The following is a 70,983-nucleotide window of genomic DNA, read 5'->3' as shown; positions in this document are numbered from 1 at the left end:
AAATTAATTAATAAGGTTCGAGTTCAGCCTTACCTGACCAGAATTAAGTGGCTACGGTGAGTCAGAGCTCTCAGTTTGCACCAAAGCAGGAGGTGCTGCGGGCAAACATAAAAGGTATTTGTAGGGCAAGAAGCTGACAGTTGGTATTAGTAAGTTTTTAGCCTATTAATTGTCATAAAATCTTACCTTTTTAAAAAAAGAAGTAAAATAAAGTGTCAGTGAGATGATTTAACGTTTACAGTCTTGACACTAGTAGAAACTTCCTGAAATATTGAAATGTAAGAAGACTATTATAATAGTCATAAGAAAACATTTTGTTTCAATTGTCATCAATATGGTCATACAATAAGTCATGCATGCTGCATATGAGACTAATTATTTATTAAAATGATTGTTTTATGCAGTCTGTCATGAGATCAAACAAAAAGGTACACAGTAGAGTCTGCTTTGACGTCTATAATTCATTTGTATCCGTATGACTAACTGGAATGTAACGGGTTAAAAGTGCCGTCTCAAATAACAAACATGCGCTTCTGTGGAGTGTCAGCTGCATGTGCCTTGTTTATGGGCCTTTCCTCATCAGCATGTTCCTTGGTCCTTCCTGTAATATCTAAATTGGAGCAGCTCATATTGTGCCGCCCCCCTCTTTGTTACAGAGAGGACGCTGTCTGACCTTCTCACAGTGTTCACTACCATAATGCGATCTGAAAAGGTCACAGAGGACTACACTCATACTAATGATCCTGATTGATGGGGTTGGAGCTGTAGTTACACATGAAGCTAACATGTTTTCCAGTTATTATTTAATGAAAAAAAGATTGTTTTCCCTAAAAAGAGCAGCTATTATGTACATAATACCTTTATCTCCTCAAGACTGGACTACTGTAATTCACTCTTCACTGGAATCACTGGCAAGAACACCCAGAAACTGCAATACATCCAAAACAGCGCTGCCAGGATCCTGAAGAGAGTCCGGAAATATGAGCCCATAACTGCCCATTCTACACTCACTACACTGGCTCCCTGTCTCATTCCGGATTGACTACAAAGTCCAACTACTCACCCATACATGTATAAATGGACATGCACCTCCCTACCTACAAGAACTCGTTACTCCCCAAAGCTCCACCCGCACCCTCAGATCTACAAACCGCTCGCTCCTCCGGGTCCCCAACACCAAGCTCCGCACATGGGCGACCGGGCCTTTTGCTCGGCAGCACCACGCCTCTGGAACAGTCTCCCTGACCAGGGCAACAAAGCCACTGGACTCTTAAAACTGGCCTAAAAACCTTTTTATTCAGGAAGGCATTTTTTACCCTGTGTTAATTCATTGTCAGATATTCATTTTTTATTATGGGTTGCTTTAACTATGTTTTTATTTGTTTTACTATATATTGGCTCTGTGGCACTCTGAGATTCTTTTGAAAGAAAAGTGTGGTAAAAATGAAATGCATTATTATTATTATTATTATTATTATTATTATAAAGATCTTTGCGAGGCTGTCAATTGGACTCACCATAATGAGATCAGCTTTCATTGGCGGGAATCATTCTTTTGTAGCTGTTATTGAGATGTAGCACATTGCGTGTGAATGTTTCACCTGAATCCTGTCGGGCCCGGAGTGAACCAGCTTTAATTTTGGCATCATTTGTATGCAGATCGGCACTATTGTGTTAATGCCTATATAACACATTAATGCACCCTCATGTTGAGGATCAGATGCTGTTGGTTTGAGATCTTACTTGATTTAGCATTTGACAGATTTACTGGTGGAGGGATGAAGGTTTATTGACAAGTCAATAATGTTATTGCTGTGCATGTAAATAAATGCCTTGTCTTAGTCCTCGCAGGCATCTTTTACATATTCAATACACCTTGAACCCCTTTGGCTGGCAGGGCTGCAACGCTGTGCTTCTCTTGATGTGACTGCACCCTTCATCCATAGACTTTTGTTAGATGTGTTTGTGTAAGAGCGCAGTAAGAGCATTATAGGAACCGGAAAAAAAAACATGGACAATGAGATAAGACACTAGTTTAATTTTTTAATACAATTTCTGCAACATCTTATGTTTCGGGGCTCTGTTTGGTATAGTAAAACTGTCACAACTGGCAGTTGTTTTACAACAGAAACCTGGAATTCTCTCTCTCTCTCTCTCTGAGGTTGACATTTTGGCATTAAGGTCAAGTGTGTGAGTGTGAAGGTGTTGTGTTTGTGGCCAAAAGAGGGTGTGACAGTGGCCTAAAGGCGCATAACTACGAAACAGATTAATGTAGCACGGCAGACAGTTACTCTTTCACTAGTGATGCTTAAGCAGCACCCTTTTACATAACTCCTCGCCTCAATCAGCGGCAACAAAAACTATGTGTTTTTTACTATTGCGCCTATGGCACCGCAATATTGCCCCAAAGCCCGCCCATAACATACCACACTGACAGACTGCCACAACTTAAAATAGCCATACAGTAAGCGCCATCGACCAATCCATAACACGGGTAGGCTATGGCGCTATTTAGCCAGCAAAACTATATGAATGCCAAAAGCTCACCAACTACATTTTTTTCCGCCGAACTGAACAGTGTCCTCTTCGACAGTCCATTATTCTGAAACCAAAATAGTCAAAAAATGTCCCATAGGAACGTGAGCCCATTAGTGTGATGGCCTGTTATCCCAAAAACAAAAGCACACTACTCCAAAAGCCTCTTGCTCTCAAAAAAAACACACTTTATGAAAGGACTTGGTATTTGCTGTATATCCTATGATCGTAAATAAAGGAATACATTAATACAAAACGTTTTCAATAAAAAAAGAGACCTTAACTGAAAAACAGTCAACCTTTCTTCCTGCGGAGTGTGTGTAGTACTATTCCTTTGAGTCTACCTTTATCCAAAATAGTCTTTTAATGCCTTTTCCCGTGTCGCATTATAAAACACTGACTCACAGACACGCCGGCCCACTGGTCTTTTCCAAGTTAATTTCCAGCACTAGTTCTGACTGCAATCTATGATGAGTCAGCACAAAACAGCGCCATCAATAACGAAACATAAACTGTGTGAGGTACCGCCCTATAGAAGGGAACTGTCTTGAAAGATAAACGCCATTTTGATATGCCTTGTTACTCATCCTAAGCCATGAAGAGAATTCTGTTCATGATTTTGGATCTGAAGGTTTCAAAAATATTAAAGTATTCACAATTTGTGAAACTCAATATTATACTCATTAGGTCATTTTTCAGTGTGGTTCGATGTTTCTATTGATCGATAACAATGTACGATGCAGTTTATTGGTTTGTGTGTCGTGAGTGTGCTGCTTGTGGCAGTGTGAGATAGCAGAATGTACAGTACTGTATACAGAGAATGGATACAGTAAGAGAAGGTATACTGCACCGAGTGAGGATATGACTGCTGCCGGTAACACAGCTGTTAGTCATTTGTCTTTGTATGGTCGATGGACCAGTATTGAATGCAGCTGCTCGAGATGATTTCACCTCCACACATCTGAAGTTGGTCTTGTACTTGCACTTTGTTAGCATATATCTTTCTGTGGAAGAGTTTGATATATTCAAAAACTTGTGATTGGATGTCATCAGGCAGAGATTTCTGCCTGATGAAAGTCTACTGAGAAATGCTTAAGAATGATTGCCCTCTCCCCCTTTTTTTTAATATATTTTTAAAATGTGTTTAAACACACACACCTCATAGAGGAAATAGATTATTTCACACAAACGGTATTCCACAGCACTGAGCACTTATGAAACATAGCTTTCCAACAAGTAATTGTGTTGTCGGAAACTGGTAATAATAATTGATATTGCTGGAGAATAGGCTGTCTGTTATTTGGAAAGCCTAGAATTATTATTTTTTTCAGAGGAAGGCTAATGGAACAATTTACCAGATGAGGGAGAAAAAAAAACTTGGCTGGTCGATGTGAATATTTTGTCCCCAGCAATACAATCAGTACATGCAGACATCTCCTGGGACAGAGATGCTAATAGCCCCCTAATCTGCATATATTTGCATATCACAAAAACGAACAAGGACATGAAGAGGCACCGTGTCTTTATAACTTCTTTGCTTTAACTCTGGATATAAATAGTGATTGAGTCAATGTGAATGGACAACTTTTTGTATTAAGATAGAGCTATGGCTTTTGTTTAATTAAATTACGGAAATATCACTTATATACCCTTAAGATTGGTGATGTGGTCAAAATTGGTCTGAATTTGGTTAAAAAGGGAAAGTTGTCAGATGTATAGGTCACATAGCCATTGCTTCAAACAACATTTAAAAGCAGGTCATAGATTGAATTATAACCAGTGAAATGCTGTTGATATAATAATTACATGTTCGTATTTAAAGAACTTTTAAACCAGTTTAAAAACAATTTAATCGAAAAGGTCAAGACAGTGGAGTCTTTTCTGCAGGCATTAGAAATGCACACTTGGCAAGACAAATTATTACTAATTTCTCAAGCCAGAGTTTATTAAATTTGTTTCTAAATTCTTGGATTTAATTGCCTGAATTTCCTAAAAGGTACTTAATGGTGCAAATTATGTTCTTCATCACTGGACTCTAAGTATGCCATATTTTCTGTTGCCGCAATGACTCAATTCCCCCTTAAGTATCAGTAAACTGCATTTTGTCGTATTATGTCATCCTGAAGGTCTTGTGCATTATCACATTGAGAGATGACCCAAATTACAAGGGAGATCACAGAAGAAACTAGAAACTAAAACACAACTTGATACTCTCAGAGTTGACGTCTCTGATAGTCAGAATCCCATAAATTGTTTGAGATTGCTCCTCCTTTTATCTTTCATCGCTCTTTTAAAAGTGTACAGAAATCTACATTTCAAATGAAACAAAACTAAAAATGTCACAAGCAGGGTTTCTTTCTCTCTCGTTCTCTCTCCATGAGCAAACATCAAACGTTGACAGAAGAAACACACACAAGATAAACAGTTCATTAAAAACCGGGGCACGCCATCATTCACAGAGTCGCTCTGCTCAACCTGCACCACGATGCAGAAGAAACAAAGAGGCAAACAAACAAAGCAGTCTCCTCCAAGGATACACCTGGACAGAATAATGTATTGGATGTAAGACAAATCATCTAAACACCCGAGAGGATTACAATGAAAGCGCGGCAGAAATGTGCTCCAGCAGAGGATGAACAACCCCTGAAAAATTAACACCATACTAAAATATAAAATGCTCAAATATGAGTTATGGTACAACCATATTTTGATTTTTTTTTTTTTTGCAGCTTGATCTACTGTTCATTTAATACATTTGTATTCATGTGAGACTGGGGCTTATATAATGTCTGCAACAATTTGTGGCTTAGGCTTCTTACATAACTTGCAGATGAATACATTCAATTTGCACAAGCTAAATATTTATTTCATTCCTGTTGAATTTCGAAAAGATCTTGTTTATTGCATTGTCAGGGGGAGAAGAAGAAGAAAAACCACAGGCATTTAGTGGACAGGAAGACCCTGGGCATTTCAATACTCTGTAATTGGGTTGACTTAGATGTAAAGCTGAACAAACGGAGCTGAGGGAGCAGAACAAAGGACTGTTTGGGCCGTGTGATCTTTGGTGACAGAGAGTACGGCATTAGTTATCTAATGTCAGTCAGCTCACATAGGCTCAGGCTCTGTGTCGATCCTGAGGTCTTTGTGCTTTGTGAACCAACATCACCTTGTTTGGCCTGGCATGGTGGAATATTCTGTGATGTGTGAGGTTTGCTAACCTGACCCACAGATCGTTTGGTACACAGAACCGTCTGAGAAGCCGCCATTGGAAACTGTTTGGAAAAGGGCAGGTACAAAATACAATAAAATGTGGCTGGCGATTGGATGAACAATCTGTCAATCAAACTTTTAATGAAGCCAGTCGGGAGGCACCTAACCCACCACACTAGTAGCGGCCAGTAGCTTCTCACAGGATGCTGACCGATTCGTGCACTGGCTTACCGGACACAAACGCATTCATTGAAGCCTGACATGTTGCATATTTGATTCTCACGTGATCATGATCTTGTGACATCGTGAGAATCCAGCTGCCGTGCAAGGTGAGATGTGGGCCAGTACCAAGGTGATGTGTTTGGGCTTGCCAGTCCTCACAGCACTGGGAGTTTGTTGTCAATAACTTATGGACTTGAGTCAAAGTCAAAACCTACCTTCAATCAGACATTCCCATCTCAAATGTAACACTGACTTTTTGTCCTCCTTTAATCAAAAAAGAATCTGAGAAAGCATTTTTACGATCATATACAGTAAAACAAAAGCAAAAACAATTAAATTACATTTTGGTTAAGTTGCTCTTCAAATGACCAGTTATCAATTTTTGGACTTCCACATTACGGAAATATTGACTGTAACTGGCCAATACAATCATTTTAAATCAAACACTTTTAAATCAAACACTTCTTCACACCTGCAAACAAGTAGTTGTTACACTAACTCAAGGTCTGTATGGTCTTCAGCATCAAATGATGGTGCAGCGGTGTCATTGCAGGACTGTTTTATATCTAAGCTCCTTTTCAACAGTTGAGAAAGGCCAAACCTTGCTATTGGGAATGACAAGCTGAAAATAGATGTCCCCTAGATTTTTCCTGAAGATAGTCTGATATCAGTGCGTCTGCCGTCCTTCACCCCCCATCCCTCCCAAAGGGGAGGCTCCAGCAATTATGAGGGAAGAAATCTGTGACAGGTAATGGGATTTTCTCTGCTTTTAAAGATTATTATGCTTCTCAAGGGATGTGCAGGTGGTATAATACAACTTCCTCTCCTTCAGATGATGGGCACACCATTTATATCTTTAGATCAGATCCTGCCCTCGGTGTGATACAAAGACAGAGCTGCTTCACAACGTACTTCCATCCTAACATCCTTGAACATTTGCATCTGACAGTAGCCAGGGAGGAAGTGTATTTTACAGGATGCTGTGAGCCATAAGTCAAGACATTCAATAGAGAGATAATTGCAAAAAAAAAAGAGAACAGAACAGCTCTATTTGTCGAGGTTGGCAGACAATATTGATGATTTTCTCAAAGTAACATCTATTTTGAGGTGAGAATGTCACATTCCCACTTTGCATGAATACAAGCAGAATTCACTAAAAAAAGTGTTATCATGCTCTGTGCAGTGGCAGACTTGGCTGCATTAAATTACCACAGACAGGCTATACATATCCAGGCTTCAGCAAAGGTGTTATGCAACAATCTTGTTTCTCAAGTCTGTTGCCACCTAAAGCCAGTAAGTGATGACAATGGAAATTAAATTAAGTGTTTTGTATTTTTGTCTACTCTAAAGGTATATTGGACACAACTAAAGATGGAAAGCATTTGTGCTGAAAACGTATGCGCAGTAAGTGTCAGAGCTCTGTGAGTGAGGCCAGATCCCAATGTCCCCCTTAAACCCCAAGGCCTGAACCCTCAGGGACTTAATAGACATCACTTAAGTCCTCGTTGGTGAGATGGTACAAGGGCTCGATATGGTATACACAGGAATGAGACAGCACTCTGCGACATAAAACGTTACTGTGACAACGCCAAAACACGTTACATACAATTGTGGGCTTGGGACTTTTTATTTTTGTACCTTCTTCAAAGCCAAGGCAATTACATAGTTCCAGGATCTTCTCTTACAGCGTGGACGAAAGGTATCTGTGAAATTAATTTACTTGTTTTTGACAACAGCATCATGAAGTAAAAATTCAAAGAAAAAGTGTGTCATATAATCACATTCCTCTGATTCCTATGACCCACTGCTACTATTATTAGTATTAGTCACATTTATATTACTACTACTGCTACCAATAATGTGTTTTATTACCATTACTATTTTATTATATCTACTGCAGAATTGTTGTTTGCTGTACAGGTTGTACATCAAACTTGTGATGTTGGGCTATACAAATAAATTAAATTGAATCCTTGTGTTTTTATGTCCCATCTAAACCCTTGTTGCAGTGTTTCTTTGTAAATGTCTCTTTCTTTACTGTGACTGGTAGACGTGGTCACCGTTACGTCACCCATTGGTTTGTGGACGACAGTTTTGAAGCCTCAAGGCACTTTGGCTGTCACCACCCTGGTTTTTGTACGTCTCCGTCTTGGTTTTTGCAATCATAAATGACAAGAGAAGGTGGAACAACAGAACACGGAACAATGACCTTTTTTTTTTGACCAAAATATGATAATTAACTTTTACGAACTGAAAAGACACTGTGAAAGGGTTAAAGTCGTAAAACATAAACATGGACAAGCATACTCCGCTGGTCTATTTGACTCTAAAAGGGACCATCATTTACTCAATGAAAATCATGCTGTATTAAATAAGACTTGAAACTTGTGAATAAGACCATAAGCTCATGTTCGCAATGTTTATACTAAGGTAATAAATCGAATGAGAAGTAGGGTCATTTTCTCATAGACTTCTATACAATCTAAATCGTTTTGCAACCAGAGAAGTTGCCCCTTGACGGCTATTAGAAAGAATACAGGTTTAAGGTACTTCCACATTGGCTTGACAACCGGAGGAGGCCACCTGGGTAACCCCTTATTTAACATCATGACTTGTGGGTGATTCCTGCAGGCAGGTTATTCCTGTGTGTTCCTATACCCATACTACCATCCTCTTTAATATGCCAGAAAAAAGATTTAGCATGTCCCAATAAATCCTATGTCAAATGCAGTATGTCAAATATATTAGGATGTTCTCCTGCATCTGGTGGATTTTTGCAGGACGTAAGCTTTGTTGCTTTTTTTGTTATTGGTCCCCCAATCCTCTCTGCAGCAGGTGTATGAACAAGAGGGTCAATGTTCATGGTGCAATGTTATGTAAAAGTAGTTAGGCTATGTTGCAATTGAATGCATAATGCATGCAACAATAAGGACTTTTTAGGGGCAGTCTCAGGAGAAATACAGACTTATTGAAAGTGCGCCTGAAGAGCTCAAAGTGTCTTCGAGGGAGCCCTCATGCACTTGATCATTTGACAGTGGGACAGTCCTAAACCCTTGTGGACTTTGCAGGAACGATTGGGCCTAAGTGTCCTGACTAATTTCGTTTGGCATTGGCAATTAAAATAAGTGCTCTTTTCATTGCTGAGAAGATTTATAACAAGGGCACTGGGGAAGAGTACAGTACAAATTACCTGGTATTATTAAATTACTTTATGATCGTAATCATGATTAGGTCATCAGATATTTATTTGTCAGGCAGGTGAGTGCGAGGCAACAAGAACATTTGCAGACAATTGTGAAAGTGCAGAAACTTACAGGCAGGCATAGGTTCCATATTGCAAGGTAGTGGGTCCAGGTTGCAGGTTCAGGTTTCTAGGTCAGATGACTTGAAAGCAAAGACACAATCTGGCAACTGATTGGGGAAAGGTGACTGGAATATGTTCTGCAGGTCTCATGATGGAAAGTGGAAACAGGTGAGCAGGTGGACGGGGAAGCTCAGGTGATGGGAATGGCTGGAGAGGGCTTACTGCGAGGCAAGAGGGAGTGGCTGGATGTGAGAGTCCTGGGACGGGGACAGGTGGAGAAGTCTGAGGGTATCTGGTGGAAAGAGAATGGCAATGAATCAAAAGTGTTTATTTGCCAAGTACGTTGAACATACAAATAATTTGACTGGTGAAAGGTGCATAACAATAAACATAGAATAAAACAATGGAACAATACAAATATAATAAAAACAATAACAATAGTGTAATAATATGTAAATATGGTAAATAACAAACAGATAACAGTACTTTAAAGTATATATTTTAAGATAAAAGTGTATTTTAATAAGAAAAGAAAAGATGTGCACGGGTGTTTGAAATTATCCTGGGGATGTAAGAGTCAGAGCCAGTGGGGGTCCCGGGATTTGTTGATGAAAGGTTGGGAAATCAATGGAAAGAGAGGCAGTATGACAGTTCTGTTTGCTATGTACATGTATTGTTTTGTCAATACGTTTTCTTTCCTACATTTCAAAATGCATCACAGGAGGATAAGGGAAATGTATCTTTCACATTATTATTTCATGGCATGTTTTTCTTTACAAAAAGGGTGTGCAGGGTGTGCAACAGGGCATGCAGAAGATGTCTCGTAAACAATGTCAGTAAAGTTCATTCCAGCAACTCATGCTGTTGTTAGAGGGATGAAACTTGGCTCGCTGAGACAGTGGACATGCTGCCCCAAATTAATTTTCATGCAGTTAACAATTAACATCAACCACTGCCACACAGCAGAGAAAGAAAGTAAACTCACACGTAAATAAATAAGCAGTCCATTTGTTTTATCTGTACGCACTCAGGCGGAGCACAGTTGCTTTACTGAAAGAGACTTTGCTAATTGTTATTATGGTTGAAATGCGCTTTATGTTGGCTGCTGTCACCTGCACTGTTGGTTTATCCACTGAGGGCCAAAGTGGTGGGAAAGGGACTAAACTTTACATTCTGCTTTGCTTGTGCATATGACATGCTTTTTAAATCGGGGCTTAAGAGAATATGTAAATTCTGTCTGCATGTGTTTGGAGGATTTGAAAAATGCTAATGACGATGAGGTGCTGCAGGTTTGTGGGCGACTGAGATCCCCAACGTTCCTACTCCTGTTTGATTTATCCAAAGACAGGAAATTATTAAAGTTTGGGAAATTGATATTATTTGATCAAAGAATGTGGATGGCGCTGTTTTGCAGACATTGTCATCCTTCTAAATGTTTATCATCAACAGTATTGTGAACATAAAAGTTTTGCAGCAAAAAGTAGTCAAATTGAGGATCATTACCTTCAAAGCTGAGGCATTGTTTCTCTGGTCACCTGCCTCATCCAGAGAGCAGCTATGATAAGCCTGACGCGTAGATGGGAAAGATTATAAGGAAGCACAATGCAAAGTTCTTGATTTTACAGCTGGTCTTTTTCTTGACCTTCACCTGTGGTCACGTGCTTTGGATCGGGACAGCATGGCAGTGACAAATGGCAGAAATTGACAGGAAGAGGGGGTCATCAATAAGGGTTGACCTTGGTCGGAAGCCAGAGTCACCTCTCCTTGGAGGTGCACGGAGACACTAATTGATGGGGGTAGCCTTGAATAATTCACGGGGGCCAGAGCTTGACAGAATGTGTTTAGAGATATTAGATATTCAGTGTGTTAAAGCTTCTGTCAAGCTGTTGATAGGGGGTCCAAAGTTTCTAGCAGTGGCTCTCGTGGAGCACGAACAATTATGAGGCGAGGAACCTGAGGAGGCTGCTTGGGTAGAATCTCTCTTATATACAGACTCACTCTCTATTACATGCTAAGTAGCCTAACATACTACTATTGTTAAAACATTGTTTCAGCATCCTTAACAACAGCGTCACCATTTGTTCGGTTGGGACGATGTTGCCAGCCGTAACCACCGTATGAGCTTGGATAACAACACACACAGCGGGAGATTGACTTTATTCTTTGCTCAGGTAGACATTACTTCACTATGTCTTTCCATAGCTAATATGGGTTTGCTGCTATATCAATGCACTGAATCCTGTATATTTCACCTTTTTAAATCATCAGATTGAATTTACTATAGTGACATTTTGCTTCCCTACAACCCTTTTTGAGGGCTTGTAATCAGGCTGAAATCAAAGGAGTTGTTTTTTTTTAAGTCGTAACAGGAGCGACTCCACCTATTAACGTCTGTCATCCAAGTAGGGAATGGCTTTTAGATTGATATTTATTCATGTGATTTGCATGAGAGAGTTGTGTCTTTCAATAAGGGTGGCATCTGCTGGAGATGAAAGATTTCCAGCAGCATTGTCTTTAATCTACCCAAGACTTTTGTCTTCTGCTCAGTTTTCAATTGTTATCACACTGACAAAAACACACAGATGTAAGCAAGCATACCCACAACGCCCTGAGGAGGGAAGCAGTGCATCATAGCTGCTGAAAATGAATGCAGACTTAAATGGAAAGCAGTGGGACATGAAATACATGTGGGAAGAAATATATTGTGCTGCGAGCAGATTGTCTTTTTGGGGTAATCTCACTACCGTCGACAGAAAAAGGATCAGGAGGGATACATTACTAATTCAAAATGAATGTCCATAGATACTAACTGCTATCACTGGTTGAGGCTTTGCGATACAAGATGTGAGAAATGCACCGTGAAGTTGTATCTCTCTGTACTGCCTATATTTACTGCCTTGCAAGAGGAGGTCCTTGAAATGTTGGAAACATCCAACAACACCTTCTGTGATGAAATAACATTTCCGGAGTGAATGTTTTAAAGTGTAATTTAGTCCCATCTATTTTAGGAAGACATCAATTGCTGGGCTGTCTGATAACAGAAAGTGCAATTGTTGGACATTGAAGCATAAGGGTTATGACGGATACAATTTGGTTATGGCATATATATTGTATAAGCATGTATGTTGGCAATTATGCAAAAATATTAATTACATTTTCAAGAGCAGATAATGTATAATCAGCCGATACCACGATACCACTCACAACTTGTTTTATTAAGATAGACCTGTTTTGACATTTTTTCCTGCAAAGCAATTCATTATTGCGTCGATATCCAACATGTGAGTTATTTCTTTCTATTATTGTATTATTTTACCCTCCATGAAACAAAACACTTTTTCTTTGACTTGAGCTTTGGGACAAAAGTTGCATGTCACTGACAGAGGCTACAAAGGCTTGCGGATATCATCTGGCACCGCGCTTCCACCCTGGTGGTGTTAACAAGACACTAGGAGGACAAGCTGAGAAAGGTCAGTCAGAGGGCAAGTGCGGATGGATACTCAATTTCCAGTGTAGCACTTTGAAGCAAACAACTCTAAGATAATACATGTCAGCTCCTGTGTTTCCATTTGCTATACGTGTGTGCATGTACAGACCATTGTATCACATGTGTGTATGCATTTCTTTTCATCATAGCACATCACATACCCGGCCAGGGAAAATCTGCGGAATATTATCTAGTTTACCTAGATGTCTGGCTCTTGTTATTCAGGTCTGCGCCAACACAGATCTTGTTAATCGTTTTGACAAACATAGCATCTCCATTGTGCCATAAATCAAAGCAGGATACAGTTGTGGCTCCATCAGTAGGGTCTAATCTGAATGTATCAGCCAGTGTCAACTCACGGACAGAAAATCCATATGCCTTCTGTGTGAATAGTTTGCTGCATTGCAAATTGCCAGATATTATTTTGTCCTGCTTATGGCAGGGTAGTGTTGACCAATCTCCAAACGCCAGCTGGCAGGAAGTGAGAAGAAAAAAAACAACAGACAACCTGGCAGACGAGTGTTTCAAAGTAGAGCATATATTACAATGAATATGTACACCATCATATAATACGCTTACACAAGTAAGCATCTTAACTAGTGAGTGGAAATCCATTTAAACCAACTCTGAAAAAAAAAGAGATTAAAAATCATAGTTTACAAGCATAGTCCTCCAACACACACAATTCAGGACAGATTCATTTTATGGAGCGACATCTGAGAAGGCACTCAGTTTTCACCACACAAGGCTATAATTTCAAACATAATCTCACACGCACATCAGATACACGCCTTTCTGTCTGACTGGGAGTGGTGCACATTGATTTTAAATGGAGCATTACTGCCACCTAGTGCCTTTGCTGTGCAGCTGCTTGCAGGTCTCTGACGGACAGATTTGTGGAGCTCTGCCATTTTATATTGTTTTTTGATTGAAAATTGAGAACGGGAGTGAACTGCGGGTCAATCATTCTTGGGGGGGAAAAACTGAAAATTGCACACGCCTTCTTCAACAACTGCCACATGGACCAGTGGATTGTGAATGTAATTGAGACAAATGTTACCAATCCTCCATCTTTGTTCATCAGCGGGAATAAAGCCATGTTTGTGGAAACGTTGAGAAGTTAATGAAGGGCAATGATGTGAAGGGGTTTAATATTTACATGAACTTTCATTATTCTAATCGCACAGCACTTTGAGGTGTTTATGTCACTCAGGGTGTTTACCAGCCTGCTCAGTCCCAGAAGAAATGTAAAATTAATCATGCAGCTCTGAATTCTTTAATTCTGTCTCAACAAATGGGACTGGAATTATGATTTATTGGATCAGACACAAAATGTTGGTACAGTGTGCAATCATTGTATTTACAAACAACATATGAGTATATATAGAGTCAATTCTATATTGTTCTATTGATTTAAATGTACGCTCTTTGAACAATTAAAAACACCTCTGTGATGTAATACAGTGCAATATGTCAGCCCTGAAGTAAATACTATTTAAACTATTTTGTTGTTTCTATATGGTGTTGTGTGTTGACTCAACACTGTCAGTTGTATTACAAGGCAGTTGTAACTAAACTATATAGTATGTAAGTAAAAGTTCATCTATGAAGAACACACAGGGTTACAAAGTGCTTCAATAAATAAATACAACAAACATGCAAAAATTAACAAGTAGAATTTAACAAGTAAGAACAAAATCTGGTCAAAGGAGCATCAGGAAAAAGATGATGTAAAACACTCAGCAACGTTTGCTGATCCGACCCCCAGAGTTTCTATCTGTATTCAGCCGTTTACATATTGCCATATTTTTTTACTTCGCTCAACATGTCTCAACTCTACTGTATAAAACTGTATAAATGTATTTTAGAGGCACACACCTTATCCCATGCAGTGTTATGCCTCGTACCCTCTTGTATTCTGATAATCACAACATCCATGATCAGCAATGAACACAGACACAGACACTGTCGTCACAGTAATAAAGACCAGCTTTATTTTGTCCTCTTGCAGTAGCTAAATACATTTAAGGCTTTTCCAACTAAATGGATACAAGTGGTCACTCTGCCAGCTCATTTCCGAGCTGTACAATGTTGGAAAACAAAAATGGCACCGCACATCGTTGGAAAAGTCATTTGAGCTAAATGAGTTTTCCTCTCTCCATAGAACAGTTACCAACAGGGACGATTGTTTCAGCATGTTTTGTCGAATGCGAGTCCAATAATACCTTTTCCTAGCAACAAGCGGCTTTAAGTGGACTAAACCGACAACTATTTTTGCAGCTTGTGTGTTGTCTTTTTGAATGAAATGTCTTCATGAACAGATTCCCGGATTGATAAGATACATCCTCATGAACAGACTCACAACTGAAGCTGACCCCGAATCAGTTGCATTTTCATTCTGAGTGTCATTAGAAATTGCCTGAGATAATGAAAACAACATCCACTTGAGAAACATTTAAACATTTCACAGAACAGTGCAGTAAATGAAACTGAGATGTGGTAAAGTACATGGTATCCAGTTACTTGAAAAGCTTTTGATATTTGTTCATGAAAAACATAATTTTTAGTTCCTTGTTTCTCCCAAAGAAAGCGATATGCGTTGCGTATTTGACGTTGAGAAGAGAATGGTACAAAATGTTGAAATCCGGTTGCAATATTACTTCCGCAACAGATAAACGAATATGATACAGTAATATGCAGCTCTCTTAGACTAGTGTTAAACTCGTCAGAGCCATTTTATCTGCTTTTCGCCAGCACTTCTACAATCAGAATTGTCACTTTCTCATAGAGATGAATAATTTGCTCTGTTATAACCACCACTTAAATCATAAGTGGCCTGAGGTAAGGAGCAGTCTGTGAAGAAGTTTGGGAAGGCCAAAGTGCACAGTGCGTTGTCTTCTATGGACCCAGAAGTCGCCTCAGAGGGACAGTAGACAGGAGGCTGCGTCAGACCTGTACGCAGGTTTTCCCCTACTTTCTTAGAGGGTCCTGAGCAGCTAGTCCAGGGCTCCGAGTAGAGGAGACCGCCAACTAAATGCTGAGCATCGTAGGAAGTGGGATCCGGGCCCCCCATCTCCGGCTGCACCCGGACACTTTGATAAAGGTCCTGTTCGCTGACCATGTTGCTGTAATCGGGCCCTAAGAGCTCAAAGAACTCTGTGGCCTCAGGATTGCCTCGCTCCAAGTCCTTCAGCGTCATCCCAAATGTGGAGCTGACTTTGGAGCAGTTGGCCGGCTCGGTGAAGAAAGAAGGGGGAAGATTGCGATGCCTCAGGGGTGGTTTCTTGGCTTTTTCACCCCTTATATCCTTCACAGGGCTAAAGAGGGCTGCCAAGCTCTTGCTCTGCAAGCTGGCCTGGACCCCATCGCGTTTCGGTGGAGTTTTGCTCTGCAAGGGCTGAGCCACGGGGGAGCCTTGTCTTTTGACCGGGGGCTCTGCTATGTTCCCTGGCGTTATGATGCCCGTGCACCTTTTGATCTGCTTCTGCAGATACTTCCGGTGGTTGACTTTCCTCTTGGATTTCACCGGCTTGTCCAGAGCCAGCTTGATGTTGCTGGAGGCCGAGTCTATGAAGCTCAGCAAGTCCCTGGTGGTCTCTCTGTAGTCCTCGTCATTTTCTGCCTCAACGAGGAGACTCCCATCCAGACTCTTCTCCACGTCGTACTCCATCACAGAGCCGGGGAAGCAGAAATTCATGAACTGAGGGTTCATGATTGCAGTCTGAACAGCCATTACTCTGCTGAGCCCAGCGGCTACACCTGTGGCATCCGCTGTCCTCCCCAAACCAAAAGTTTCTTCAGAGCATGTCTTTTTTTTACCCCTGACAAACCCTCGGTCCTGATGCTGCTCATGAAGTTCCTGTAAACATTCCAGAGTAGAAGTGAAGGGCTCGGAGAGAAGCAAGGAGATCTTTCGGGGGGCTGGACTAATGATGTCAGAACATCAAAGAGGAGGGGCAAAGAGAGCGCAGGACTTAACTCTTTGCTTGTGCCTGACCACCTGCATCTAAGAGGGATTTGTCTGAAATTCCCTGCCGAGTTGAAGACAATAGCCTCCGTCAGAACTCTCCCCCTCTAGTTTAACTGTTTGTGTGTGCGCTGAACCAAAAAGGCTTGTATAAAACTGGAGGATATTACTGTAACAGGGAAGAGAAAAGAATAGTTTGCTGGGTAGAACTGTTGTGCCAAAATCTCTAATAAGCTTTGATGAAAATATCCTATTGTTTATGCATTACTAATAAACAAAGCCTATTTAAACGTTTTTTTGTGTGTTTAAAGTAAAAGTACCATTATTCATAAGATCCCTGCTTGCTGTTAAAAACATTTGAACCACTATTCAATTATCACGCCTAATTGTGTGTTTCCGTTCTGGATTATCAAGTAGAAGTTAACTTGTAATCTAATTCCTTTTCATTTAGGCACTGAAACAAACCAAACTATCAAACGGAGGCTATACAGTAGTGAGAAAGGCTTTTTTTCAGTTGGAAAATCTCTGTGCCCAAACAGATGCCACTATTTGGGAGAATCTTCCCAACTGCTCGCTTGTGTCTTAATCTGCTCATGGCAAAAGTTGATTTCTAGTGCATTCCCAGGCCAGTGGGAATTTCTGCCCTGGCCTGACAACTATTATGGGCTGCCTTTGACATAAAGCCCTACAGGGTCTAAATAGCCTCTATTCTTCGCCCGGCACTGAAAGGGAGCTTTGTGCCAGAGATTCATTAAATTGCACCTCACAGCCCCTTCGTAAAATGGGTCTCAATAATGAACAGTCGATTTAACTAGAAAAGCTGCCGGAGCTGTTAAATTAAAGCGGAATAAAGTGCAGTTCAGGCTCAGTGTGCCAGAAGAAATGTTGACCCGAAGAAATCCTGGGTATGAAACTTCTGTTGTAAACAATAACTTATTTACAGGAAGTTTCTTGGCCAGCCGTGAATACAACGGAGGATGTGTTCAAGAGCCAGATTGTTACGTTGCCAGCCCTCATGCCAATTTAAGTGGAATTTCAACCGAATTCTATGTGTATAGACTGTCAGACATAGTTTAACTATACAAAAAAAATGTGCAACTTGCCGACCACACTCAACACATTTTCTATTTGTTTACCAGAAAATGCACAAGTGTCAATCTGATCACATTAAAGCCTTCATGCATTATTCTCATTTCAAGTCAAGAGACGCTGCAGCTGAATTATTGAAAGACGATCCCTCCTCTTACAAAAGTGCATGTTGAGGTGAGGCAGTGACTCATTTAAGAGTTGGAGGGATGAAAAGAAAAGTCTGAAGCAGCGAGGGAGTGAGGCCGTTAAAAAATTCTTTCTTATGCTAATTCCTGGGGGAGAAAAGGAGACAGTGAAAGTGATAGCACTGATCTAATTATCCGCGGCCCAACACAAGTCTGCAGCTGAAAAGAAATGGAGAAAAACTAAAATCTACGAGCTATTAATGGTTACAAAACAAATAATCAAATAATAATAATCTTTCCATTTATACAGCTGACTATGAAAGACCTGATATTACCTTGGAAAAAAATAGACTTTGCATATTCAGTTCATTTAATCTGGCATTATACTACAAGCATTTATTTGTAAATTCAAAACTTTTAGTTCATCGCAGTGATGCCATACCACAACATCTTATGCATTCAGTGGAGGAGAACTTCAAGCTTGGACAAAGTGATTCTGCCTCCTTCTCTTTGCTAGCAGCACAGTTTTGGCAAAGTGACATCATCACAGTCGTGGCAGCTATAACCCCCTCTTTTTTCCCCCCAGTCAAGGGGCTTTGGCTTTTGTGCTGGTGGGTCATTCACATCACAGAGCCTGACGCACAGATCCCGGAAACAAGTTTCTATTGTTGCATAAAGGCTGCGAGGGCGAGAGGGGTTGGGCTGAGGCAGAGCGTCTCGGAAAGAAAATATATGAACCGAGAGCTCTTGGCTCGTTTCCACTCTCGAGACGTTAAGTGTGAGGTTAATTGTTAAGTTATTTTTTAAATTCCTACAACGGGCCAGCGTTTGTTTAAGCGTTAATCACAGAGGTCAAACTATAGAGTGAATTTTCAAAACAATTGTGTTTGGAGCTTTGGGGAATTTTAATATAATTCATATAATTAATAATGTTTCCCTACAACCAAATTGTTAAGTACACAGATCCATATTGTTAAACACTACCACCACGCCCACTGTGCCTGAGAATCTACTTATTCAGCAGCACCCTACTCCCTGGGAGCTCCGTCCAACGTGATGTGACACACTCAGGCTTAATCTCTTCCTACTAGTGTGTGGTCCCTGTCTGATCAGGGACATGCTCTGGGTTTGGGGTTGGAAGAATACTAATAACACCTTTGATTGATGGCCAGTGTCAGACACTAAGAAAGGGCTGGCAAAATTAATGACCTCTCAAAGTCCTGAGAAAAAAGTTTAAGGACGGCATTTAGCGGCGGAGACCCCGTCCTCCCCCACGTTTAGCAATGTGTCTTTCTACTGGGGCGTCTGAGATCCAGTCAAGCCTGTGACAAAATGTTCAGGCTTTGTGTCTCCTGGTAGAAAATCAACCCACATACCAGTGCAGGACATGTTCCCCCATCTGCCTCACAAAGTCATGTCATGTCAGAAACTTCTGCTTTACAAGGAGGGGGAGGAAAAATAATTGGGCCGGAATAGTTTAAAGGAAATTAAAAAGCAACGAGACAAGCTTTCATTAGCAGTCAAAGTGTTTTAGTCAGAGTATTTTCACTTTGATTTTTTTTTTAATGTTTTTTTTCAAATAGGAAAAAAAGGGCTTCATGGTGAACTACAAAGGGCTTCTTGGTCCCTGCCGATTCCTGATTTACTCTTAACCTTCCATCAACCCTCCTCAACTTCTCTGGCACCCCAGGAGTTGTATTAATAATATTATTAGCAGGGGGGAAACAAACCCGGGTCTATGAGCTGCCTTGGTGCCGCAATTTAGAGCTTTAATGGCAGTGAATGAATGCGAGCCAGGGGGAATCCCACAGGTTGGTCCACAGGGGAGAGGTCAGCAGGCGGAGCTGCAATAATCTCCCACCACTGACTTTATTGGCCTCCGCCGATTGGGTTTTTATTAAATCTTGCTCGGTGGAAGTAACTTAAAAGCCCTGATCTCTCTGAAACGTGACAAAATGTTGGCTTGACAGAGTAACAGTTACACCCTTATATGAATAGGAAATATTAGAAAGATTATATGACAATATCATGGCATAAGACATGAATAGAAAAGGTGGCATAAGACATAAATAGAAAACCTAAAGAGCGAGGAAGGCACTGTGAACAATAAGAAATTAAGTTTAATATTACACTCTGTGCAGAGGATATTAAAAGAAAAACTTTTAATTAGATTGTCTTTCCATTTGGTGCCAAACTTTTCTCCTGAGACTTCTTTAAGTGTTAAAAAGCAAAATCAGATGATACACTTACTTTGAAATAAGAAATACACCTGAATGACAACAATGACTAATCAACCAGACAGACAACAAAAATACAGGGTGTCAAGTTGTAATGAAACTGAAAGACAAAAATGTAATTAAAGATGCTCACAACTAAATATATCCCTGATTGTAGCACTGTAAGACAACAAGACAACACAAGCTTGGAGGCAGAGAGGCCTTCATGGGTTTTTGGCAAACGTACATGGGAGATAAAGAACAAAATGAGGAAGATCCAGTCTTTTGATGACAATAATGTGATTAAATGTATAGACAAAGAAGGTGTCAAAGTCAATCTCACTTATTTCTAATAATGAAGTGCCTCGCCAAGCCCTTGGAAAAGTATAATTTGGCATAAAGAAATGGAGTGTGTCTCATTAGGTCAAAGAAAATTAAAGTCTGATACACTTACGATGAAAATAACATTCTCACGTGATTAATGACATTGGTATTAAGATCAAGAGTTGTGCTGAACATTTTTTATAAAAAAGGTCATCATTCAATGTAAAGAAAGAAAATTGTCCACAACATAAAAAAAAAAAAAAAAAGGCACAAACTTTGGCAGAATGATGGGAGCACCTTGTGAAATACTGTCACGTGAATTAAAGCGAGGCAAACTGGGTCGGGTGACATTGTGCTGCTTTTTAGGGACTAAGAGGTTTGAGGTGTCTTTTTCGCCAGCTTGATCCACTCTCGAAAGTACATCACCTCTAATGCCCGGGCAGCGCTGACTGAAGGTGGGTCATGGTCATTGCTGTAGCGGAGGTCCAAGTGATGGGCTCCATCAGGGATCACAATGGAAACCAGGGAATCTGTTATGTTGGAGATCACACCACCGGACGACCACGGGTCCAGTCCTCCATTACTGAAATGCGACAGCAGAGTTGGTGATCAGACACATATAAGGGTGTTTACATGGAGCATCATTGGCATAAAGCGGATAGAGTAAAACCCCTTATTAGTCTTTTTTTTTTTTTTTTTTTTTTATCTACTGGGCTACTCTAGCTTCTCAAGAGGTAAATGTAAGCAAGCACTGAAAAAGCCTCTTTTAACACCAGCACCATACAATACAAATAAGGCAACACACTTTAATAGAGATTAAGTCAAATAAAAACACAAGAAAATAATAAAACACTTTAATTCTGACTAAACCAACACTGCTGCAGACGTGGGTCCACGTAGGTCTTGTGTCAGTATCTGTCAACATCCCACGTGGCTGCTGGTCCTTTTTGTCAGAGCTGTCTTTTAATATTCGGGATATGTTATGACAATTTATTTGAGTTGCTTTGAAAACTGAGCGCCAGACCTTTTTCATAGCTTGACAAAAGCTGCTAATTGGTATTCAAGTGCACAAGACCCACTTTAGTGTTTGGGATTGAGCCACGTTTTTACATACTTCTGTCTACCTCCTGTGGCTGCTCTTAATTTGTTGCAATCGAAGCCAGTCAAAATCAGCACATTGAATGGCTCTCACCAGGGGCGTTTCTAGGATTCAAGGAAAGGGGGGGGCTTAGCCCCTAGACAGTGTTGGGGGTAAAGAGCTACAAAGTAACGGATTACAGTAACGTAATTACTTGTATAGGTAATGAAGTAAAGTAACGCATTACACTCAAAATATTGGTAACTACACTACTTTACTAGACCTCAGTAACGCGCGTTCCTACGTTACTCAAGACATTTTTACCAGCCCGAAAAGTTCTCTTTTAGTGGCGCGCGAGTCACACAACACTTCCTGCATGAACAATCATCACAGAACTCGATCTGAGTGATTTGAGTGACGTAGCTGCTGGGGCGTAGAAGGGAAGTGGGGAATGGATGAGACGGAGACGGAGTGCCCGGATCCAACTGGGAGGTTCTCTCCAGGTTCCCTAGGATTACGGATATTGCAAATCAATACAACACTCCAATACCATCAAGTGCACCTGTCTGTAATGACGTGGGCCTTCTAATGAGGACAAGACACGTCTGGTATGAACGGAATCACTCTACTGGTGAACTGCAGTATTACAACTGATAAAGCATTGAGAACGCGCTCTTGCACCAGACATGTATATCTTTTCCACACGTAACATCAACATTAGTTAGCGTCAACAAGCACGTATCATTGTACTTTCTGCCTTCAAAGTAAAAGCACTTCCTGTTTACATGCTCTTCACAATAAGAGTAAATCATGTAATAAAACAAGTTACAACACTGTCGAAAGGCTTTTCAGCCTGGGCAGTATTGTTCTGACCCCAAGGAGGAACAGGCTGTCGGATAAAATATTCAAGAGACTTTTACTCATGCGATACAATCGCTATTTTGAAGAATAGAGAAAAATGATAAACTTCATAGGATATAGTGCACTTTCTGTTTATTTAGGCAAAGATGAATTGGATTTTCTGTTTATTTAATTGCATTTTCTGTTTCTATTTTTTGGGTTAAGTGCATTTCTGTTTCTATTTTTTGGGAAAAAGTGCCATTAATTTTTCTATTTTTCTTAAACCACTACAATGATTCCTATAACAAGCTGGTTTTGTTCTTAGGAGTAGGCCCCCATTTGGTTTAGTGGGGTCTCATGTTTCCAAAAGCCTGTTTTCAATGTGTTATGCTGTTTGACCTGAATTTCCCCACCATACACAGCCTCTTGTATCCTGTTTGTGGATTTTAAAGTGAGGCATATTTCTTTGGTCAGACAGTGTGAACAGGGTTAATGTTCGTTCAAGTTAATGGCTGAGTTTTATATGCCATTTTGTTTTACATGTTTACAATACACTCTGTGGAAAGGCTAAGAGATGCCCTTTATTGAAAATAAAGTGATAAAAGGGCCATGATGTTTGAAAAAAAAAAAAAGTAAAGTAACTAGTAGTGAAGTTACTTTTCAAATGCAGTAACTAGTAAAGTAATCTAGTTACAATTTTCAGAAGTAACTAGTGACTTGCAACTAGTTACTTTTTCTGAGTAACTACCCCAACACTGCCCCTAGAGAACTGGCATGTGTGCGCGCGCTACGCGCGGCAATTTTTTTTCATTATATTTAATTTATCCATTGTTTCAGACAGTTCATAGATTGGTTCAATCAGAAAGAGTGTGATTTTGCTCTGTAGTTTTGCTTGCATTCATTCAGTATATGATAACAGAAGAGACAGAATTTCAGGGTCATAGTGAACACAAATATGAACTTTTCTCAAATAACGAGAGAGAAATACTTTTCCTGCTTGTAAAGGAAAGACTAGCTTTCATATCCACGTCACTCCCAAATCCAATGGATTTGGGAGTGACGTGGATAGAGAATGGACCTGACAGTGTCAACTTTTGAGTTGTTTACTTGTTTTATTTTGAGCAGAAGGGAATAAGATTTTGATCTATTTTGTTGTCTATGTAGTTTTTACAAACCAATGATATTTTATGCTAATTTGGACACTATCACTGAGATAAAGATGAACTAGTTCAGTGTCAAATATACCATTCAATAGTAAAAAAAAAACATGAATAACAAAAATAAAAAATAAAAACATTTCAAGTACATCTTAATTATCGAATGATAAATATTGTATGATGGTACTCCTTGGTATAGTTTACGTTGAGCTAAACTCCTTGGTATAGTTTAATATGAGATAAACTCCTTGGTGTAGTTTACTATGAGATAAACTCCTTGGTGTAGTTTACTATGAGATAAACTCCTTGGTGTAGTTTACTATGAGATAAACTCCTTGGTGTAGTTTACTATGAGATAAACTCCTTGGTGTAATCCTGCTGTGGTTGATGAGAGACATTACAGAGTGAGAAAGCCAGCGCAGCAGCCTCCCCAAGGTCCTAGTGCCCTAAGGTTAAGTATGATGATAGGCTATTGGATTGTAATTTTAAGGGGCAACATACAAACCAGAACACACACACATATGTAGCATGTTAGAGTTATAAATAAGTTGTCCATGTGAGAAACAAGTTTAATTTAATGACATCACCAAAATAAAATAAAAAAAAAGATTTTTTATTTTTTTAAATTAATATTCGGGGCTAATTAAAAAAACATCCGGGGCTAAAGCCGGATGTTTTAGCCTAGGGACGCCACTGGCTCTCACTGCCCGAGACAAAGCAAGGAAACTTCCTGTCTAAGCCTGACATTTTACAAGCCGCGTTTACCTGAAGATGATGTTGCTGTGCGAGGCGATGTCTTTCCCCCCGTAGACCGTGCCTGCCCAGTCCGCTCGTGGCCTCACACCAAACATGGCGCTGCACTCGTCAGAGAAGGCCTTGAAGTTCCACTCCTCGGGCTCAAACATGTCCTGGACGCCGTCTGTGCACATGGGCATCACCATCTCCGTGCAGGCCTGGAAATGAGGAATGAGGAATTGAACGTGTATTCATAGTGACAGGTAAAGCTGCTCGATTGACACGTGTGTGCTTCGATGTATTTAGCATGACGAGATTGATCCCCGCGTTCTGCGTCACCGCACCTGGTAAAACCAGCCGAGGGCGCCGAGGCTGCCGGTTGCCGTCTGAGATGTGTTGAGGCAGGAGGAGCTTCCGGTGTAGTTGTAGTAGACCTTTGCTGCTTGGGAGACGCCGTGCAGCAGCTGGTAGTCGGACACAGCGGGATCCAAAGCCAGATACTTGCACACAACCTTGAAAAATATAACATTACAATTAGGTTTGTGATTACATTAGAGTTCAGGCGAGTGTTAAGCTTCATACCCTTCCTTTTTAGATACAATTAAAAGAGACAAATATAAATATCTAATGACCTTACATCCAAGTTGTTTACAAGAATGGAGCTTTCTTGTGGCCCATAAAGTGTTTTTCCACATAAAAAGTAGTGGCGCCTAATTTGCATGTGAAATTCCCCGGAATGAACTTGAATTTATCGCTGTAATCTTGGCACGGGGAGGAAAAAGCGCACATTTACTTATAGCCAATGCCTAAATGTTGCTCTCCTTAATACTATTTTGTTTGACCATGGTTGATTTCCTTAGAATTAATAGCGTGGATGATAAATATTTGAGTTTCAGCCTCTGTTTAATTTCACTGTGTGTTGTTATGGTTGCAGCAGCAGAGTTGGCTACGGCTGTTGTTCTGCCCTCTTTGTGAGGCAGACAAACTGGGCTTTCTTGTCCTGAGGTTGGAGGGGAGCTGCGCTAGTGTGGAGTCTGTTACTAAGGCTTTTGTCTGCGGGCTGGGGAGGAGTTGGTGGTCGATGGATGAGGAGGGCCACAGACATGTCCAACCAAAGATTTATACCGTGAAAAAAAGAGAAGAAAAACACTGCAATTGCTCCAAAGCATCTTCTCCTTACTTTTCAGATAGGATTAGGCTTATACATTCATCTCTGCCAACAGATTTCCCTCCTCTAAGCCCTCAATACCCCGTTCTCACACTCATTCAGATAATCACATTAGCTTTGTCATTAAAAAAGCTCCTCTTTGCACCCACTGCCTAAACCGCTTAAACCACCCATAGGGGTCGCATACATTAAAAGGCAAGGAGCCCAAAAACTCATAATGACCATTTAGTGTTTATTTCCACTGACGTGATGCTCCTGGATCTATTCAGAGCCTAAATGATAAACAAATAAGCAGAAGAAAATGTATCACACGAGTAAAAGTTTTAGTGTGAGTCTGCTGTACGGAGGCGTGTTGACGCCCCAAACAGAGTCCTGGGTCAGTAGCAGAGCTTGGTTTATGCACGTGATATGTCAAGGTGATGGTGGAATACACTGCGTCCAAGTCAATCAGAAGCAGCCAAACAGCCACTATACTGCCACAAGCTCTTTCACATGAAAACGAAGGACGTTTTGTAGTGAGGAGAGTTCAAAAAAAAGAATTGCCACATTACATGATTTTCTTTTTTTCAATTTTGGCAAGTTATGCCATTATTTTTTCTCATCAAGTGTCCAGTGAAGTATTGGTTCCAGTCTCATTCAATCAAGGGTGGCGGACCTTTGTTTTAATGGCCTCATGAGCTGCTCTGGCCAAATGTTCTCTTTCTGTGGCGCCATGTGAGCGTTCCGAGAGGAACACCTCAGAGATCTAACGGAGTGTGCAGATGAAAGGACCATTGGTACGAGAGAAAGAAAAGAACGGTGGCTTACTTGTAGCTGCTCATCTAAAGAATACTTAAAATCTAAAAGAAACGAGATCCTTATGAATATTGATGAAGTTAATTGACAGCTGCTGTCAACAAAAGCTTGGAAGACCACAACAAGCACGTGTAACACAATCGGCTAAATCGCACATTCACTTCAATCAAGGACAGGCTGACAGGCGCTTAACCGAAGGCAAACACAATTTAAAGTTGCAATAAAGTGAAGACCTTTGGCAGTAAGTACATTTAAAGTTGAATTGGAGTTTAAATGTTATTGGATCTGTTTTTTTTTATCCCAAAATTCTCTTTTACATGTTATTTTACTGGTGGGTCTTTGTACCTGAATCGGCCAGCGAGGAAGTGGCTGCAGAAAATTGGCATCGTAGGGGTAGTCCACCATAGCCAGATTCACCCAAGTCTCCTGAAGCCAGCTTTTGAAGCCGATGGCATCATTCTCGTTTTTTAGCGGGGTGCAGAGACTGAATTCTTCTGACAGCCACCGAAGTCCAGACGCTGTCAAAAGAGAGCAAAAAATGATCAAATGTCACTGCTGCATGTATGTCTACTGCTGGGTACTAAACTTTGATTTTGACATTGTCGTTTTAACTAAGATAAAACAAAGGATATTTTGTCCAGCATTTAACGACTACAGCTCCTAAGAGTCTTCACAGGTATGATATCAGAACCTCATGATAGGTTTAGCTGCAAAATGCATATAAAATAACCATTATCTTATCGTTGTTTAAGTGACAAAGTCAAAGTCAAGGAGCAAATATTATATTTATGCACAGAAAACGTTAGTATTATGTGCATCAGTGTGGTGACAAACCCTAAGATTCTTATTTTCAGGTGATACACACAAAACATTAACTTATTACATTCCATGTCTGACAATATATTACTGTTCCTTTAAGTGGAGCAACCTTCTGCTGTTTATGAATCTGCCACCCAAATTAATTCCTGTGAAAATTCCTTCTACTTTAACCATCAAACTTAAATAAAACAGTGAATTTCTACTCATATTAAAGTCTCCGATTGGTTTTCAAAATATCACAATTCTTATTATCCTTTTTAACTGTTTCAGTAGTCAGAAGGTTTTGGGACAGACACTACCAGACAAAAGCCAACATACACACAAGTTTACAGGCATCATCCATCTATGTGAAGCTTCTGGGTCACAGTGATGGGCTAACAAAGTACCATCCCCCGGATGTTTTCCCTGTCTCATTGTATTATTTATCATTGTGACAAACACCAGGCGATTACAGTACTTGCTTACTTGTACTGTAAGGAGATGGTACTCTTTTTAAGATTGCTGTGATATCTCAATGCAGCCTCTGAATGCCCTGGCTCCAGTAAATACTTGACACAAATAAACAAACAGATTACATCCCTATTGCACATCACTGACAGCATGTGGATAAATTATTCTTTTGGTTTTTACATTCTTCTTAAAACTTTATCAAACAATATTTGATGAAAGCAATGGACTAGAAATTGGTACCACTTTCTAACAGGGTACCCTATATAGAAAATGTATAAGCTTTTGGGTTGCCAGGTTGAGGTCTACCATCCTCCAACATAACACTTTCTTTGTCTTTGTAACTTATTTGAATTCATCAGAAAGTTAAGGTATTACACTCATTTATAAATTAATCTAAAAGGGGCACCTCTTAAAGCAAACTGTTATGTTAGAGGAGGATTCTCTCTGACCTGGCAATTTGAAGGTTATTGTTATTAAAAGCTTATACCTGTTCAATAAAGCATTGGTATATGTTTATAATAATAAACCAAGCCATTAATTACAGCTTATGAAGCCTTTGTTATAAGTTATTTATATATAATATATTGGTATACTATAACCGCCAATGGTGTGATAATGATAAAAAGTACCACACAATGCAATAACGCGTATTCCTATAGTTTAGGATTGTGAAGATGGAAAATGTACCAAAGGATCCTGTGAGCAAACTCTTTTATTCTGATCCGAGCTGAATACTAAAAAGGACTGAGGAAGTCTGAGTTATGCAGGTTGTAAATTTTATGGATCCACACATAACAATCTGTTCTCTGTGCTGTGGAGAGGCTCCAGACTTTATACCCACTTTATATAACAAGTTTTAGTAACAGCTGTCTGGTTTCAGGCTTTAGCAGACAATGAATCAAACCCACAAATGTAGGACGATGTGGACAAACGTGCAGAAACTTTTAAAGTCCAGGAGGCTTTCTCTTATATATATATATATATATATATATATATATATATATATATATATATATATATATATATATATATATATATACACACCTCATCATTATTCAGAATGATACAGGAACCATGTTTAAATAAGATATAAACATGGTTCCTGGATCATTCTGAATAATTCAAATGAGTCATATTCACTACAATATAACAGATAGGATAAATCAACCCATCGTGACTGTACAACTTACCAGTGGAAGAGACATTGTTAATGGCCTTCCAGGACTTTCTGATGTTTGCGTCACAGTTATACCCGCTCTTGGCGAAGTCCTGTGTCACTATTCTGTAGAAGTCTCCACATGGCACCATCCCAGTGAACTGCCATATAGGTGCAGAAGCTGCCAGAGCACTGAAATACAATAAAAAAGGAAAAAAACATTTCCATTATATGAGATAATCTTTGCAACATGTACTCAAGGCATTGAAGAAGTTAATGCATCGCTGATTCAGTCTAATGTCTCAAACTTCTGCCATTGCTCTGAGCAAGGAGCACGCTGCGTTGTTTGATATTCAGGTCACCAAGCTGAAACCTATATGCTTTACCTTTTGGAGCTAAAAACATGCATACTGTAAAATGCGGGTTATAATGCGCACCCTTTTATAAGCCGCATCTACAAAATTTTAAGAAAAAGTTGTATTTAATCATAAACAAGCCGCGGCAGTTTATAAGCCGCTGTTGCTGCTGCTTCTGCCCGTGTCCTCGCTGCCCGAGTCACGCGTCGAGAAGGGGCTTCTCCCGCTATCTTCAGTGGTTGTCAGGGAGCTAGCTGTCGTGTTTTTAAATACACGAGACGTGAGAACAAACCGCTCTTAACTGTAACTCCTTTATTCCTCGGGCCGCCATGCTCTAAACTCCCGATGCAGTCTCTACATGTACTATTTGTTATGAACATCCATTAAACATACGTGAACATAAATGTACCAACATACATTTATAACAAATGCCACACTGCTGCAGCTAACGCTGACAATACTTTTTATTTTTGTGCTGAATTTTCAGTGTTGTTTACTCAAACAGTGTTCGTTAGGTCGTTAGCGCGCCGCGCACTGGCTCCTTAGCTCGCACGCTGTGGAGGTGGTGGGAGAGGCAGGGATTCCCTCGCCATTAGACCTGTTTTCCATCGCCTACTCAGGTGAGCGTGATGGCATTGTCGGTGGGTGCCGGCGGAGAGACAAGCAGGGTGGCTGGGATTCACGGGAATTTTGTACTGTATGTCTCTGCAACTGCTGCTAAATTTAGAATCGGAAAAATCCACAAATTAGCCGCACCGATATTTAAGCCGCATGGGTCAAAGTTGAGGGGGGAAAAAGTAGCGGCTTATAACCCGAATGTTACGGGATATGCCCGCTAAATCTGAGGGGGAATCCATCCTAATAGGGCTCCCAGACCAGCACCAATGTCTTACCCAACAACGATATTGGGGTATTTCATCCTGAACCAGGCGGCGAGCATCCCTCCATAGGAACCTCCGACAGCGATGACAGGGCTTTGCTGAGCTCCAGGTAAAGAGCTCTTCAGGTTCTGGATCAGCACTGCAAAGTCTGCCAGGGCTTGCTCTGAGGTCAGGTAGTTCAGGTGCTTGCTGTCCTGCAAGTGGGTGACCAGTATTGTTATAAAAATAAGACATTCAAAAGATATATATGAATACATGTACAAATGATTTACTGGCACTGACAGTAAACCATACTTTTGGAATAAATATACAAGGCATGATTTTGTTAGTACTGGTAATTTCTTACTGACCCAGAAAAGGAGAAAAAACATGCATATACCATATGTAATCAGATTTGAATCAGACTTAGATGTACTCCAAGTGTAATGCTGCGTTCACACCAAAAGCATTGCGAATATTCGCGCCGCATTTACCGTGTCAGTTTACTTGCGCGACAAAAAAGCTGTGTTCACACCAAACGCGTTTCGAATGTTACTCACGCCTGAAAGGGGGCGTGGCTTATCTCCGTAAAAACAGTTACCGTTTCCGCCATCCACCATGGAAATAACCACTAGTTCTGCTTTACACTTGTTGTGTAAATTCCACATACGTCGGAACATCAAACTACGGAAAATTCTCTTTTTCGCAACCTATCACGTTTGTGCATTGACTTTGCATGTAATCTACTCACGCTCAAATTCGCAACGTGTTTAGTGTTAACACAGCTTAACACTGCATCTTCACTTACACTGTAAGAGTCTTGTCCAAAAGGCAGGGACTCTCCATAATAGCGATGTTCTGCAAAAACCAGCATGGCGCCCAACTCCTCCGCAATTTCCCACATGAAGCCCTACAGAGAAAATTGTACCGGGCGCTGAATAAAGAGTGGGGGTTACATGCGCAGCGTAAATACAAGGTCACAGGCGGGATATTCACAGTGTTGTTGCAGAACCAGGTGATGTCTCCTTCATTGCCAGTGTAGAACAAAACAGGTCCTCCGGGCTGCTGCCAGTGTTTGTCGGCCACAAGGTATCTCTGTTTGAAGGTGCCATCCTCCAGGAAACCGAAATGATCAATCTGTGACACATAAAAATGTGAAATTAGTGCAGAATCTTCGATGTACTCTACGCAAGCTGATCTCAGACACAATTCAGCTACACTGAGAGCAGTTGAACTGTGCGGCTCACTCACTTAAATGTGCAACATGTAACGGTCAAAATTGTAGTGTCCCTTATCAGTCAATAATTTAGGGATGTTAAAATCTACACATAGCGGTTGCAGTCCAGTGGACCCCCCCCCCCCCCCCCCCCCACACACACACACACACACACACACACACACACACACACACACACACACACACACACACACACACACACACACACACACACTACTCTGAGTTGGATGGATCAGTGGATGCATGGCCCTGTGCCAATTTGTGGAATGACAGTCCCGAGGTTGGATTCTGGAGTAATTAGCCCCAATTTGTATTAAAATATGTTGGAGCCAGTACAAGGGATGCCACATTAGTTCCACTTTAGATGAGCTCCGAGATATCCTTTCATCCAAACTCAGGGATACTGGGGTATCTTCCCCTTTCAACTATTTTTTTTCCTGTATTCTTTATGAAACAAAAGCAGAGAGAAAACCAACAACTTCACAGAGACGACGGCCCCATGAGGCTGTCGAGTTGTCCAACCCCTTGAAACAGCACCAACACTTAACACAAAATGTTTTTGTTTTGTTTTTATCTCCCCCTCCCATCTCCCCCTCCTCGCTCACTTCCCTCCTCAGTGGACACAAAGGAGGCAGCAATTTTATGAGCCGGTGACACCAAAAAGATTCTGGGGCCTCAATGTGTTCATTCACGCCTCGACTCCTTAGCGCTTGGCAATGCTTTTAAGTGTGAGGAGACCAGGAGACAGTTAAAAGGAAAAGTTTGGCACTTTGGCAGCTAAAAAGGTTTCAGTAGTGTTAGTCATCCAAAGTGTAATGTCAAAATGTTCTTAACATTGGAACAGCTGTATGTTCATTGAAAATATTTGTATTCTTTTTTTTTTTTAAGTAATGTTTTCATTTTGTCTTATTCGTTATTTTTTACTCATACCAGGAGTTTAAAATGGTAGATGTCGGATTTTGGGAGTGAACCGCTTCAATTATTGAAAGACTAATGATGTTGCAGCGCAAATATTCCTTTCAACTATGATCTCAATGCCAAACTAAAGTGGTTGAATACACAGGGTCCCCCCCCCCCCCCCCCCCCCTCCCTCCCCCATTTTCACCCACTCAGTATGCACATCACAAAACCCAACAAGATGGGTTTCATAACAAATCCACACCCTGATGAGTAGTGCCACCATGTGGCGACTGCAGGTAGCACTTTGTTCCAATTAAAATTCCATTCACATATTGAACATCTACTGGACCAGAACTTTGACTATTCAACAGGAAAACAGACTGCCTGTTGCGTTACAGTCGATCAAGTGAAGACATGAGGGAAACAAGCAAAGCAACAAGCTCCAGTAAACTACAACAGTTAATTGGGAGGATGCTAAAGGACACTTCCATTCATTGTCTGGAGGCCAAATGCAGTCAGGAGGATTTCCTCTCAGAGATGACTTAGTGAACTCCTCACAGCAGCTCGTCCCACAGAGAGTGGAGAGAAAGGCAGCATGATTGATGAGTCTTTTGGAACAAAAAAAAACAAGAAAACAGCAAACTTGCTACCACTACTAAAAAGCGGATTGCAGGGGTTGTATTTGGTGTACTTGTCTAGAAGAAGCATATAATTAGTTGTTGATGGGCAAAAGAAAGCGCATCAGACAAGACAATGGACGTCAGACGGGAGGAAATGGTCTTCATCTTCTTTTCAACGTGGCTGATTGGGCCGGATGCCGTGGGCTGGACCAGGTGTATAGAGCATTGTCCCCGACTCCAAATACTGTCCTGTTTATATACACATTATCAGCAGTTTGTTTGTATTATAGCTAACAGACATTTTCATGTTAGATTAATCAGCCGATTATCTTCTTGATTCAGCGACTAAATGTCCGGTCTACAAAACATCAGAACATTGTTTTAACTGTTTTCTGGAGGCCAAAGTGACACAATCAAAAGCAGAAAATCCTCACATTTGAGACTCTGGAACATCAAACTGACTTAAATGATTAATGGATTATCAAAACAGCTGCAATGATATATCAAAAAATCAGTGCGGCTCTAAAAATCCTAACATTGTGTGCTTTGGTAATAAACACTTTATGATAATCTGTGTATTATTCTAACGTGTTTATTAATCATCTCAACAACATCAGGGACCGTTTCTATTTCCTTCCTTATATACTTTTTTCAGTATCTACACATATGGATCTCGAAAAGTGCTCGCAAAACTCTGCATTGTCCTTGTTGGCAGAGAAACAAGCTTAAATGTCCAACAGAAGGTTAGAAGGTAAATACAGACGGATCACAGGCTGTTTTTAAATGTGAGTTCCCGTTTCACAGCATCCCTGACTGCAGGAACAGGAGAGTCATTTCGACACATGCACGGTCTTGTGACTGTGTGCATGACTCACGTTCACAAGTCACTGAACGACACGCTGCGTTGCGTACCACTGCATGAACTCATCGTGCAATCTGACTCTCCATGAAGTCACAGCAAATGGGAAAATGGAAAGGCTTGGATGAAGATCTCTGAACCCCTCCACCATTAGGCAAAGTGTTACACATTCACTTGGCCCCGGAGACCTTTTTAGGCAGGAAGCCAGGAGGGATAGTTACAGTTCTGCTGGCAGGAACAGAATCAAATGCGATGGTTTCCCATTCACTACAGGAAACTCCTATTGTCTGCAGACTAAACACATGGACAACTTCTACGGAATAAGCGCATTCACATTTTAGAAAGAGCAAGTGATGCAGATATTAGTCAGCAAGCGATACTGATCATATTGACAGTATAACACTAGTCTGATCATACTCACTATATTATTTTATTGTCAGGGGCCATTGTATGGGGATCATATTTCCTCATTTAAATTATATTTACTCATTAAAATGATTCCACTAAATGTACTCATTTAAATTATATTTACTCATTCAAATGATTCCACTAAATTCAGCAGAACACACATTTAAAAGTGAAGTGAAACAGAAAGACATATAAAGGAGGAAGAAGCCAGTGCAAAACATATCTGAAAAACACATACTATTCACAAAGCAAATGAGTTAAAATAAATCATAGAGGTGAACGTCACACTCACCTTCTGGTCAAAATAAAACGTGTCATAGCTGATGGGGGTCTCGGTGGAGGAGGACGGACCACCGAGCCGGGTGAACAGTCGCGACTTGAGGGCGCTCACGTGCAAACAGCCGAGGCAGAGCGCGAGGATGCAGGTCGCTGCAGCTCTGTCCAATACCTGCGTCCCGAAGCCGGCCCTCATCGCTGCTATCTACTACTGTCAGACACTGATCTTCAGCACATGATAAGTCGGAGGACGCGTGGTCCCTCCCTGCTCGCGTGCACTGGGCAGAGAAGACCTGTCCCGTCAAAGAAAGGAAGTGAGATTCGCCTGTCAGCAAATCCAGCGAGGTGTGTTCAGACAGCTTGTGACCTATATTTAGCGACACGGGGTGGGAAGCGGGGCAGCAACAGGAGGCTTCAGGTTCAACGTCTTCCTAACATGTTGTAACAACTTTAATGTCACTGTAGCAGCCGGCTAGCAGCCAGTAAGCATTGCGAGCAGAAGGCAGATGATTCCTACTCAAATCTCGCAAGGGTTGATGGGAGTTTGAGGTTCCCCGTGTGCACGTCGTTGATGCTAAGCCATATACTGTGTATAAGAAGTGCTAGTAAGCAGAGATATACCATATATACATGTATGCTATGCACTAACGAGGCCTCGCTGCATTTGGTTTGAGGGTAAAATCCCTTTTGTGTTGGTGCTTTTATTTTGAAAATATATACCGGAACTGTTCAAACAAGAAGCGTTATGCCGTGTTCACGCCAAAAGAGTTGCGAATTTTCGCAACGCTTTTTCGCCTGAGTTTACTCGCTCGACTTTGTGGTTTAATTCGTTTTTCATTTGTTCACAACCATTCGCTGGGGAAAGGGGGCGGGGCTTATCTCCGTGTCTGTGAAAACATTTACTATTTCCGCCATCCACCAATGAAATAACCACTAGTGCTGCTTTATACTTGTTGAGGAAGTCCCACACACTTCGGAACATCAAACGCCCCCGTGCCTGGGTTCATAATATTATCCATAGTCTCACACAGCTCCGACTCCTCCAGTGAACACCAACATCTACCGAAGCTTCTCGGTTTATTTACTTCAGTTATCCGATTAAATAACTGATTTAACATGCATTTTTCAATACTAAAATATATATATATATATATATATATATATATATATGATAATGTATTTATTCGTTGCGGTCCCTCAGGAGTATAACAAAGTGTACAGTCTACCTTGTTGATCGGTGCATTTAAAATCACGAGTGTTTGCTGCCCTCTAGTGGTGACAGCAATATGAATTATTTTTATGAAATGATTTCGTACATAAAAGGAAAAGAAGCACAACATCCAAATAGTGTTTTCCTTTGTATTTCCCATATTGTGTTGACAAGAATATGCAAGGGATTAACAATAAATCACTGCTGTTAAATCTAAGGTAAAAGGCAAAACAAAATGCTCGCCGGTTGTACAAAGGGATTACTGAAAATAAAAAGTATAAAAGCAAAGTGCCAAAAAGTACTACAAGTCTGTACAACAAAATGTTACAATAAAAATAATACGTGTGCAGTATATGGCATTGTGCAATACAGTACATTACAGTTATGGCAAATATATGAAAGAAAGTTAGACACTACAAATTATGGCAAAACATGCTGGACAATCAAGAAATTTCACAATAAAAGTATATGAAGTACAAGTCATACGAAACTACATGAACATACCCCTTTAAACAAATAAGAAGTGATACAATTTAATCGCTAGGCAGCAACAACGAAGGCAGAAATATTCACGTCTATGGATAAAAATAACAGCTGAGAGTCAAATAAAAAAGTCAATTGATTAAATTGTTAATACTGACAATATCTGAGGCCTTCCCAACTGCTTCATACTATATCAACCGACTAATCGCAAGCACTGCAAGTATGCAAAAAATAATAATAATGGCGTCACAGAATATTGTTTCAATGTAGTATTTATACGCATGTTTCAGTTTATGTTATCCAACGCAAAAACATATTTTAGCAGCAAGTAAAAATCTTCTGTTGGGAACAAATACTTCACAGTTTTTAATGACGGGTGCAAATAACTACACAGAAATGAGATTATGAAAGCTAATTAAGCAATGTTTAGAGCAAAAGACTGAGTCGGAATAACTGATTGTGCAACATATTTTAGGGTAAGTTTGCAAAAACTTCTTTTGCAACTCGACCAGACTTGGTAATCTAAAAAATGTACTGTGTGTAAACATTAAGTTACCGTTTACTGATAACCTCCTGTGATCATGACCCTTGTTGTCAGCAATGCGGAATCTGTAACAAAATACCTGGTAGAACTTTTTACTCACGTAATACTGCTGGTGAATACTGATGTTTAATGAAAATGGATCTTAAAGCCCAAACAGGAAAATTATGCCATTTCACTATGAAGAGAACAAAATGGAGCCCTACTCTGATTCCTGGATGCATCAGGCAGACATACTTTACAGCCTGTTGCATTGAGGACAAAGTTCTCAATACTGGCAACATCTAAAATGCTTGTTCCTGGAAGGCCAAACTAAAGTTGACTAACTCCCTTGTACAGCTTTAAAAAGGCATGGGACTAGAAATGACGGGAATAAGAAGTGGCTTCACGCCACCTTCGAGGGACAGAGGCATTGGGGCTCGGCCATCTGCCCTCTACAGTTAATGGCTACACATTGACATGGCCATAAGTCTGAACTCTCCCTAATTGAGGTTGCAGCAGCTCAAGTAATTGATGGTTTTACCCTCACCGGGCATCGGGGCAGTGTCATTGTTATCCAGCTTGTTCTGCTTGGCCTCGCGAATGAGCTCGCAGGCCAGGTCGAGGAAAAGTTTCTCCACATTGTCGGACTCTTTGGCCGAGGTCTCCAGATACAGCATGCTCTGAGTCTCAGCGAAGTCTTCCGCCCTCTGTCGGAGAACCTCTCTCTTCTCTACCAAATCTATTTTATTACCTGCAAGAAACACAACATTCGTCTGTGAGTACAAGGAAGAATGTGGGTCCTCATCTCAAAGCAGGTTGTCCTTCTTCACACTTGTGGGTGTGGATGAGACAGATGGAAATGGAGGTGTACGAGTGTGCATGTGTGGGAGGGATAAAAACAAAGTGTGTTCGCTTTTTGTTCCAGATCTCTTTCCCGAGGAGGTGAAATCACATGTATGTTAACAAAGCTGGCTTTGACTTTTGCAAATCTATTCATAAACTGCTCACTCGCGCTCACATTTCACGTGGGCTCTGAAAAAACAGGCCAGTTCCAGTCAAATATAGCGCACACTATTATTCACAGTGTTCTCAAAATGCACAATGAGCCTGATGATGAAAGAGGTCCATCGGTTATCCAAATGCAAAATAAAGCTTCTTACCGACTAATATAGTCACCACCTGGTTGTTGGCATACTGCTCAATCTCCCTCAGCCACTCGGGAAGGCACCTGAAGGAGTCCTCACAGGTAATGTCATACGTAAGAATGAGGGCGTTGGCACTACGGTAATAACTCTGAGTAATGGAGCGAAATCTCTCCTGTCCAGCTGTGTCCCATATCTGCAGCTGGAAAACAAAATACTGGAAATGAGCAACATCTCATCAAAATGATTACAAAAAGTAAAAGGCATCTTTATATATATATATATATATATATATATATATATATATATATATATATAAATAAATAAATGTCTGTGTACCTTGACCTTCTCCCCTTTGATTTCCACAGTTTTAATCATGAAATCTACTCCAATAGTAGCCCCTTGTCCTGGTGGGAAAAGGCCCTGAAAGAAAAAACAGAAATATGTATAGTCCAATACTCTAACACAATTCAATAACTTCAAACTCAAAAGCTCAGACTGATACAAACCTGAGTAAAGCGCCGGACAAGACATGTCTTCCCCACTCCAGCGTTTCCTATCAGAACTATTTTGAACAGGTAGTCATAATCTTCCATGCTCATGTTAAACTGTGAAAAAAATAAAGAAACAAAGGAATGATGAGTAAAAGCATTAACATGAAATTACTGCCTTCGACCAAAGCGATCACATTTCTCTCCGGAAAAGTACTGAAGACAGACAGAGAAGACGCTGAGGAAACTACCAAACTGTTGTGCAACTGGTGTAAAGGCCAGCATGCCCAGGGGATCGCAGCTGACATCTGACCTAAATAATCCCCACGAACACAAACCAGAGCAGTTGCGTGTTAAATATGCCTTGGGTCATATCAAGAGAATGTAAGTTTCAATTCAGATCGAGCTTATTTGCACAAATACGACAACGCTGGGAAGTGTATGATGAACAGAAATGTCAATTTTCTAATTAAACCAATTGGCCATGTTCATCAAGTGTCAGTTCAATATAATGTGCATTCATGTTTTTGGTTACACCTCTCTACGCCACTGTTTATTAAATCGCATTTTGTGATCATGAATGACTCGGAACATTGAGCAGACTTTGAGAACAGCACAAACAAGATGTTCCCATTTCACACCTCTGCTGTTTTCCTCCCATTTGAACGCCGTGGGATGCGTGCACATTGTAGTTCTGCTTAGCGCAGTTTTAGGGGGGCCGTGCACCACTTTTGGGGGGATAATGGAGCCACGGAGGCTGGAAAGCAAAACATCTGCAATATGAAGCCCGATACGTGCAGCACATGGATCTCGAGTCCTCAGCGTCCACGCACGCAAAATAAAACGCACGTAAACAGGCAAAAATAATATACCGTTTTAGAATCCTCTGCAGTGCCGCACAGAGGGGGTCGGGCCTGTACGTGCGTGAAAACTACACATTTCGTTGTGAAAATTAACAAAAATAAAAACAATTCCAGAAATCAAGCTGTTGCTTGCAAGACGACGTGGTGCACTGGATGACAACCTGGATACAATAAACCATATGTGAGGGCTTTTATTCAACTGAAACCGCCTGCACATTGTTCCTTAGTGTCGCATTTCCGTCTTTGTCGTTCCATCTGGTTTTGTAGAGGAAAGTAACATTGTAGCATTTTGCACACGAGTAACTCATCTCAGCTGACGTTACATCTCTTCCTCATAATGCTTCGTTTTAGGTCTTTGAGTTGACAGCCATTAGGGCGAAGCTAGCAACAGTAGCAACAAGCAGCTACCGTGGTGTGACTCGAGCCATTTTGGCGCTGTCTGCAGATGCAGGAGAGAAATAACCGATTCGGCCCCCGAGGATATAGTCTGTAAATAGTTGTCACTTACCAAAAACACGGGGAGATCCCCGGACTGAGAACTACTTGGTATGCATAGGTCACCTCATCAAACAGGCAGAGCCGCTGCTGGGCAGGGCATAATTCCTCTGGCTGTGTATCCTCAGCAGCTCAGCAGCGGTCTGAGTGATGAGGAGGAGGAGGACTGCACTCGATGATGTCATCAGCTCACGCGCAAAGTAACTCCGTATCTACTCCAGTACTGCGCTTCAGGGCTTTTCTGTGGCGCTGTAGCGTTGTCGACTGTGATGCTTTTACTCCACTGCTTTTCATAGAGACAATACTTGTTTTATTCTATGATGTTTATAACGAAACTTCGCAGGTGCTCAGCTCATAACTTGCTCTATAACTTATTAGCTGAACCAAATAACAAAGATACACACGTTAAATACAGACAGGCAAAGGGGGTTCTGCTACAGTAACGTTACTGTTACTAACACAATACGATAACGTTAACGTCAGTGGTCCCGTCAGTTAGCTTTTACAGCAAGCATAGTTTCATATAACGATCCCTTTAAACGCATGTGGGTAAGAGTGTTGTATGTGTATTTGATAATGCCAACCAATCATAGTAATGTTACCCAAAAGTAATCTCCTCTTCGCTAAATGGAAAGTATTCTGGTGTTGGTTGCTAGGAAACAGAATAGGCGGAACTGAAGCGGCTCTCGTGTGTTGTGCCCGGACGGCTTATGTGGTTGCGCAGCATGCCCTTGACTTCCTCCAAGAGGTGATAGCCGAAAAGTAAACGCAGGCAGCTGGGAGGTCACTTGGGTATCGGAATTGAAGGTGGATTTCTTACAATGGGGTTCGTTCCAGACCTTGGGAAGTCTCTCCCTCCTCCGTCACTCGCCAACAGGAACTCGGTGTGGCTCGCAGGTGTCGGCTGGTGCACCGCGATGCTTCATAATGCCATTAACCACAGGCCACCGCTAAAAGCAGGTTAGCATGTGTGTTAGCTGTCTTTCAGACTTTATTATGTCTGCGGTGTTCCACTTTCCACTCAAGCGTATGTGACGTAACACAAACTTGTGTAAACAAACTGGTGAACGACAACAAAATATCGACCTGGTGTGTCATGAAACAGCAGTAACTTGTTATGACCCCATCATTATGGTAGCTGAAAGTGTACGGGGTTGCTCATTTTAATTTCTTCTGGTCTCATATATATTTGTATGTATGTATGTATGTATGTTTTATGGTGATCAGATTTCAGAGCTTCCTTTTTAAATATCCAAACTGTATATTCAATCAGATATACTTAACTTTATTTAATTTAATTTCCCTACCAGGAGACTTGAACGTTCTTAGTTTTAAAAAAAAGTATAATGTGCAAGCCTGAGGTTCCACATAAGCACAATCATAGCTTGTATTTGGGTTTTCACTGCAAAATGCACATTGTAGTATTGTCATGCTGTGTGCTTGAAATGCAATCACATCATCTGTCTTGCTTGCCTTTTGTAGGTGTTCACCGACAATTTCTAATGGCAACCATTGGTTGGTTCATCGGCTACCACCTTACAAAATATGAAAACTACACTTTCGCCAAACTTGATCGAGATATGAACGAGTATATCAAACTCCACCCAGAGGAATTTGCAGCAAAGGGTAAGCTAATTAATCAAATACAGCTGTCCTCAGGGTCAATGTTCCAGCATGTCTCTTGATATTTAGTTATTATACACGACTTGAACGGACATTGATGAGCCCCACCTTTTCCCCCTGTCTGTGAAGTTAAGCAAATTATATTGAACATCACTAATGGTGTTTGATGAATAATTGTGGCATGATAGTTGTCAGGTGGACTTTCATTAAACAGGGGAAACGATAGGTCAGAGGTGTTATCTTTACATTTATTGATGGAAGCATGCACTACTCTGTATGGATACATCTCATTCAGCATATTTTGTATTACCTTTTTTTCATTCCTTGGTTTGTTCTTTTGCACATTATATGTGCCACTAATATATATATATATATATATATATATATATATATATATATATTAATTACACCATCATTAACAGTAATCATATGTTGACCACAAACTTTAAAACATCTTTAGATTTTAAAATGTGGTCAATATGAGGGTATGAAGCCCCAAGCTGTATAGTTTGTGGGGCACCTTTTGTAGTATTTGGGTGGCCCATGTATGTGTGTAACCAAAGGGTTTCTCTCCGTTTCTTTTATCTCACCAGAAAAAAAGACCTTTGCCGAGATCGTCGAGCCTTTCCATCCAGTGCGCTAAGTGTTGGCTGCTGGTGAGAGAGGACAACACCTGTCGACTACCATCTGTCATAAGTGGTCTTTTTTTGTGAAAAATGTCATTCATTGTGAAAAGAGTAGTTGTGTAAATAAAATAAAAACCTTAATTCAAGAATAAGCATGATGCGTTTGTGTGTTTGAACATAAATCAGGCCTTGAACACTGGTCTCTTGTCTCATGATCATTTAATCAATCAACATTTGGACACATCTCCTCACCATAGTTTCCAAGGGATTATCTTAGTTGTGAAGAGACAGAATTGATCATTATTTACCATGCCCGTTTGTTCCATATCCATTAAGTTAGAAGCATTGGGTTACATAATGTAAACACTTCAGACATTTGACATGATCAGATGACTTTGCTACATAAAGCGCTTTTACAAACACCAGATTATATATTTTTTGCCACATATCTTACAAGCTTTCTAATATGCAACTCCAATAATGTCCATATATTTCACAGTAAGGCTCTGAGTCTTCTTGGTGAGGTCACTCATCACAGAAAACAGTCCATTGAGGTGGAAGCGGAAGAGAGTCTCAGGATCTGTGTCCAGGAGAGGCTCCAGGGTCTTGCTCAGCGCTGTGTTGCTCTTGGCCTTGTGGTCGTCCAGGAGAACCAGGCTGCTCTCCACTGTGTTTCTTATGGCCTTGAGTGTCAGATAGTTGCTATACAGGTCTCTGCAGGACTCCTCTGTAGCTTCACAGTCCCACGCCTCATCAGAGGGCACGTCTCGCAGCAGGCTCGGCAGGAGAATGGTCTGCTCCATGTCACTAACAGCTGAGCTGTATCCTCTCAGAGCCAAGAGCAGGCTGTTTTTGTTGAATTTGGCCTCGGCAGACTGCATGGTTCCAGCTGGATGTGGTCGGCTGCTCCTAGTGCGGTGGTGGCTTATAGTAGGAAGCAGTGTGCAGCGCAAAGCCCAGAGAGCAGATGCAGGGGAATTTATATGAGCACAGGTGGGTTGATCAGTGTGGTTATGTAAATGTATCACCTGATTCATTTAGGGGTGCTTTGTGGAGTCAAACTCTTATCTTTATTTGTTTTACACAACCTGCGATTTCTCCGAGGTCATAATAATGTCTGACCAATGTGTACCAGAATGTACCCTTGTCCAATCATTAACCGTGCAGACCATAATGTATGAAGGGGGTAAGCTGGGTTTGTATTCATTAATTTATGAGCTGAGGGATGACAAATTCCAACCAAATAAAAAGAACCTTACTGTTAAAACTAGGTCAGCGGTGTTTACATTTGCAGGTCATCTTGGAAGAACTCCTTGCTCTTCTGCCGTCGGTTTGCACACAATATTGCACAGGCTAAGATAACGTGGATGTTCAGTCTGTAATATAAACTTTATCATGGCCCAAATACAAGAACAAAGGGCCCAGGTGGGCCTGGGTGAAAACATTTGTTTCTAGTCTGGTTCCCCTTGAAACAATTGGATAATAGTGTTATTTCATGTGTGAGAAGAGCTCTGGGATTTTTTGCACAAATATAAATGAAAGCTGTGCAGACAGTCTGTCCCTTGGCAGACTAGTTCAGAAGAGGAGCCAGGCTCCACTCTGAACACACAATACCAGTTTGTGTCACATAAAAAGACAAAGCTAATCACTTTTTGAATGTGATTGTTGTTCTTGGGATCAATAAGGATTCAAAATATATTCCCATGCAGTGACATTCAAGAATTTTGCTCATTGAATTCAACTAATAATTTAGCTGATAAGAGTCGATAGACTCCTTTAGTTACAAACCCTGTAATATGTTCAACAATCAGGTCTTCTTAACAGAAAGCATGCTTTCCATCTCTTTGGACCATATGTTGATATAATAATACAATATATAAACTCAGCTGTAAGGCCTCAATGCAGAAGGCGCTTGAAATATGAGAGTTTTACATCCCTATATCTGTGTCCTGTAGGCTTTTTAAAGAAAGAAGAAAAGTTTTTTTTTTCTTACAAAAACATTGTATTGATTCTTAAGACAACATTGTAACCTTAATTATTGTAAAATACAGTAAAATATTACATGGCATGTCAAATATATTTACATTCAGTCACTACATCGACATTCATCCAGTTTTTAAACGAGCAACAGTGTAGTTTTCATGCAGATCTCATATGAGCAATAACACAAAACAAAGGACAAGTAAGTGTTTTAACTTACAGTGTTAACATGTAAACACCCGTATGCTGTAATTATGTCATACAAAGAGTCAGCTGTCTTCTTGTGACGGACAGTCCTGTCAATCAAGAGTCTCATACTATCGGTCCAGCTCAATAAGCTCATAATAAAGTACGTCAAAGTTATTCACCATGCTTTGCACCGTCTACTGGGACCATGATGGGAACCTGAAAGCAGATGAGCCGCCCGTTACTGACTTTCAAAACACGCACCGGTAAAATGTTTTAAAACTTCACAGAACTGAAGGGCCATCGTCCCCGAAGTGTGAGAGCACAAGCAGAGGGAAGAGGACAGATTCTCTGCCTCCCTTGGGGCGCCATAGTTCACGTCTGTGTGGGACTGCTCAATCAGTTCAGGTCCTCTTCAATCAAGCACATGCAATATTTCCTTCACACCGCCACATTCTGAAAATCCTTCAAAAACAATCTCAGTTCTCCACACAGTCCAGCTCGCTGATCACGGATTCAGTTTACGGCGGGCTTCTGCTGACCTCTAACAATGATTTCCAGAACGTTGGTAAGATCCATCATCTTGGTGAGCATGTCCATGATGTCGGGATGATCTCTGGCTCCAGCGATGAACTCCTCCAGTGTCAGCTCACCTGAAGAGAAAAGATGGAAGTGGCATCAACACATTGCTCACATAGGGGATTATTATTTTTAAATGATTACATGTTAGGATATTTACTCCTAGAGGGTTAATTGATGCCTCATATTCATGCAATATTTCACTGGGCTGGTCATGGTGACTTTACTTCTAACAACGAACACTGATAATAAATGATTAACAATCACTCAAATGTCCTGGCTTGACAATTGCATATCTCTTACCTTCACCGTGGATATCAATCTTCTCATATACAAGAGTTACAATATCTTCTGGAGGCACGTCGTAATTTCTGGTGATATCTTGAATGGCCTGATAGAAGAGTTTTCACAGTTAACTGTTACTTAAATGGACTCTCAAAGGTCTATCATTAACACAAAACCCTCTGCCTGGCTTCAAACAGCTGCTGAATGCACTTAATATGTGAGTAATATGTTAAACTAATGATAATTTAACAGTATAATGGATCTTTTAAACATTCTAGTGATTCTAAAAAGACTACTACTACAACCAATTCAATTATTTGTGTGTATTATTAGAAGGGTGAAAAAGTGAAAAGTTGACATGTAATCTGTAGGGAAATTACTATGGTGCCGTGACTGAATTACGTGATAGGCATGGTCAAATTTAGACTTGTGGTAAAAAGCCCACCTGGATTAAGTGTCATGTCTAGTTCATGGCCCATTTATGCTCTTTAAGAGTAGAGCTTCTGAGCCTTGCAACTCAGGAAACTTTGAGCTGCTCAGCTCCTTAGATATGCAACACTGCATGTATTTATATGCTGTACCTTGAATATGGTCTCCATTTCATCCTTGTCAATTTTCCCATTTCCATCTTGATCAAAGAGCTTGAAGTACCACTTTAGTTTCTGGTTAATTTCTCCTTTCAGTAACAAACTTATTGCTGCAATGTATTCCACAAAGTCCATGTAACCATCCTGCAAAGGGACACATGGAATATAAAATTAGGGGGAAGGACTTTGAATCTACCTGCTTACAAATCAACAACAAAATAGATTTACATTAGGATTTTCCAAAGAATCATTGTATCACTTGGCATTTTGCGATTTTATGCAAGGGCTATGGGGTTAATGCAATCATGATGAAACTATAGCAGATATGAACAGACACACTATTTTGTGTACGATTATGATTTGGGGCCTTTCGTCCAAAGCTTTGTGAAAAACACACAAAGTAGAGAAGATCCAGAGGCCTCTGCACCCTCTGAACAATCCCTTCAAAATGTCATGCTGTTCACGTTAAACTATTTAAAATAATGCAGGGAACCTCTTATTTTCCACTGAATAGCATACCTGATACAAGTATTACGTTGAGCATCAGGATTTCACTAAGCCACTGTCTCATCAATTGGCAAATTGTTACCAGACTGACCAGACTTTAAAGGGTGTCCAACAATCCATTTTTTCCTGAACAAGGAAGACGAGATCTGCTGCAGGTGCTTCCTTACCCCATCCATGTCAAAGGTGAAGAAGACCTGGTCCACATAGCTGCTGGCCTCCTCTGTCATACCGGTCATTTCCAGCATTGTCTTGAGCTCAAAGAGCGTTATGAGTCCCGAAGGAGACTCCTTCATGAATTTGGTGTACCAGTGGTGCATGTCCTCCTCCATGATATCATCAAGGTTTGAGTTGTAGGCGCCCATTATTCCTCCAGAGGTTTTGATTTGGACCAGAAGCCTGCAGAGAGCCAGTGTGGAGGTCGAGGCGAGAGAGGACAGGGTTCCTACAGAGCACCGACAGCACTGAGGTCGGGCAGAAATCGCATGCAACGACCACTTTAATCTTTAAGTCTACCCACAGCCAAAAGCAGGGATAATACCCTTTAATGGGATAACTACAGAAGTCCTCCTAGAACTTCAGGACATTGCATCTTAAATGACTGAAGTGGGCTTGTCTACCAATATCCAAGGAGGTGGGACTCTTATGTGTACAAAGGAAAGCTGTCAGAGAAATACAGGGTTGAGTTGAAATGAAGACTTGGAGCCATGGAGCTGTGGGGCAAAGTAGTTTCAGTTTTATATAGCCATTTAGTGAGGTATTTTCATCCCATTATTTTGCATTCTCACCTGCATAGCAACAAGTTTTAATGCATGCAAATTAATATCTAAAGGTCCACTCTCAAAGGTTGCCTCCCACCTCTGGGATTCCTCTTGGAACTAACTCATCCTCTTTACAAACATGAACAGAATAGGGGATATGTACGAGCTACTAAACACACATTCATATTACATCAAAGTTATTTATACTCAATGATTCCTATTTACATAAAAGGAGAAATATGCATATTTTTTCAAAAGCTAATCATTCAAATTATTTTATTGTGTGCTTATTTGCATTAGAGGCCTATTTTTTCTTGGGTCTTTTGTTGCCCTGCTTTTATAGATACAATGAAGAAAATGAATGTCCAAACTGAAAGGAGCCATAAGGTTATAAATCTGATGGCTCAATAATGCTTAATAATGATCTTAGGTTAGGGGTGAAAAGGCCAGACACTTAAGTAACTTACATCATTGAGGGATGCTGCAGGAGAGCGCATAACATTATTGTTCCATATGTTTGGCACGCAAGAGATTACATAGAAAGTATTTACTTTTCACTGAAGTGAAAATCCAATTAAAGTATACTATAAGCATGTTGACCTTAAGTTGTCCTGGTGCATAACCAAATTAGGACCAGTGTTAGCAAGAGCCAGGTCAGATGCACTCTACCATGCAATTATTGCATTTTTAACAGTGAAAAATATACTTTTCTGTGTGTGTGTGTGTGTGTGTGTGTGTGTGTGTGTGTGTGTGTGTGTGTGTGTGTGTGTGTGTGTGTGTGTGTGTGGTGGTGATGGGTTTTTTTTTGGGGGGGGGGGGGGGGGGGGGGGGGGGGGGGGGGGTTGTCAAAGTCTTTTGAGGGCTGGCTGGTTGTCAGTATAGTTGTTGCTGTGGTATCTTATTTAGCACGAAAAGCACAGCCATTTTGGATTTTGCAGATTTTCCTTTTACGAACATTGAGTGGCATCAATTTGAGCTTGCTCCTACTGGGTGGCGGACAATTTGCATTTTTTGGCATGACACAGGAAGCTGTTGTAACTGTAACTGTCACCTTTAATGAAATGTTCTATATAAATAAAAAGGAACTTTCCTTGCCTCACAGTTTTGCAAAGAATTTAACCATGTATTAACCCGATCCAGACTTAGTTCCCACAATCAGGTCAGAGTAACTCATCTTCATAACTCATCTTACGATATCAACATGCAGGGTGGTCGGATTTCATACCTTGTTATTTTTTTCTCTCAGTGACAAGCGAAAAAAAGGTATTATCCTTAAACAATCGTCTTTGCCACTGGCCCTAAAATAACAACATGATTAAGGTTGTCTAATCATTTCTTTAGACACAGTACATACTCATCAATATAACAGTAACTCAAGCCTTATGATGAAAATCTGCTTTATTTATTTGTGTAGAATAGATATGACCTGTGACAGACTTTGAGTCAATAGAATATATAACAACCCTGCACACACATCCAGAATGGATAAATACATATTTAACCAGCACTGGTGACCTATGCAGGACCTAGTGGCTTTGCATGACCAATCTCAGAGGATCATGGGCTCGATAAAGGATAGACAATGGTGATGTTTAAGTCAACCAGGCTATCGAAGCTCATAGGGCTTATTATAGTTAATCGGCTTGAGGCGATTACCAATTCTCAAAATAGGACTGAGGAGAGGGAACACCAGTGACAACAGGCAGCTAGTACCTATTATCCTAGAAGGTATACACAACCAGGATGCATGGTGCTGCTGCTCTGTGCCTTGGCACATGATCTCTCACTACTGCCAACAGATAAAGAGATCAAATGTTTACTTTAACAGAACAAATTTGGACACATGCAGAAATCCTGTTAAATCCTGAACACCTGCAAGCAGCTTAGTCAAGTCCTGTTCAAATCAATACATCTTGTCTTAACAGAAATGTGCAGGTTTATTCTTGTTTTTCCCATTTTAATGTTTCATAGAGCACGTGTTGAAATCTCTTGGATTCCACCGATGCACTGCTGCTGTTTACACTTGATCTTTTGACCAGCATGTGACTGTCATGCAGGACGTTTGAGAACTGCACGTGTAAACACACTGCTTCAGGAAAAGGGGACCAAGAGACAACATGCTCAGTATCTCATTCTGAATACAATACTATTCTGAATTTATGTCATACACAATAATAATTTTGAATTCTAAGTGTGCCTTTTCAGAACAGCAAATATTAGCGTAGCTGGTTCTGGTCTGAATGATAATGTATTGCTATTCAAAACCCCAAAATGGGTATTCAAATATAAATGCCAACTTTCTACTTTTTTACACCATATCTAGATATATCTTTTATTATTGAGTCCATTGTAAAAAAGATTAACTGACTCAGAAGTTATACTGTAACTGAATTACTTTCCAGCTTCACATTCATTGCACAGTTCCAGCTGTGACAAATAATGTCTGTAAAAACATACGGTATTTTCAGAAATAGGCTTTATATATGTTTATCTTACATGGTTATGTTAATCAAACCTTTACCAGGTGAGTTCTTACCATAAAAATTAAGGGAGAGAAAAAAAAAATACATGAAATTAGTTTCTCAGGTGACTCAGACGTAAGCTCTTTCTATGGAGTCTTGTACAGAGGCCAAACAGCTGAGGGGAAGCCTATAATAACCAAGTGCATGTAAAGAATGTCTGTCTGTGACCAGATACTTTGCCACAAACATTAATGATAGCTTTAATCCTATTAGAAGAGTGACATGTTGACATGATCACTGCCAGGAAACAGACTCTGAGCTCATATACTGGCACACAGCTCTGTACAAGTGGCATGTCACTAGTGTGATTAAATGCAAATCAATAGACAGAAAACAAACAAAGGAAATTATAACCAACATGTTTGACATGCACTCCTTTTTCTTTTACAAAGAGCATTACAAATACAGCAGTTATTATGGCCGTGCATAGCCTTCACTGACTAAATGATCCCTTATTTTCCTGCACAGTTCTCCGCTGTGTTTGTTGCTGTATAGGCAAATGTTTTAAGAGTCTTCCACAGTTTTGGTTTGCAAATAATGTCTGGTGGCGGGAAATAATGGCAAAGACATGCAAATATTAACACTTGTATTTCAGGCACAGGTTTTGTAAAAATGATCATGGTGAAATGGCAGTGACAGTCAGAGAATAAATATAAATAATTACTGCACCGACATGTACAGTTGCAGTTAAACAAGGCATAGTAAAAAAAGTCTCAAATACAATATGGAAAAATGTATTTCATACACTCGACAAAACGCTTATTTTTGTTGAAATCTTTCTTGGGTTTGACAGTAAATGTCTATGTTGAGTCCTGAGAGGTCATGCACTGTTGATTGATTGAATTAAGAACAATCTTAAAAGCTTATTAAACAGAACACACAATGAGGTCACCCATATGACCTCCAACCACAGTGGCTTCTCTGTGAACGTGGCCGTGTGGCTTCCTGTGGTAGAGATGCATCACAATGCAACATTTATGCAGACTCGTGGGAGAATCACACAGACGTTTGACACAAACAACCGCCCTCACTGTAGGAGTGTCTCACTTCAGTGTGAGAAAAAAAGAAGAAGCAAGATACACCAGTTTTCTTAGTGTCTTAAAAACATGTTTAGGGAAACTGGATCAACGTACATCTGCCCCGACTCATCTGCCTCCTGGTCGTTGAGGAACTGTCTAAACACGTTGAACACCATCTCCCTGCTCAGGGTTATGTTTCCCAGCTGATCCTGCTGCTCTTCAGGCATGAGAAACGTCAGCTGGTAGTCAGCGATGACCGACCCGTTCCTGTGGGGAGAGGAAAAACGTTCACACACTATCACGTAGCAGAGGTGAAACAAAGAATGTAGTTCATAAACACGCTTGTTCACCTGAAAGCATATATCTCTGCTCTGGAGAAGTATCGTCCCAGAGCAGGGGAGGATCTGTAGAGGTCAGCCAGCTGGGTGGGGCAGGAACAAACATGCAGAGGCAAACAATGAGATTAGGCCGATACTAAACTACTTTCACTGTAGAGAGCTTTCAGTAGCGGCAGCTATTAGCAGGTTTTTGTTTTGTGACGGTTGTGGAATTACTGTGTCAGTTTAGAAGTTTTTTACTTGAAAGTAATGGAAGTTACATGTATATACTATACAGTACTATGCAGCTCTCTCACTAAAAACAACAACAAATAAACTTAGAGTGTGAAATGTGACTACAGGGTTAAAGTTAAACCCAGAGTAACTCTTTGTAAAACTTTTAATGAATTGGTATTGGAAGGAAATACAGCTTTACAGCTTTTTCAAATATGTGTTGTTGCATTATCTTGTGTTATTCATCATATTCTTCTGTACATTACTTGTTACGGTATGTTTTTTTTAATGTTAAGTATATTTACATTACTTGTAATGAATGTGCTATTTACTGTAAACAAATGGCCCTACCTTACCTTAATAGCATAACTATTCACTGAGACTATTGCCATTAACTAACTGATGTATTAGCAAAATAAAGGAATAATGTTTGTCAGGGTATTTAAAAAGTTATGAAGTTATGAATACAATTAATTAATATGCACTTATTTTGCACATTATTTTAAATGCAGCTCATGACTGGTACAAACCTTTTCTTGAAGGTCAGCAGTGAGTGCTTGGCTTTCATTGGAAGAAAGGGTGAAAAGTTCTTCTGTGAAGGTCTGATTGGGCAGTCGGAAGCTCCCGTTGAAAGACCGAGGAACTTTAAACAAAGAACGGTCAAAGTTCTCATCCGCGTCCTCGTGGATTGCTGCTCAAAGAGGAAATTGGTCGAAGCATCAGCACCAGCAACATAACATAATGTTTTCATCAGCTTTGAATTGTTTTATATTTGTTCTTGCATGAACAGTTTAAAAAAAACTTACACTTTGGACATGACCGTCTAACATTTGCCCTCTACGCTTGCCTTGGTACAGCTCAAAGTATTTCAACAAACTTGGAAATTCTTACCTGACTTTTCACTTTGATTATGCATGCATTCCTTAATAAATGCAGCATCATCTCACACTCATCGTGCAACCTCACCTGAGCACACGGCCAGCGAAACCACAATCACGGCACAGATGAAGACGAGGATGAAGACGACGATCAGCCATAGTTTGACCCTGCTTTCCCTGCACACGGAGGTAATCTAAGAGCATCATGAAAATGCTTTGTCAATAGGGCCACAGCTCGTGAGGGTTCAAATCACATGAGGCATGATAACAGAAAAGTTACACCTCCTTTAATCCAGATGGAGAAGGAAAAGCTGCAGAAACACAAAATGTATTTTTATTAAGAGTCTCTATACCTCTCGAAGAGTGAATGCATTTCCCAGAGTCTTTTGAGCTTCTGTTGGATGGTCAGAGGGAACTGTCTCCCCATTACTCCTGGTAGTCTGACAAAAAGACACCACATACATGTATGTTACTTTAGTAAAAGTTGAATAAGTCATCTAGGGGGACAGTGTGTTGATTCGTTCACATCCGGGAGTGCTGACAGGAGTGACTCCAGTGCTGCTTCACACAGAAATGGAAGCTAAACTGAATACATGTGATATTATAATATCTTGAACAAACTGTAAATTTGAACAGAGGAGCACAAGCTTTGATGGAAGCTCACCAGTTCAGAAAGCAAGTTGTGTTTCTCTGTTGCATCAGGGTTCCTGCAGGCCACACCAGCCCCATTCCCTGCTGTCACCTAGGGGCAGGCAATGGCATTATGAACATTGTTGTGCAAAAGGATGAGAATATATATGATATGTGCCACTAAAGATTAGTTTAATGAGTTAGATATCTAGGAAAACAGTATATAAAAATAATACAGTACGTGCATTTTGTAATATAATATATTACTACCACTACTATTAATACTACCACCACCACTAATATTATTATCACTCTTAGAGTAATCTTAGAGTCCAGCAGGCTCAAAATGAACTATTGTTTGCCCCATTATTAACTCACCAGTTCATTACAATATGCTGCCCCATCGTTCCCATTCCTCCTGATGGCATGCATCTCCATGTTCATGCTGGTTTGCTTCCAACTCCCAGTGCCAAATAGGAGTTGTGTAATCCTGACTAAAGTCCCAACCCGGAAGTGCCTATTGGCTCTAACTTTTAATAAGGAAAGCGCACGTAAACGTCCCACGTATGGTGCAAAAAAGAGGCAATAATTACTCAAAAAAACAAGTCGCGAGTTCACATTGTTCAAAGTTATTATTTGTTCCCAGACGAGGACATTCGTATCTCCTTCTTCTGCTGCTCGTCCTTCCGCAGCCAGGTGAGCTCCTTGAAGTTTCGGTGCAGCTGACGTCGGAAGGCGTTTACAAAGTGAAGAAACGGGGCGGGAGGAAACTTTAACAGTTACAGGACGACATGACACATATCCGACATGCAAAGGAATGTAGGGGCCGCACTATGATAACCAGCCTGTCACTTTTAAAACACGGTATGAACGAAAGATAAGGGGAAGTGCGAGTAAACACTAGTTCGTCCCCAACCTGTGTGTATTTAATATACACCCCGTGAACAACCTCCAGGTAAAGGCTTCGAGTAGTTATGATTATTTACTTAACCAAATTAGCTGACGTATGATGGGTCAAAATGCCTGTTGGAGAATGTTGTCCTGCTGTTGCCCATTTGTCAAATGCAAGTCCTCTCATGTCTTTGATGAATTATTTTGATTACATTAGGGTAATTACATCGGCCTATACAGAACCCGTCCATACTTGTCAGTTCAATTAAACAGGAAAGTCGTATACCGTTTACAATAAGGGATATGTTTATGCTGCACCTGCACTCGCTCGCTGCTACATATAAAACAGTTTTTAAAAAGGTCTTGTTTTTCTTCTCTCTTTTTTTACATGAGATACACATCCCAGTTAAATTGCACATTTTGGGTAAAATACAAAATTGCAGGGTACCATAGGGACAGAGACACAATTTACCCTCATTGCAATTGCTGCAATACTAAATGGTCACCAGTAGAGGTCGAGAAAGTTTTTTTTTTTTTACCTGCTTTTCACACTAAATGCTAAAAGTACACTCAGGAACAGCCAGGCACATGTTGTCGTAAAAAGAGCAGAACATAGATATATCAAAGTAATTACTGTCATTGCTTTAAAATAATTTGATGTATTTAATGTTCTCCTGCTTCACAGTGACACACGGTTGGTTCTTTTGATTAGATCATGCACTGCTCAGGTTAAAATTGGGCAGAGCCTATGGTGGAAAATGATGTACCTCCAAGTACTAAAAAGAATGATCATGGTGTAATTTGTCCTACCTTAACAGATGGAATAGAGCGGTTAATCAAGCACAGTTTCAAACTACCAGTTTGTGCACGCAGACACAACCCTGGGAAGAGGGCTTCTGGGAAAGTCATTTAAATGCCCTGTGGGCCATGTTCTGTGGGTGTGCACAGGCTTTCAAATCTCTGATTTGACAGCGCCATCACTTGTCATCAGCAAATGTAATCTACATTTTTGGACCTCATCTGACTGAAAACTGTCTAGTTAGTGTCTCAGGAGATGATACTCAGCATTAACTGGCTGGCCCACCAGGATCATTTAGTATCATAATGATTCTTACGACCCAACAAATCGTTGACCATACAAATGTAATGTCAAAGTTTTTCTGAGGAAGCTGTTTATTGTCTTAACATTTCTGTGCATAATTGCTGAGAATCCGAGCCACTCCACATGTGATTTAGATATTTTGCAGAGTACAACATAAAAACAAACAAACAGAGAATTAGACCGACATCAAACGAGAACTAGATAAGCAAAGTACATTACTTCAACCTAAAGTGATAGGGATTTGATATGAGCATCAGCATTCCCATCGATGTAAGAACATTGTATATATCTGCTAAATATATGAAGTCTAATAATATTTTGCATACCCAGCATTCAGTATGTCCAAAGTCCTGTGTAAATGACATACTTCTGACTTTGAATTGCACCCTTAATAATGTCTTTAAAACAGGAGTCTGGCTATGCAGACTTGATAAAATGACACATTTCCTGATAATGGATACAGTATTAACTTTGAGGCTTATGTCCATGTGCAGAAAACAGCTGCTTCTCATAACTCTCCAGTGTTTATAGACCTGTTCTGTAGACGGCCAGGAGAGGGCGACAGAGGGACTAAAAAGAGCAGGTACCAAGAAATTGAAAACGGATGGACTTTTTCTGAGGAATATTTAAAGAGTTCTCGTAATCAAAGCACTGAATAACTTATTCAGTAAAAATATATGTAAATATATATATATATATATATTCTTAAAGTATACATTCACAGTTCACACCATGTCATTTCCTCCTTGGTGCTCCTCCAGAGGCATCTCCTTCTTCCCCTTTGTCTTAACATTGCCCTCTATCGGCTTGGCAGGGCAAGGCGCTGAAGGCTGCTGTTCCAAGTTCTGGGCTTGTTCTGCTTCCTGCTCCACCCCCGGATTTCCCCTGTGGTCTGGGTCACATTCAGCTACCCCATCCTCTGTTTGGTCACAGTCCCTGTCCTTCTCCTCAGCTGCTTTCAGACTTGCCGATTGTCCATATTCGAAAACCTGGTCCGTGTCCCCATTTTCTTTTGTACTGTACAGTTCACACGGGGACAGAGCACTGCTGAAAGCTCCTGCCTCCTCTCCAGCAGACCTCCTGTGCTGTCTTGTGGGCGGGCGCCTTTTGAATGATAGCCGCGCACGAGTCTGTGGGGAAAATATGGGTCAGAACCACAAGGGAATTCAAGAAAATTTAAACAATTTAAATGAATAAAAAAATCAAATCAAGGCAACTTAGATAAGACAGGTAAAATTATGCAGTGTCAATTATTTCGTGCCATCAAAATATTTCATGCTCCAAGTCTGAGCATATGCGTGCGAGCACTGCACAAAATGCTACCTTGGGACTCTAACTAGGCTAATGGGATTACGTCTTCAATCCCCCTTGCAGCGGCACTCTTGCAGTGCAGGGGCATCTTGCTCCAGCTTATCCAAGGCCTGCTTAAATAGAAGATGCAGAACGCCTGCTGAGAAACACGTCAACGGGGACGGAAACCATGTGTCCGGTCGTGACGTCACAGCTCAGTCGACGAAAAGCATGAGAAACATGTCTGGAGCCTCAATGTGACAGTAGCTCATGTTTGTCATTTAGTGACTCAGAACGTTTGCACAAACCCATGCAAACATGAGAAGCACACCAGTGCCGACTACTAAACAATGCTTACAAATGACTTGTAAGCAGAAAAAAAAATGAAATACCAAGAGCTAGGGTCTTCTTCAACGTGATATTTACAGTAATACCACACAACTAGTCCAACTGCAATATAAGAAGATAGTAACAAATAGTTCAGATCTATTTGTTCCGTTTGACAAGCCAATGTGCAGCTTTGCGTGTGTCCATATGCTTACCTTGTTGATGCTCAGCAGCGGGGCGCCGTCAGGAGGGCTGTCGAAGCCGACGGCCTCCTCTTCTTCACTGGACAGATGTGAGGGCCGCAGGGTGGGGCTCAGGGGGCTCTGCGGGCTGCAGGGTGTGGTCGGGGACAACGGGGCTGGCTGGAGTTTCACCTCAGGACTCTTGTTGTGTGAAGGCAGCAGAGCAGTGGGCGACAGGGCGAGATTGGCCTGCAGTGGGAAAGGAAGATCCTGAAGCCTGGGTATTATAATCTGAATACACAAACAATAGCTTTCATTAAATGTCTTTAAACAGCAGTTTGGAAAAAGAACACAGCTCTTTGAAAATTCGCCTGCTAGAAGCACGACCTAAAATTCCACTTGACGTGTCTCAAACAACAGCTGTCACATTCAGTCTAAGAACTAAAGAACATCAGATCTAAAGTTAGTGTCCAAACCTCTGTTCAAGTTTAGAGCAGTATATCCTACCTGCACTGGGGAGAAGAGGAAGAGGGAGAAGCGGCAGCCCTTTTGTCCCATGGCTGCCCACCGTGTGAATCGCTAACTAAAGGAACGATGGTGGCGGGTTTGTACGAGGCTGGGTGGCCCGTGATCCCATTAGCTCATTAATCTGAGCCGATTGTGGCATCAGGGACAAGCCCTTCCTGTTTTCCCCTTCAGCATGCTCACAGCTCAGGCACCGGTGCCAACTGGACAGTGGATGGCAGTAATGACACACACTGCTGACTACTCCTGCCTATCTGCTACATCATGTGATAACACATCTTTGGTGAAGCCAGCATTGGTTTTGTTTCCCATTTCCCCTCACGAAATATCTACATGTTAAATGATGCATCTACCTGGAGTTTCTCAATGATGGAGGAGTTCTTCATCTTGATTTTAAAGGGATTTGGTGAGACGATGGGTTTCTGCAAGAGAACACAGTCAGACCAGAATGAATGAAAAGACAAACACACAAAATCATCACTACCCCTATTAAACCATGGGAAGCTGACATATTTTGTGATACTTCCACTTTGTTAAAAATGTGCACTGTCATTGAAGAGTATACTGGGCCATACAAGCAAGTGTGAATATGGAAAATGCAATGCAAGAATAGGTTTGTGTGATTTGTATGGTCAAGTCAATATTGTTTTTCCACTGGAGGAAAAACAGCAGCACCACTTTCCCAATGTTTGATCAGAAGAAGAAAAAATAGATAAATTGTCCATTGGGCAACAGTAGTCTGTCGACTGTGTTGAAATTGTGAGTTTGCGATGCAATTGTAAAGTAAATAAATCCAAGCCGACTTTCTTTGTATATCAAGAAGACACATTAGTAGCACATGGGTCAGTGAAGTAAGAAAATAACTTACATCTGATTCATTATCATCATTTTGGTTCTGCAACTTTAGGGAACATGTATGTCTTCTTCGAAATGGCAACTATAAACAAAAAGGCGGAGGAATAGTAAATCAAATTTGTAATCACAAGCAGTCCATATGCATTCACCAACTACTCAATTGAACCTTTAGGGCAGCTAAACATACTTCTTTAAAAAAAATGTTTTTGCATGGATGCTGTAACATATAAAATATGAATAAAGAACCTCGTCATTTGAAGTCGGCATTGGTAGAATGTGACCTTTGAACCTTCCAGCCAGCTCAGCCACAGAGGGCTTGGATGGAGAATCCTATTGGAAAAGAAAGACATTCAATCAAACATTTTGACATATTTAAAAATAAGGTACTACCTCCTGTGAGTCAAGAGTAAAGTGTAAAACTTTCAAAAAAATGCCTGTTTTAATGAATGTTAGGAATATTTGCATGACATGCCTTTGCCCTGTAAGGTGAGGCACAACAACCCCTTTTTGGGTACCATTACGTAATTCTGAAAAATGCAACAACAAAAAAGGACAGGGTGTTTGAGACAGGAGTTGCTCAGTGACTGATAATACAGAGTTAACATTATTTTTATTAAATATAAATACGGTGTAGACATATTGCATATATAAGTCCAACGCTCTCTTTCAGGATTGGCCTTGCAAGATTCAGGGCTGATTTTAAAACAGAAGATGACGCATCAAGACATTTTTTCAACCCATGAAATGTCGATTTGGATAACTTTGGTAAGAAATGTAAATATTAACTCCTTAAAGTACAGCCATAAAAAAACATGTTTAAGTGTGCAGAGCCTCTTTGAGCATGTCATGTGCTGAGAGCTATGTTGCAGCTGAACAATAAGATGTTCGAAGACAAAGAACAAGTCTCACTTCCTTCTTCTATGCAGAGGAAAAACGCAGAGAGCGTGAACATGCGAACTCCATCAGAGTGCTGGGTTCAATGCTGTCCTTGGAGGAACTCATCTCTTCTCTGGCTACAGAGTGTTTTTCTGTGGGTTTGGACTTTGGACACAGGAAGTGAGCCTCTCTCTCCCTTTCTCTCTCTCTCCCCACAGCTGTTGCAGCATCACACCACAGCCTTTGACAGCAGGGACCCGTCCTTGAAGCCTCACACTCTTATCACTTCTTTGCCCCTCTACTTCCTGTCTCTCCTACTATTCCCGAGCTGATTGCTAAACTTCCCTCCTCCATGCTTCCCTTTCAGGCCCATTGACTCACTCCACATATCTCTGGCCTGAGTGATAAGACGGTTGACGGCTGCAGCCCGTAACAGGCATGAACGGGAGCCTTGAAAATAACTAGTCTTTTGTGCCAAGTATTTGGACAGTGAATGAAATGTTTTGTTTGTGATGCGACAGCAGCCCGAGATGTGTCAGGAGTTTGCAGATTCTCATGCATCATGTTGCTATGTCATGCTTTGCATTGTACGGTCACTGCTTGTGGTGCTCCGCCCTTTCCCTTACTGGCTTTGATGCCACATCTCATTTTCATCCTCCTTTAATTGACCACTAAAAAGCTCATGTCAAGTTTCCTGGTTGTGTGCGCTCTCGGTTCCCTCCCTCCCTCCCTGCAAAGTTTGAGCCGGAGCCCATGGATCTCTCAAGCTTCACGGATACACACATTCCACATGTTAATCACACGCTTTGTTTTCCTTCTCCCCCTTGTTCTCCACATGACCTCACCACCTTGCTCCCTCCACCCAAAACGTATTACAGCATCAGTTAGCCCCGCAGTGCCTCTGTTGACGCTTCTCTGTGTCCTAATCCACATCCCAACCCTTTTCCTGAGTTCTCCTTTCTCGTTCGTGATAAATAGTAATCACCAGGGACCACCCACCAACCACACCATTATTTTGTAACCTCCAATTGTTTAACTCTTTCCTGTCCAACAATAAATAAAAGCCTCTTTCAGAGCGCAAACTCTAGTCACAACAGTGCAGGCAAAGGAAGCAGGGCCTTGTTTCCTCGTTTACATCCTGGTTTCAGATTTTAGGTAACATTAAATAAATATGATTTAATAGAATATAAAAAAGTAATTTTATAAAGGGAAAACATGTTTTTGTACATACTGTATACTTTAACTGTTCATTTTGGGAATGAAATCTAATTAATTCGGGAACCATTTCCCTGAGATGACAAAAGAGATACATTATTCCAATGAGCCATACAAGGCCTTCGGCTGGTTATCAGTATTGCACATGTTTAACTCAGCTGGGACCTCGAGCTCTGTAGAAGAGTGGGAAACTTTGGTTCACTGCAGGAGCGAGCAGGGCACGCTCTATTTCTGGGCCTCGAGGCCTGGGAAAAAGCCCCAGAGCTGTGCAGGCCGCCCGGATCACAGCTCGGCTCTGTAACCCCTCAGCGTCCCTGCATATGCTAAACCACATCTGAAACATACTGTAATCTAGCATACAGAGAAATTGAGCATGTCTAAACAAGGAACTACTAGAGAGAAGAAAGAAAAAAAGCTTCTTAAAGCAGTGCCTTCCCCATGTGATTAAAGTTTTCCAAAAACGGGCCTGTGTCGACGTTAAAAAGAAACAAGCTATTTCTGAACTCTGACTTCATTGGAAACAGATCCTTTAGCTGTTGCTTGGTTTACAGTTACACATATAGTACAGACCTAGTGGACTCTTCTCAATTTGTTTTTTTACTTTGAATAATCAGGAGCTTTTCCGTCATTTAATAGCATGACAAAAAAAAGGGTATTTATGTATGTAGGAAAACTGGCAACTGGAAAAAATGATAATTTTTGTGCTAGTTTGAATCCCTGGGCCTGTTGGGGAAATATGATGTGGTTAATCCACAGATCATACTTTATTTACAGTGCAGGACATAGACACTATTGTGTCGATGCATATGTCTATATAGATCTTTTCTTGGCTCATGGAGCCCCTGCAGTTGCCGTTACCACCACTCGAGTATACATTAAAACTGTTGAAGTTCCTTTGAGCAATGCAGTGGAGCTGCCGAGTGGCTGACTTTGGTGACCCTGTGGGGGTGGTATATTATACCATTCGTTGTATGTGGATACATTTCAAAAAGGTCACTGTGGCAGGAAGCAGTGTGCATGCAAGACACATGCACCTCACCAATGTCACAAAAATAATGCTGCTTTCAAGAAATTCGACAGGAAGTCTCAAAATACCTTATACAACAAGACATAACTAAATAGTAAAGTTAAAGAAGCCATTTGTGCTCAAATAAAAACAACAAAACGGTTTAATTCCAATATGGCTGAAAGTCTTCTTTTCAGGTGTGGTTTTAGGGTGTATGTGAAGCAGAGTGAAGCGTTTGCGCATCCTTAGAAAACTGTATCTTGAGGCGTAAAGGTTCATTCCAACCAGCGGACGGAGACACAAGGTTTACTGAATGACCGGCAGATGTGGAGAGAGAACACCGAGACAAACAGATCACACAAAGCCTGCTACTGTTCCCGTTATTCCTGTTTCCAGAGGGGAGAAGAAGCACATGATAGCGGTCTCTATAAATCCAAACATATCTGTTTGATAGAACAGCGGTGGTCAAAGAGCAACAGGCCATGTAATCCACCGTGGAGCGGACAAGGACGTCTGGCTCAGGATCATTAACCCTTCTCGAGGAACTCTTAATCCTCAAACTCACCAGCGGTGAGGAAATCTGGAAAAGTGAAGATAAATAAAGCGTACCAAAGCGCAGCTGTTGAGCAAGCACTTTCACCTAGCGTAATGGCTTCAGTTTGAGTCTGCAGACTTTTGTTTTGACAAGTCAGCGTGTTCTCCAGGAGTAAAAACCACCGTAGTGGGCAGCTCCCTTCTGCTGCACTTGTTAAGTGGTAAGAGAGCAGAAAGGCACCTTCTCTCTCGCTGCCTTTCCAGGAAAACATGATGTGCTTTTGGACTGAACCTCATCTGACTGTTTCACTTTTCCGCTGCTCTAGCTGGCACTGTGTTTTCGCATGTGTTGTGTGCGTGTGTAGAAGTACACAGGAAAGGCCCTCATTCAGAGGGATGAGGTAAATAGACACCCTCATCTATACGAGACATTGCTGCCCCTGCCTCAAAGGAAATGGGAGGTGCTGCAGACAGTCTAGTGCTGTCGGGTGGGGGAACAAATATGTAATAAAAAAATAAGCATCCAGAGAGAGGGAAAATTAATCCAGATGACCTGGGAACAGAAAGCTGCTGACAAAGTCATAATTCCAAAGTCAGAAATATTTATTTTTCTTAAATGTGAGAAGTGCAACAACAAATGAGTCAAGGCCCCAAGAGGCTTTAGAGATTGTTTAACTGCAATTTGACTGGCAAATTACGAAGATATGAGAACAGATGACAGAGGAATGCACCGTGATATTTCAATGTGATAACTACAGCCTGCCTAAGATAGTCTGAACTGTTGGGCAATGAGAAGGCGGGGCTACGGAGAGAGTGAATGGTGAGTAAGAAAAGATAAACAAATGTAAACAGCTCACAGCAGACAGGACATCCACCACATGTTTAGAGCAAAGCAAGAAAACTGATACAAGAGCCTGTTGGGGATTCTACATGGTGTTCTGGTATCCTCATCCTCTGATCCAGCAATCACAAAGACAAAAAACATCTGGACAGTGGATAAGTTGTTGTGGAGGGTGGCTGAGAAGAACAGACGTGGGATGACATCATTCTGTAAAGCCCTGCACCTTCCCCACTACACCGTTGTGCAAGTCCTGCAGAGATTCATCGCCACAGAGCTCGGCATCCATTCAATCCATGGCAGGCTTGGGACAATTCTTCTTGCAAGGATGCAATATTCTACGTATAAACTCTCTGAAAGGGACCATTCTCCATATTGTTTTATTTTTCGGGACTTGCATACAAAATGTCTGTCTTTTTAGTACATTTTGAAATCCATGGCTTTGACCAATGGTATATCGGTATTTGTACACATGTTGCCGAGTTAAAGCTACAACAAGAAACTTTCATTTTGTGTTGATCTTGGCGATTCTGGTGGACAGACGTGGTAGTGTTTGCAAGCACCAGAATCCCTTTAGAAAACCTCTCATTTTACTGCAGCATGGTCCGACAGCCTGCCCCTTTCAGTCCTGGCTCTCCTGTGCCTCCCTTCTCTCCAGCGGGCCCAGCAATATGGTCTGGGCCTGCAACAGCATGGTGACGGTGTTGGCTCCCAGCAGGGACCGGCACAGCAGCTAGACTCCTGGCCCGTGAAGAAGACGCTGCTGGTCAAAAGGCGGCAGCAAAGTCGGATCTGGGTCTGGTTGCTGCCGGAGACCCGACTGCAGTCTGAGCTGAAGGAGATTCTGGTGAACCTGCATGATTTCATCCGATTTTGCGCTGAATCCGACCCGGTGGCACAGATGGTACACATTAAGAATAACTATATAGACAAGCCAATCTTCTCCCTGATGGTCTTGTTTACTTATGTACATGACACATAAGTATTACATTGAGACGGTTTCATAACCAGTGAAAAGTTCCCCATAGTAACTTTAAGTAAAGAATCCGACTAGTTTGGCTTTCCTATGCAAAGGTCACAGGCCATGCCACTCTACTGACACTGTGGACGTGTCTTCAGAGTCTATATTATGATATTGAGTTATCTTGGTTTCAGCCAACCTGTAATGTTCATGCTAAAACTTGCAGCGTGCACCTGCCTTCTAAGCCTAAAACCCTAACCTACAAATCTCAATATTTCGCAAAATGATAAACTTGAAAGTACAAGCAACTTGCAACACTTTTTGTTTGCACTCCTTTCTCACAAAAAAAAGAAGGAATTATGAGCATGGCTTGATGCCAAATTTAGAAGAGGGTGGTTGAGGAGAGGCAGGCAGTATGAGTTAACTGCTCTGCAGGGAAATTTGGAAGTTAGTTATAAAGTCATGATGATGTTGTTTTTTTTCTGGGGTTTCCACTTCCTCCATCTGGCTCACTACTCTCATATCCCATCTGCACGAATCTCACATTTGTAGACTTGATGCCGACTAAATTCCACATTTGAGAATCTGCAGATGTCCGAGACAGCTTAAAGCCTGACTCCGGCTGCCTCTCTGTCTCAGTCTCCATCCATGACATAACTTCCTTGAAAGCCAACAGTGTGTGTATGTTTTTCTTTTACAGATCACGGTGTTCTCCTCCTTGCTATCTTGTCTGAAGTTCCCACCCAGGCTATCTCTCTGCTCCACACACTGGAGAAGCAGGGTCTGACACAACCTCATCTCTGATAGCAGGGCTGACACTGCATCATGTGTCGCGGGAGGACCTGTGATAGCAATACATTATAACAATGTACAAGATAACAACAACCGCTCTGCTACAAAAAGCAGCTCTGGAATCTTTAAGGCTTTATGAAGCATTTGATTGGTCGTAAAAGGTGCATATATCCTCCAATGAGCAAAGCTTACACAAGAGAAGTCAGCTCACATGGAAACAACTGTTCATTTTGCACAAAGCTAGTTCAATTGTATCACCGGGGAAACTAAATATGTTGTGAAACAGTGAAGACGAACTGCAGTGAAAATATGAATATTCTGCAAAAACGTTGCACTTCCTGCGGTTTACTTCTCTTTTCCAACTGATTTTTTTATTATAATATTTTATCTGTAAAGTCCTGGTTTACCAAGACGTCTGAGTCAAAATATGTTGACGTAAGGTTAAAAACATGCTAGAAAGACAAGATCAGAGAAAAAAACATAACAGGAAGCATTCGTGGAATCTGAGTTTTTAAAATCACATGATATGCTAAAGATTTGTCCTATTAAATCCTCATGGTTCTGAAGCGCTTTAATCGCAGGACTTTTAATGAATTATGTAAGCTAATGAAATCTGATTACATCTATACATTGTATACTCCCTCTGAACACAGATCCAGCCATAACAAGAACTTGAAATAGAGTGTGGTAAAGATTTGTAGCCTTTCCTTGATGCTGATGCTTTAAATTCCACTTCACGGTCAGTTAGGTGTCTGTCTTATGACAGAGTGAAGCATTCATACTGGCCAGAAACACACACAGCTTAATATACACCTCAGGCTGCATCTGTCACGAGAATGTCCTGTTCCAAAAAGCTCTGAACATAAGATGCAGACGCTTTTACCCTACACAACACTTTCAAAGGACGTTTTATTTTGGTTCTAGAAGTCTTTTTGTGGTTCTAGAAGTAGTTGTATTGTTAAGTAGTAGTAATAGAACTATTCAGTCCCAAATGATAATAATAATAATAATAATAATAATAATAATAATAATAATAATAATAATAATAATGATAATAGTGGGACACTAAGTAAGTAAATTACTGTTGTAAAGGAAAATACGGAAAATACAGACTCATTAGCAAACGTCTGGCTTGTACAGACTGAGTTCCTCTGTTATTGGTCTCTTAACTTTACTATGGATTACATAATAAATGTGCACACCATATGGTTGGCAAGGCAATCCCAAATAGTCACTCCTCTAGCAGCGGTGTATTTTTTCCATCAAAGGAAAATCTCCCCCCCACCCCACCCCAGCTCACAAGCCGACACACACATGCGGTAAATCCTCAGGTGCATGCACAAACACACTCAAATGCACAACATGTCCAGTTTGTCCACTTCATAGTTTGTCGTTGCAACACAGGAAACACAAAATTTTAGAATTTCCATGCGGCAATCTCCTTAAGGCTGGCTTGAGGCAGTTAAAGCGATAAACACACAGCAGAATTTAGACTAATGGGTGATGTCATCAAAGAGCAAAGCGTACGCAGTTTAAATGACAGTGAGACTGACTTTACTGGCTCGTTTTAGGGGTTTGGTCGAAATAGACTAAGATTTATTTAGTCAATAAAAAATACAAATGTCATGCTGAATGACTTATTTCCAAACACAAGATTACAGTGGTGCTTGTGTGCTATTCTCAGTTTTACAGATCTGTCGATTTAAATCAACGAATTGATTAGTCATCAAAATTATAGTTAGCCAAGGACAGCTCAAGCTCAATACCAGCCTATCAAACTCAAAACCGATGCTGTGACAGATGATGCCTCCCATTCCCAACAGCTAACACCTGGGAGAAGCGATTCAGTTCCAGGTGGAGCTGGGCGATATGGAGAAAATCAAATATCATGACAGTTTGGATCAAATACCTCTATATTGATTTTGTAAACATATTGTAGGGTTCAGCACTGGTGCTTTTACTAAATATTTCCACAATGGAGATTTCTGATGAATAATCATCAGTGATGCGGACATAGTGACTAAGTGGGTAAAGGAAAATAACAGAACTGTCTGGTAAGTTCAGAGAAATACATACAAGCAGGAAAAGACAACACTTATGCTTTATGATGATATCCAAAATCCAAGACGATATCTCTCATATAAATGTAATATGGATATATTACCTAACCCTAATTTCTGGTGTCCGGTTGTTTACTATACTGGAATTCTCAGTAAACAGGAAGTGACTGAAAGCAATTCAGTCACATCAATTTGATCAACAGCAGCAACATACCATTACCCAACCAGCTGACCGACTTCACTCATGAATGTGGCATTGCTTTGGTGCCAGTGATTGCAGACCAAAGTGACTTTGCAGGAAACCACTGACAGAGGACCGTCTGAAACATCGAACACCAAACACCTGACCGGACTGAGTGGGCTTTCCACAGCTTTTACTTTTTTTAAATCACTGTGGTTGCCATGGAAGTGTCCCATTACACCTACACCATCAACAGAAATACATTTCTGAATACATTCCAGGTGAGAGATCAACGATGAAATCCATGAGCAATGTTTACATTTCTAACAGGGTTAGGTAGTTATTCACCGAGATCAGATCGTTAACAAGCGGCAAGTGAGCTTTCAGTTGCAGCGCTGCTCATTGTCATCAATCTCTAAATCATTTGCTAGGCTGATATTAAAATTGAGCTGGTGAGATTTGTTGGGTTTGGGAGGCTTCTTATAGAAAGACCGGGAGTCACCAATAATAGTTGAACCTGCTTTCCATCGCAGTGTTCAGTTAGCTGCTTGTGCAGGTTTTTTTTTTTCCTCTTAAAAGTGATCTCACAGGAAGTGTAACTATATCTGAAAAACATGTTGACCTAAGAATTACCTAATAAAAGATAGAGGGCTCTATCTTTTATTTTTTCACAGTCTAAATCTTTGTCTCTTAATTTTGGCAAAAGGGAAAGAGGAAAAGTTGTTAGATCCAAGCTGAACTGGCCCAAAGCATATCGGAGTCCTAACATTGGGTGGTAAGTGAGAGTAGTTCTGTAGCAGATTACTAATGTGCTCGTCACGTGCAGAAAAAAAGGGTGTTTCTCTTTGCCACATGACATTAAATACTTGAGAAAGATGTTAAGTCAGAGGGAACAGCCTGTTTTGCAGGGAGGAGGCCACAAACCTGTGACCAAACCCTGCATTAAAAAATGGACTTCTATGAAGAACTAAAACTAAACCCCCAGGAAAGAGAAGCACAGTCATCTTTTCACATAAAAGATAAAACATACATTATAAGTAAAACATGGTATCACATATAATGCCAGAGTTAAGAGGTAAATGCTGTCAAGAGTATGAGGAATGTTTATTATGAGTAGCCAACACACCTACACGTGCATACTTTATAAGTCTAAGATACTGACACAAATGCAATATTATTATTTGTTAAATGGCTGCACAGACAGACCCTAGTTCCTTAAAAAATATCACAGACCATTAAAAATACTACAGTTACTCACTGAGCTTCTATGATGCAAAGTTTTAATTCCAACCACACATGGCTGCACAAAACCACATTGAATGTGAAAACCATCAGCTCAAGTGGCCAGAAAGTACAGGCTAGAACAGAAAGCTAGGCTCAGAGTCATAGAGTTGTTACCTCCATCCTGCGGGAAATGCCAGAGATCGTCCCCTTCTCCTTTTTTTTATTTTTGTTGTTGTTGTTGCTGTTGCTGTTTTTCAACCTGCTGGAGCAAACTGCCTGCTGGTTGAGAGGAGACTGAGGAGCGCAGCGTGGACAGAGAGCAGCTCTGTTTTTATATCTTGAGCCAGATGAGCCTCATGCACGAGGAGGAGGAGTGGACAACTTTTACGCGCATTTGGCTCAGTCAGCGCTGTCAAATTGGTCAGGAAAAAAACAAAACAAAACTACTTCTGCTACAAACTATTAAAATAATAATAATAATACAAAAAATGTAACGGTTGAATTATTAGGCTAAAGCTACGGGACTTCATATGATTTTTTTTTGGGGGGGGGTTTGTAGGTCCGACTGATGCAAACGTTTACCAACCATACCGAGGCGTCAGTGCAATCCAATAAGCAACGCATGGAGCATCTACTAACACTGTAAATGATCAATTGATATTATTTCACTATTAGATGGATACAGTGACAGTACATACACTTAATCAGTCTTCTTGTATCCTTACTCTGGGCCGTATGGCGCTTTAATGCTCAATGCACGTAAGGAAATACAATTCCTTGAAAAATGGGGCAGCAACTTTGTTTTTCATCAATTTACCAATCAGTCCAAGCCGCGGGCCTGCTTGATATGAGCCAACACTTTCAAGCACGTGTGTTTTTACACCTGCTGGCCCCAACTAAATGAGGTAAGTCGAAAGTTACGAAGGTAACTACGGTTCTATGAATCCTGGATGACCTCCAGAGGCAGTGTTTCACACTGGATATATTCAGTATCGTGCTAGCGAAGTTCGAGTATTTATAACAACAAAGTCACGTGTGACCTCGGATGACCCCCTAGCCGGGTAAAACATCCGGCGTCATCCTGAGTCCTGCGGAATCTTCTCGCGAAATCACAAGATTTTGAGTGAGTCAGGATCATCCAGGATTCATAGAACCGTAGATACCTCCGTAACTTTCGACTTAACTCATTTAGTTGGGGCCAGCAGGTGTAAAAACACACGTGCTTGAAAGTGTTCTATTTCATCCTTACTGACCGCCAGAGGCAGTGTTTCACACTGGATGACTTATACCAACAGAGTCACGAGGAATCCCATGGGAACTACCTCATATGGCTCAAGCAGAGGAATTTGGGCCAAGAACCACACCCAGTGGGTGAGGGGTGGAAAAGTTCACTCTGTAGTATCTGTTGAATGATGATGCCCCTGAGTCTGCAGCACCTATATCCTCCATGGGCACACCTCTCAGGGTTGCCCGCAGCAGTGTCTGTGCAACAGGGAAAACCAAGTCCTGGCGGGTCATAAGGGTGCCACCCGCACCAGTCTGTGGCCCCGTTGAATAACACTGAGGAGCTTTGGCAGATCAGAGGAAATGGGGGGAAAGCCTAAAGCCTAGTTTATGGTTCTCCGTCACGTCGACGGCGTAGATACGACGCCGTCGTTGAGCATTCGAAGTTCTGCGTAGAGGGACCACGTTGCTCTGCAATTAACCGCCATGCCGCCAGGGGTGTGTGCCTGTGTAGCTGTGTGGTTTCAGGGGTTATAGCCGAATTCCGGTCACAGTAAACAATGGTGACCAAGTTGGAGCGGCTGCATTAAAGTTGGAGCTCATCAATATTGAAGATGTTGAAATGTTGAAGCGCAGACGACAGAGAAGACGTTTGCGGAGGTGGTCTGTACGACCACTAAACCGGTCGAGGCTGGGAAAAACCAACTGCCGTAAATTACGTTCTGAGCAGACCAATCACAGCGCTTGCGGTCTGCGTCAACGCGACGCGTAGTTAGGATTTTTTGGAGGTGCGCGTCAGGCTACGGCGTAGGGGTCTGCGTCGACGGCGTAGCTACGGTACGCCGTCGACCTGACGGAGAACCATAAATGATGCCCTGGCCACATGTGAGCCAGGGCATCTTGACCCAGAGGACCAGTCCTCTCCCGTAGGGAGAACCGGGGGCAGTGGGTCGACCTCTCCTAGGCAAAGAGATCCACCTCTGCCCTGCCGAAGAGAACCCAGATGCTGTGCACCACTTCATGGATGAATCCGCCACTCCCCCGATGGAGGCTTGTGATGGGAGAGGGAATCCGCAATCTGGTTCCATTCTCCTGGTCAATACACCGCCCGAAGGCTGGTTGGGTGAGGGTCTGCCCAAGTCGGAAAGGCACGGGACACCCGTAGCAGCTTTGCAGACCTAGTGTCCCCCTGATGGTCTATGTGGAACACAGTCGAGGTGTTATCCGACCTCTCAAGTACATATTTTCCTCTCAAGTATGGCAGGAAATGTTTGAACGCTAAATGCACGGACCGTAGCTTCAGGACCCTGACATGCTCAATGGAGTCCTGTTCCTGGGGACACCCCCTGACAGGCATGCTCTGGAATTGCACGCAGATTAGTCTATCATCCGGGTACGGCAGTATCTTCGTGCTTTGTGATTAGGGGGGGAGCAGCAGCGACACCCTCTGTGAAACTGCAACAACAGCAATCAGCAAGTGACTCTGCTTCTGTCTGGAGAGGGCTCAGGCAGATCACCAGCTACAAGCCGAAAACCCCCCATGCCATGGACGACCTCCGCCTGGCTGATGAGCTGAACGAGTTCTACTGTCGCTTTGGTAGACAATGGAGCAGTCCTGACGCCCTCCCTCAGCCCATCAGGGGCTCACGCCTCTCTACCACCGCCCTCCCCAGTGACGACCCTCACTATTCTGGAGAGGGACGTCAACAGACCGTTTAAAAAACAGGACCCCCGCAAAGCAGCGGGCCCGGACTCTGTCTCCCCCTCCACCCTGAAGCACTGTGCTGATCAGCTGTCTCTGGTGTTCACTGAGATCTTCAACACCTCCCTGGAGACGTACCAGCCTGCTTCAAGGCCTCCACCATCATCCCCATCCCCAAGAAACCCAGGATCACAGGACTCAATGACTACAGGCCCGCCGCCCTGACCTCTGTGGTCATGAAGTCTTTTGAGCGCCTGGTCATGTCCCACCTCAAAACCCTGACTGACCCACTCCTGGACCCTCTGCTGTTCGCATACAGGGCCAACAGGCCTGTAGATGATGCTGTTAACATGGGCATCCACTACATCCTCCAGCATCTGGACTCCCCAGGAACCTACGTCAGCTCTGCCTTCAACACCATCATCCCGTCTCTGCTGCAGGACAAGCTCTCCCAGCTACACATGCCCGAATCCACCTGCAGGTGGATCACAGACTTCCTGACTGACAGGAAGCAGCACGTGAAGCTGGGGAAGCACCTCTCAGGTTCTCGGACCATCAGCACCGGTTCCCCCCAAGGCTGCGATCTTTCCCCTCTGCTCTTCTCCCTGTATACCAACAGCTGCATCTCCAGTCACCAGTCCGTCAAGCTCCTGAAGCCTCCTTAGCGTCCCATCAGTCAGCCTGAGTGGGACGCTGCTCACTGAAAGCCGGCCGCGACAGTAGCGACCTAGCCACGCTGAGCGGACGCGCTCCCGTTAACACCCCACTTAGTTAGCAGGAGCGAGAGCGCTCTGTCCGCCGTGGAATCTGCTGTTGCAGAAACAATGTCAGTCGATCTCACCCGGTGATGCTTCACGGTGTGAAGGTAGCCGACCTGGTGATGACCGAAGATAGGTACGCTGTCCGGCTCAATGGTCCGGACATAGAATCGCACCGTCTCCTCTTAGGAGTTTATAGCTGTCGCAGCCTTTGAAGGGCGAGAGACCCGCAACTCCGACCGGTGGTCACAAGGCTACAAGCGACGAGATTTCTTCTACACAAGTTCAGTTTTAGCTGATGCTAACATA

General features: G+C 41.4%; 8 protein-coding genes across 8 annotated transcripts; 1 reads left to right on the top strand and 7 right to left on the bottom strand.

The window, feature by feature from the left end:
• Positions 1-15,540: 15,540 nt before the first annotated feature.
• On the bottom strand, positions 15,541-16,764 carry fam181b (family with sequence similarity 181 member B; the record flags this gene model as incomplete). The annotated part of the gene is given in 3 exon segments (XM_079225387.1): positions 15,541-16,649; positions 16,652-16,731; positions 16,733-16,764. Coding segments are annotated over 3 exon segments (1,221 nt in total).
• A 4,007-nt stretch (positions 16,765-20,771) lies between these two features.
• prcp (prolylcarboxypeptidase (angiotensinase C)) lies at positions 20,772-34,389 on the bottom strand (the record flags this gene model as incomplete). Its single annotated transcript, XM_079224827.1, has 9 exons — positions 20,772-21,062; positions 24,320-24,507; positions 24,634-24,801; positions 26,598-26,770; positions 28,712-28,869; positions 29,927-30,108; positions 30,702-30,803; positions 30,890-31,030; positions 34,210-34,389. The coding sequence occupies 9 exons, from the start codon at positions 34,387-34,389 to the stop codon at positions 20,849-20,851; spliced, it is 1,506 nt and encodes a 501-aa protein (XP_079080953.1). The 3' UTR covers positions 20,772-20,848.
• A 2,401-nt stretch (positions 34,390-36,790) lies between these two features.
• Positions 36,791-39,535, bottom strand: rab30 (RAB30, member RAS oncogene family). Its single transcript, XM_079224428.1, has 5 exons — positions 39,414-39,535; positions 38,061-38,159; positions 37,891-37,974; positions 37,570-37,753; positions 36,791-37,160 (listed from the first exon to the last, which is right to left on the bottom strand). Exons 2-5 carry the CDS (start codon positions 38,151-38,153, stop codon positions 36,910-36,912), a joined length of 612 nt encoding a protein of 203 aa, XP_079080554.1. The 5' UTR covers positions 38,154-38,159; positions 39,414-39,535; the 3' UTR covers positions 36,791-36,909.
• A 610-nt stretch (positions 39,536-40,145) lies between these two features.
• On the top strand, positions 40,146-41,802 carry ndufc2 (NADH:ubiquinone oxidoreductase subunit C2). Its single transcript, XM_079225109.1, has 3 exons — positions 40,146-40,360; positions 40,883-41,026; positions 41,617-41,802. The coding sequence occupies exons 1-3, from the start codon at positions 40,222-40,224 to the stop codon at positions 41,664-41,666; spliced, it is 333 nt and encodes a 110-aa protein (XP_079081235.1). The 5' UTR covers positions 40,146-40,221; the 3' UTR covers positions 41,667-41,802.
• Positions 41,803-42,110: 308 nt separating this feature from the next.
• On the bottom strand, positions 42,111-42,530 carry thrsp (thyroid hormone responsive; the record flags this gene model as incomplete). Its single annotated transcript, XM_079225120.1, has 1 exon — positions 42,111-42,530. The coding sequence occupies one exon, from the start codon at positions 42,528-42,530 to the stop codon at positions 42,111-42,113; it is 420 nt and encodes a 139-aa protein (XP_079081246.1).
• A 1,801-nt stretch (positions 42,531-44,331) lies between these two features.
• Positions 44,332-46,135, bottom strand: guca1c (guanylate cyclase activator 1C; the record flags this gene model as incomplete). Its single annotated transcript, XM_079225074.1, has 4 exons — positions 44,332-44,468; positions 44,698-44,785; positions 45,261-45,410; positions 45,941-46,135. 4 exons carry the CDS (start codon positions 46,133-46,135, stop codon positions 44,332-44,334), a joined length of 570 nt encoding a protein of 189 aa, XP_079081200.1.
• Positions 46,136-48,066: 1,931 nt separating this feature from the next.
• c15h3orf52 (chromosome 15 C3orf52 homolog) lies at positions 48,067-52,636 on the bottom strand. Its single transcript, XM_079224646.1, has 7 exons — positions 52,510-52,636; positions 52,166-52,243; positions 51,855-51,941; positions 51,590-51,695; positions 51,154-51,314; positions 50,423-50,493; positions 48,067-50,339 (listed from the first exon to the last, which is right to left on the bottom strand). Exons 1-7 carry the CDS (start codon positions 52,573-52,575, stop codon positions 50,144-50,146), a joined length of 765 nt encoding a protein of 254 aa, XP_079080772.1. The 5' UTR covers positions 52,576-52,636; the 3' UTR covers positions 48,067-50,143.
• Positions 52,637-54,189: 1,553 nt separating this feature from the next.
• On the bottom strand, positions 54,190-57,332 carry LOC306742183 (capZ-interacting protein). Its single transcript, XM_079224525.1, has 4 exons — positions 57,317-57,332; positions 56,802-56,870; positions 55,957-56,172; positions 54,190-55,254 (listed from the first exon to the last, which is right to left on the bottom strand). Exons 2-4 carry the CDS (start codon positions 56,832-56,834, stop codon positions 54,850-54,852), a joined length of 654 nt encoding a protein of 217 aa, XP_079080651.1. The 5' UTR covers positions 56,835-56,870; positions 57,317-57,332; the 3' UTR covers positions 54,190-54,849.
• Positions 57,333-70,983: the final 13,651 nt, after the last annotated feature.

Source organism: Taurulus bubalis, assembly GCF_910589615.1.
Source record: "Taurulus bubalis genome assembly, chromosome: 10".
Taxonomy (NCBI): domain Eukaryota; kingdom Metazoa; phylum Chordata; class Actinopteri; order Perciformes; family Cottidae; genus Taurulus; species Taurulus bubalis.
Note: the sequence above shows the minus strand (reverse complement) of the source record. Positions and strands in the feature narration are given on the sequence as shown.

Excerpts from the sequence above, each read along its gene's own strand:
- c15h3orf52 (XM_079224646.1), bottom strand. The coding sequence starts at position 52,575 with ATGAACATGGAGATGCATGCCATCAGGAGGAATGGGAACGATGGGGCA. Across the intron at positions 51,696-51,854 it reads ATGCATTCACTCTTCGAGAG|ATTACCTCCGTGTGCAGGGA; the intron begins GTATAGAGACTC and ends TGATGCTCTTAG. Across the intron at positions 50,340-50,422 it reads GCAGAGATATATGCTTTCAG|GAACGGGTCGGTCATCGCTG; the intron begins GTGAACAAGCGT and ends CTCTCCCCACAG.
- rab30 (XM_079224428.1), bottom strand. The coding sequence starts at position 38,153 with ATGAGCATGGAAGATTATGACTACCTGTTCAAAATAGTTCTGATAGGA. Across the intron at positions 37,975-38,060 it reads TTGTCCGGCGCTTTACTCAG|GGCCTTTTCCCACCAGGACA; the intron begins GTTTGTATCAGT and ends TTTTTCTTTCAG. Across the intron at positions 37,754-37,890 it reads TCAAAGGGGAGAAGGTCAAG|CTGCAGATATGGGACACAGC; the intron begins GTACACAGACAT and ends TTTGTTTTCCAG.
- LOC306742183 (XM_079224525.1), bottom strand. The coding sequence starts at position 56,834 with ATGAAGAACTCCTCCATCATTGAGAAACTCCAG. Across the intron at positions 56,173-56,801 it reads CCATCATTGAGAAACTCCAG|GCCAATCTCGCCCTGTCGCC; the intron begins GTAGATGCATCA and ends TTCCCACTGCAG. Across the intron at positions 55,255-55,956 it reads CGCTGCTGAGCATCAACAAG|ACTCGTGCGCGGCTATCATT; the intron begins GTAAGCATATGG and ends TTTTCCCCACAG.
- ndufc2 (XM_079225109.1), top strand. The coding sequence starts at position 40,222 with ATGGGGTTCGTTCCAGACCTTGGGAAGTCTCTCCCTCCTCCGTCACTC. Across the intron at positions 40,361-40,882 it reads CAGGCCACCGCTAAAAGCAG|GTGTTCACCGACAATTTCTA; the intron begins GTTAGCATGTGT and ends TGCCTTTTGTAG. Across the intron at positions 41,027-41,616 it reads AGAGGAATTTGCAGCAAAGG|AAAAAAAGACCTTTGCCGAG; the intron begins GTAAGCTAATTA and ends TTATCTCACCAG.